The sequence below is a fragment of the Lycium barbarum genome, chromosome 7, assembly GCF_019175385.1.
Source record: "Lycium barbarum isolate Lr01 chromosome 7, ASM1917538v2, whole genome shotgun sequence".
NCBI lineage: Eukaryota > Viridiplantae > Streptophyta > Magnoliopsida > Solanales > Solanaceae > Lycium > Lycium barbarum.
In genome coordinates this window covers 109,105,380-109,177,468 of record NC_083343.1, presented here as the reverse complement: position 1 = coordinate 109,177,468, position 72,089 = coordinate 109,105,380, and the positions used below count along the sequence as shown (strand labels likewise).

Sequence of the window (72,089 nt, the reverse complement as noted above, 5' to 3'; positions counted from 1 at the left end):
ATACAAAAACGAAAAGCAGAAAATAATGAAATAGACAACACACCATAAATTCTAGACTTATCTTTGAATCAATTGTTCCTGTGAGACTTCATAATCTCAAAATCACAATGAAAAGGCAGGATTGTTGGTAGTTATTTTTGCAACCTACACAGGGATAGCAATAGCATCCGCCGCTCTTGAATTTCTATGTTCAATACTGATCCTTGCATTTTCCCCCTTTTTCAACTTCATGAATCCTATTTAAATTCTTGAATTTTTCTTAATATCTTTATCTCCTTGATGTGCCACGGAATTACGACACATTTGATGTCTTTTACACAAAGTTCTCATTTTCTTAGTTGTTTTGTGTTTTGTAGGTATAAATTACTCAAAGTGTCAAAAATGCCAAATCAAAGCAGGAAGTGAAAAAATGCGGCACAGAATGTAAAACACGAACGCATAGTCAAATGCATATCGGAAACAAAGAACTCAGAAATCTGGCAACTGAAATATGGCGCAAAACCGAATATGCGTCGTAAACTGGTTCACCAGTGCCACATTCTAGTCCGTGTTCAGCGTTGGAAAAACACTGAAACGCGCTACATATCACCAAATGCGGTTGATTATGCGGCGCGGATTGGCCCGATGGGGGTATTTTGTCTAGTTTTTGTGCGCGAATTTTGGAGGCTATAAATATACTTTCTAGGATTTTTTATCCATTATTCAGCTTCTAGAAATTTTCCTACTTGTAAGGAGCATTGAATACTCCATTGTGGAAGCTTTCTAGAAGAATATTCCAACTTTTCTTGTCATCTTCATATTGTAAGCTTTAAATGTTGTCTTATTATTTTGTCTTGTACTAGAAAACATGAGTAGCTAATTTAATACTAAGGTTGTCAACCCAATGATGGGTGTTATGTTAATGGGTGTTTAACATTGAATATATGCATAACGGGTTGTTGGTTTTTATTTATTTCTCATGCTTTAAAGTTGGTTGGTGGCTACAAACACGGACCTATACCATAAACCCTTTTTTTACTTGGGAAGGTGAGCTAGGGTTTGGTAGAAATAAATAACAAGACTCGCGTTAACCCTCGTTTAATAAACTCACATTTTTTTTGGTAATTAACTTTAGCTTTATTAATTGCCAAAATTGAACACTGCAGTACCACAGCTAGACTTGAAACAGTCTGCTGTCTCAAATCAAGAAAACACCTAGCCAAATCATGCTGGGAGGGGGGGGGGGGGGGTACACTAGAACAGGCATCCAATCTCCCAACAAGGAGGGTGCAACTCTTAAGGTCATAGCAGGGCTACACATAGACTATAGGGCCCTATCTAGTAGCTAGAAGATGCATTGTTGTAGGTGTTGATGAATACCAGTTGGTGCCCTGATGTTGCATGTAACTGCCACCTCGTTTGCTACTACTTCCACAGATCTGCTCACTTGTTCAAAATGTCTCTGATTTCTCTCCATCCATATGGCATGGACACCTTCATTATATACCATTTTCATCACTTGTGCATCTTGAGATTTCCCCTTGCTGCTTTTGATTATCCACTGCAGGTGGTTGACCCAATTTATAGGTCCTGGATGATTTTTTGTAGCCAAGCAAAAAGTCTAGTCCAAGGAGAGCATGCAAAGGGACAAAGAACTAACAAATGATCTCTAGTTTCCAGTAATGCATCACAGAATATGCACTTAGGATCAATGTTCATATCCCATGTTATCAATCTATCTTTAGTAAGGAGCCTATCCTGGATATGAAGCCACAAAGTAAAAATAGCCTTAGGTCTTGCTGCATTCTTGAACAACAAAAATTTCCATGGCACTCTCACATTATATTCCAAGAGTTGTAAATATATTTGCCTTACTATACTGTTGCCAGTTTTAAGTGGTCGATGCAGTTCGTTCCAAGTAGACTGTGTTGCCAAGATCTTTCTCAACATCCAGCTAGCCTGCTTAGGCATGGTGAAGTTCTCCAGTTGTTGATTTTTTAAGTAGTACATTAGTACATATGCACCCACTTAATCCACATTTTATACTGTTTGTGGGCCAGATCCCAAAACTTTTTGAGAAGGGCAGCTTTGTTCCACACATGTAAATTAATTAGATTCAAGCCTCCTACGCATTTGGGGGTACAAAGCTTGTCCCGTGATACTAAGGCCTTTTTAGTGATAGAATTCATCCCTGACCACACATAACTCCTACAATGAGCCTCAATAGATTTCATCACCCTAGAAGGAATTTGAAATAGTTGTGCCTAGAAAACCTGTATACTAAATAATACTGCTTGCACAAGTTGAATTCAGCCAGCATATGAAAGTTATTTTGCAGTCCAGGAAGATATTCTAGCAACCATTTTAGTACTAAGTGGTTGCCATTGTAGGATGGACATCTTCTTGCTGGATAAAGGAATTCCCAGATACCTGAATGGCATTTCTCCTTGCCCATATCCCAACTGCTGGAGTATTTGCTCTCTAATAGATTGTTGCACACCTCCAAAGTAGACAGAGCTCTTCTCCATATTAGCTTGCAGACCAGAGGAGGTAGAAATTTTTTCAAATACTTTTTGTAAGGCAACAGTTGACTTTAGGTCACCCCTAGCAAATAGTAGAAGATCATCAGTAAAGCTAAGGTGTGTTGTCCCTAGTTTTGCACGCCTAGGATGATGTTTGAAGCCTGAGTTATTTTTCAGTGAATTTAATCCCTTACTTAGGTACTCCATAGCAATGGAAAATAGGAAAGCGGTTATAGGGTCCCCTTGTCTAAGTCCCTTTGCAGCATCAAAAGGAGGAGTAGGCTCACTATTGACAATGATTGAGCAATTCGCTGTCTTTAAACACTCCATAGTCCACCTCATGAACTTCTAAGGAAATCCAAGTCCCTCCATAACTTGTTCAAGATATATCTATTTCACTGAGTCATAAGTCTTCTTTAGGTCAATCTTGATCATACACCTAGGTGAGGTATTCTTTCTAGTATATCCCTTGACCAGTTCATGGGATAGGATCATATTATCAGCAATTTGTCTGCCTGGAATGAACCCAGCCTGAGCATTCCAGATAATAGAGGAGATGAATTTTGTAATATGGTAGCTAAAAACTTTGAGATAATCTTGTACAGGACTGTACAACAGGCAATTGGCCAGAATTCTTTCATAGTAGCTGGACATTCAGTTTTTGGCACAGGTGTTATAGCAGTGCAGTGTATACCTCTGTACAATTTGCTTGTCTCAAAAAACTCCTTAACAGCATGGATGATATCCCCTTTAACAACTTCCCAGGCCTTCTTGAAGAAGCAAGCATTATATCCATCCACCCCAGGGGATTTGTCCTCACAAATAGACCATAGGCTTTCTTTGATTTCAGGTTCAGTGACTTCTGCACCTAGTGGCATTTTCTGATCATGATTCAGTTGGGGACCTTGTTGCATAATAGTTCTGTCTACTGCAAGTAATGTATTTGCAGCTGAGCCCATTAGCCCTTTGTAAAATTTGATAATTTCATCCTGAATATTAGTAGGTGCAGTTAGCTTAGTACCACTCAGTGATTGAAGTTCCCATATCTGCTTTTTAGTGCTCCTCTCCTTCACCACAGCTGTAAAATATTTTGTGTTTTGATCCCCTAGTTTCATCCATTGGATCTTTGATTTATGCCTCATTGCACTCTCCTCTATTAGCAACCACTTCTCTAATTGCTGGAGGATATTTTTCTCCTGTATTTGCAACTGGTATGAGTACTGAATACTTATTGTTTCCTGCACAACTTTGAGGTCATATTTTGGTTTCTCTATTTTGTGATTAATTCCTTTAAATTCAGTAGCATTTAGATCCATGAATCCAGTTCTAAGATTTTTAAGCTTCAACCAAATATTCTTCATATTCTCTCCACTTTGCTGAGTGTCCCATCCATTAGTGACTATAGTATTGAATCTTTCATGTTCAGCCCACACATTATAGAATCTAAAAAGGATTTTAGGTGCCCAATTAGATGTCTTTATAGTGATGAGCATAGGATTATGGTAAGAAAACAGTGGCATGTCATAATCAGTGTGTATGTGGCTCCATTGCAGCATCCATAAGTCATTTCCCAAGGTTCCATCCAGTCTACTACATACTCTGTCTGCCCCTTGGTGCTTGTTAGTCCATGTATAATAGTCTCATTTCCAAGGCAGTTCATTCAGCAGTAAATTGTGCATACATTCATTAAAGTCTTTAAAATCAGTAGGGGTTAGGGGATTTCCAAATAATCTATCTTGGGGGTACATCATGGCATTGAAGTCACCACTAACTATTCAACGGATATGAGTTGCTTGTCCTATGTCATTCAGACTACTCCATAGTGCCCTTCTTTGTTCCAGTGAATTATACTCATACACCAAAGTCAACACAGACTCAAAAGCTGAATGTCTGTCTTTCACCTTTGTATGAATAAGTTGTGCCTCTACTTTGAGTATATCCACTACATACATAGTAGTATCCCATACTAACCACAGTCTCCCATTATGGGCATGTTGGTAATTACACTGTATTCCCCATCCTTGTAGAATGGCACTACTCACCTGTTTTACTTTATTTTCCTTAACTCTTGTTTCAAGGAATCCAGCTAATTTGATGTGCCTCTTTCTCATGCAAGCTACTAATTCTCATTGTTTATATATCTTATTTATCCCCCTAACATTCCACACTAGCCAAGTCATGATGATGTAGTTTGGTTCCCACTTCTCAGTGGGTTACTTAGTATCCTCACCTGTCCATCCTTTCCTGCACCTTTCCTTTGCTTGGTTGTTGCTGCTGATAGCTCAGGGAACTTCTCTGGGAAAGTAAGTACATGACTCCTCATGTCTCTTCCATTAGCCTGCTCAAGTAGTGCTGTAATATGAGCATTTGAGGGCCCAGCTGGCATTGCAATCTGCTGAGTTGTTTGTGCAGGTTGTACAAGAGGTTGTTGCTCCTATTGGGTCTGCTTGGTCACTTGTACCTCATTCAAAGTTTGGTGTTGTGCATTTGACACTATTACAGACTGTTGAGGAGCAGTCTGTACAGGAGTTATTTTTTGCTCTTGAGAAACTACACTCATTTGTCTCTCAGGTAAAGGGTTGTTGCTACTTTCACCCACCTCTGCTCCTTGCTTATCAATTTCTCCCTCCTTAGCTTTCCACACTTAGACAAATGTATTGTGTACTGCTTCCTTTGTTTGCTCAAGTACCTTAGCTGCTTGAACAGGTTGTTCAGTATTTGGTTGTGGAATTCTTCTAGCTCTTCTTCTTTTTCTAGGTTGCTCAAAATGCTGAGGGTTATCTTGTGTCACGACCTATTTTCATTAAGTCGTGCGGGTACCTACCTTTTCCACCTCGGTTGGCGAACCATTAACTCAACATTTAAAAATAACAGAAAAATAGCGGAATAAAGTAAAAAAAACGTAAGTCTCACAAATATAATATAGTATAATATAATATCAACAAATGCTGAAGTAAATGAATCCACCCCAATATCTGGTCTGGTCATACAAGAGCATCTAAATCTAAATACTAAAAGTCTGAATAATAATACATAAGTAGTCTCAAATCATGTCTCGGAATGGAAAACAAGACATAAGTAATAGGAGAGTCTTCAAGATCAGCAGACTCCATGCTCACCCTGAAAAACTCGAGTGGAAGCTGAAGAGTCGATCAGCCACGGGTTAGAGAAGTAGATCCGACCTGGTACTCTGCATTCATAAAAGAATGCAGCAAGTGCAGGTCAGTACAATCAACAGTACTGGTAGACATCATCGGCCGACTAAGTATGGTTAACATAATTCAGAAGATAAAGCAGATAAATAAGGAATCTAGCAAGTATAAGTCAATATAATCACAAACAGATATCCATCATCGCCTACGTAAAGCATCTAAACCCAAATCTGCCAAGTCCGAATGTACCCAATCCAATCCAAACACCACAATAGAATCATCACGATCCATCACCATAACAGAATCACCACAATCCAATTATCACAACATCTCAATCAAGTCATAATGCAATGCAGTGCAATAATGGTATGAATGTGATGACATGCCATGCAAATGAGGTGTACACATGTACTCCGGACGGAAATATCGACGTCTCGGTAGCACAACCCAGCATGACTCGCGAAGTCTAAGTGCCACCCATCCTGGATCTTTGCCCAACAAACAGACGGGAACCTGACTAATTGCTCACCGGGGGAGTCTCACCAGCACCACCCTGGGGGACCCGCGGAGTCCATGCACTAACAATGATTCCAGAATAACATCGAAATCGGCCATGCAACAACGATGCTGAAATAGCTCATCGGACATCGGCCATCTCACAGTCACTCAAGTAAAAGCGTTTATCAAATACCAATTTTGCTCAATCAACGATACCGGATTATCACCGGATATCGGCCATGCATGAACATGAGAGAATGTGTGCAATGTATAGGTAAATCAATCAAGTTCAATATCACAAGTACCACAACGGGGTACGCCAACAAGTATCACATCACAATACCAACAGTGGGTATGCCAACATGTATCAATAAGTCAAGTACCAATAGTGGGTACGCCAATAATATATCCAAGTATAAATACCAACCACGAGTATGTCAATTCTATCCAAATCAAGACGACAAGACAGAAGTCGATAATTACCAACTACACATGGCATCAAGCCAACACAATTGAAAAATTAAGCACGCATAACGGGGTGGCTAGTCCCAACACACATCACGACCCAACCTAAGGCAATATCCATCCAACTTCATACCCGAAGGTTCACATGTTATCTCCGACATTATAATCTAAATATGTGATTCACTATACGAAGTCTCACTAAAGGTAAGACATAACCTACCTGGACTGTCGAACCGCAACACCAACAAGTCATTTTTTTGCCTTGCCCTTCCTCTGAAGCTCAAAACTAAAGTAGTCTAAGAATAATCGAATTCTATATTAGAAATCATGAATAATGATAGAAATATTGCTATGATATCAATTAAGTCCATTTTAACCCTAGAAATTGGGGAAACAGGCCCACAAGGGCAAAATTAGAATTTCGTGGGCAAAATGCCAAATTAAGTACTAGGCAATCATAATCCCACCCTAATTGCTGATTTAGCTCAATAATTACCCTAGATTCTGATTTCATGCAAAACCCCCAAATTGGGTATAAACCCTAAATCTCCAAATCCTAAATTCTACGTTAAAAGTGAAAGATCTATGATTAATGAGCCTAGATTAGTCAATATCAAACAAAACATCACCAATTTATTCATTTATAATCCTAGGAACAATATTCTTCCAAACCCTCTTTCAACTCTTACCAAACATGATTATGGTTTAAAGGAAGAGTGAGTAGGAATTACCTGCAAGATTTTCCTATAAATATCCTTAAGAGCAGTTTCTTCAAGCTCAATTATCGAAATGGGATAAAATCAGGGCCTAGGGATTTTTAACACTTCATTAATATTATTAACTGCCCGTCACACGCTGAAGCGGTACCTGGACCGCCCCAGCGGCGTAGCCCCAGAGACCACCTGGTCGCTCCAGCGGCAGGGCTACCACCCCAGCGGTGCCGTTGCCGTTGTCTGGTGCCGCTAAAGTGGGCACCAGACACCAGAAACTTAACCCAAGATTTCCTTTTGATCCGATTTTTCGACTAATTTTCGAGGCGATCTGCTCACTTACCAGACACATAGTCCCACATAAAAACGCGCTACGAACGCGCCTGTAGCCTCGGAATTCCCAACGGAGGTCTTGTTAACCGATCCAACCCCCGGTGCCTTAATTTCAAATTTCCATCCCAAGTCCCGAAATGCACCCAAGTGCATTGGGAACCGAACCAAATATACACACAAGTTATAAACAACCATACGGACCTCTCGGAATCGACAGAATTTCAAAAAAGGTTTGTTTTCCCAACAGTAAACGTTGGGTCAATCATTTTCACTTTAAGCCTATATTTTCACCAAAGTTGCCCGAATTCGGTCTAGGCACCCGGGGAAGCATATCAGCGTTCCCCTCGAGTAAAAAACGAGCTAATAATGCTCGGGAACGGGCGGAAAAGCCGAAAGAACTATAACGTCCAAACGGGTCGTTACATCTTGTTGTTTAGGTCTGCATACATGGCCAATTTGATGACAAGCTTCACAATACACCGACTTCCAGTCATACTCTATAGTTTGTTCAAGTTCTCTTCCATTTGTATCATAGATGGTAACTGGATCAGGTAGTGGCTTAGTAACATTTGTTTGAATCAACATTCTAGCATATGATACTCTTGTCTGTTTAGTAGTACATTCGTCTACATATAAAGGTATCCCAATGGCACTAGCCAATCTACTCAATGCAGGGCAACTCCAAAAACTCATTGGTAGATTAGGGATTGTAACCCACAGTGGTATCTCTGTCAGGAATTCATCATTCAGGTCAAAATCTGGGGTCCAAAGTTTAACAATCAAAGGTTTATTATTGACAAAGTAAGACCCTGAGTATAGGATTTCATTCATATCCTCTTTTGATTGAAACCTAATAATGTAGTATCCACCATCATGATAATAAACTGCTGGTTCACTCACTGATGCCCATGTTTGCCCTATGAATCTCTTTATATGTCACATTTGAAAACTCCAAGTATATAAAGTTAGCACATTGCTTACTTGGAAAATGGAGTGCCTGAAATGGGTTCTGGCATTAGGGGTTCTATGATTTCATCATAAGAGCCACCAAGTAATTGATGAAATCAATTTCTTGCTCACTTACGTGGGATGCAATTATGATTTGGTTGTTTTTCCCATTCTTTTATAAGGAGTTGAGGATTTTGGAAACCTTGTTTCTTTTGGTGTAATGCACTACAAATAAGAAAAAACAAACATTCAAGGACTGTTGACACCCAATTTTGGCCCTTTGTATTTAAAAATTAACTTCTTTAGGCTTCCTAGTCATTAAATAGCATAAAATACTATTTTTATACATTTTTTTAACTTTAATATAATTTATTGATGATTGTCCTTATTTTTAAATACGGAAAAGGGCCAAAATTACCCCTGAACTTTGGGAAATAATTCATCCATATCCTTCCTTATACTATAGGGCCAATTATACGCTTACCGTTATACTATGAGATAATTATACCCTTATGTCTAATGGATGCCACGTGGCATCATCCCAGACCTTCAAAATTATTTTCCCCTCAAATTATTATTTATCCACTATAATAACCTAACCCGACCCGGATTCATTTTTTTCAACCAAAAATATACGGACCCGTTGGGTTTTGAATAGAAACCATTGAGAAAAATCAAAGTCCAAAAAGCTAACCAAATCATACCAAAAAAAAAACCATTCAAAATGGCAGAAACAAAACAACAACAAGAACCTCAAATTCCACAAAATCAATCAATAATCTCTTATGTGTTCTTCATAAAAATCATGAGCAAAAGAAGAACGCGGGTGTTCCTATTTGTCACAGTTTACACAATTTTACTATCAATTTCTTGGAATTTTCTCAAAACAGTTCTTTCTTGGTATGAATCAACTATGTCAGCTAATTCCTTAAACGCCACAAACTCAGTTTTTTCTAGTTGGCTTTATATGCATATGTGTTATTAGGTTTAGCTTTTGGTATTCTATCAATGGTTGCAGCTTTAGCTGTAGCAGTACCAGCTACTTTGATGACTTGTATTACTATTTTGGTTTTGTTAACATTTGCTAGTAAAAATAGAAGGGATTTGGCGTTGAAAGGAAAGAAATTGACAGGTGATATTATTGGATTTGTGGTTAAGGTTTTGATTAGAAAAGGGAATGTTGTTGCTGCTCTTTGTGCTGTTCTTGGTTATTTTGCTCTTGTTATTAGAAGGAATGAACAACAAGAAGATGTTGATTATTGATTGAATTATTAAAAATCTTAATTTTGGGAAATTAGGAAATTGTAATTTTATTTTGTTGAAATCATATAATAACTCAACCCGACCCGAATTCATCTTTTGCACAGTTGGGTCTGTATATTTTTGGCTAAAAAAAATGAATTCGGGTCGGGTTGGGTTATTATAGTGGGTAAATAATAATTTGAGGGGAAAATAATTTTGAAGGCGTGGGATGATGCCACATGGCATCCGTTAGACATAAGGATATAATAAATCTCATAGTATAACGGTAAGAGTATAATTAACCCTATAGTATAACAAAGGGTATAGATGAACTATTTTCCAAAGTTTAGAGATAATTTTGGCCCTTTTTCGTTTTAAATAATAGGATTTTTTATCAATTTATTTTCATTTTAAATAATTATTTTGTTATAGTCGTTTGTATATAAACAATATGCTAATGCAGTTTTACTTCAATTAATTAGCAGGTCTCCTTAATTCAAATCACATTTTTTACTTTATTCACGAAATTACCTTAAATATATTTTTATACTTTATTATTTTAGTTACAGTCTATTATTACATGGAAGTTGAAGGAACTAATTTTAAATACAGATAAGAGTTAGCACATGGTTTTGGCATATGGGTTTGGATAAAAAGTGGTTTACATTTGCTTATATAAAAGATGACTTCCCCTTTCATTTTTCTCATCACTTGCACACTACTTCACACACATTTTTCTTCTCTCTACACTCTCTAGATTTTCTTTTTATAGGAAGACTAGCAAGGCTAGCACTTTCTTCCTCTTTCTATATTTTTTTTTTAATTGTCTTTATATTTCATTTATACATTGCTTCTTTACTTATTCATATATATTGTCTTTACATTTATTTACTTGCATTGTCTTTTTTTTTTTTTTTATATACATTGCCTTTATATTTATTTATCTATATTATTTTTACATTTATTTATATACATTGTGTCTTTAAATTTCTTTATACATTGTTTCTATATTTTTGTACTCTCCATACATTTTTCCTTACATTTTACATACATTTTCCTTACACTCTCCACACTTTTCCTTTATATTATCTTACATCTATTTATTCTTTTATATATTTTTTTATACACATACGTTATATACATATACATGTACATATTTACATTACTTAACTACTAAGAAAAGAAGGGAGAAACTTTTCATTAAAAAGAATGCACTTATTGTCTCTATATTTTTTATGCATTATCTTTATATTTTGCTATATTGTCTCTACAACTTTATTTATTTTCAATACATGTATACATTGTCAAGTATTTTCTTTACACTTTTATCAATACCATCACACTACATGCCTATTTTTTTTTTTTAATGTATTTTGCTATTTACAGTACATTGGCTATACATCATATTTATATTTACCTATATTTTCATTTGTATTCTTATGTTCTTTTTACATACATCATTCACCTATACATTTGTTACATTACATACACTACACTAATCCTAGGATCAAATCAAGTTTCATCATTCTTTTGTCAAATCACTTTTTCAAAAACTTTATATCAAATCATCTTTTCAATAACTTTTTGTCAAACTATTTTTTAATGGCTTTGGTCACATTACTTTTTCAAAGAATCTTTATCAAATCACTTTTTAAAGACTTTATGTCACATACCTTACTTTTTGACTTTTTCAAATTATTTTAACTAATACTTTTCTTTCATCTTGCAATTTATTACAAATACTACACTTTTGGCCGATGAAGAAATTTTCGTCGATTTTTAAGGTCTCCCATGTACAAAAGACGGGTTTTTATGTTAAGTTTATTCATTATTTCTTTAATTCATTCGATAGTTATTTATTCTCTTACTAACACTTTTACTAAGTGTTTATACAGGTACCCGGAGACACATCCCGAAGACGACACTCGGAAGGAACCCGAAGACTTCATCGAATCTTTATACACTTTTATACTTACGAGGTACATTCTCTTTATACTCTTTTATATATTCTTTTTTAATAGAAATTCTTTATAAATACGTGATACTTGATATAAATACATTTTTATACACTGTATATACTTAGTATATTATCACCTAGTGCAGCTTTTCATGAAGTCACAACATTTTGAAAACATGTAATAATAATGATAAACAGATAGATAATCCCCCTCTAGTGTTCAGTTAAACTAAGTTTAAGGACTGTTTTCGGACAGGCTCTGAGGGATGCTTAATACCTTCCCCTCAGGGTAAATAAAGCCCTTATCTAGAATTTCATAGGTTTCGTGGATTAAAATGGAGTAGACACACAAATACATATAGGTTTCCTGATTTTCCTAAAAAATAAGGTAACAACTCTAACCTTTTTTAAACCAGTTAGAAGAACTAGGAAGTTGCAAACTATCTTGGACCAGTTCAAAATAGGGCGTAACAAGGACTAAAATTTAACAGATCTTTCGTAAATTATCTTGAATTGATTAATCACATAATTTATACATCAAGATGTTGAAATTTAGGCAAAAAAAAAAAACAGACTTGTCGAGATCATTTCTACCATATAAATCTAGAAAATAAAGATTCAAATATATGTCGTTTGATTCTATTTATTACGGAACTCAAAACATGTATCATGATTAATGTACTATGTGGATACATTATACGTCATCTAACAGGATGAAGTTGATTTTAAACTTCCCACTTCTATGTTCCTGACTAAAATCCTAATTGAGAAATATGACGATAGAGTTACAAATAGGAAGGAAAGAAGGATCAAGGAAGACTAAAGAAGAAAGAAGTGATCAACTTACTTACGGTAACAACTAACAATTGTACCTAAAATAAGATACGCAAAAGAACTTAATAAACTAACTAGAAAAGCTTTTTGTGCAGTGTCAATAGAAGAAAAGAGGATTATATACTAAAAGTAAGAAAAAAGTAAAATAAAGTGGGAAAAAAATAAGGTTCGGCCGTTCAAGCATATGAATGGCAAAAAGATAGGTTGAGAGACATATAGATAGGGTATATATATATATATCCATCTATATTGGATTGTGAATTCCGAAATGATCAAATTATATTTTGTTTGACGAGAAAACGTCTCCTATGGAAGATAGTGAAGAAAATCAAAGTGGAAAAAGCACGTTTTCGAGATAGGAACTGATATCTATTGAATTCAATGCTTTCAATATAAATGAAAGAAACGGAAACGACATCACAACGAGATCCTGATCTCAAAACAAAAATAAAGGGAATATGGAGAAATTGATAGATGCTACAGACTTAATTGGATGGAGCTTTGGTATTGAAACTCATTAAGTGATCATTTTCAAATTCATAGAAACTCTCTAGAACTAACAAAAATAGGCAACTTCAGGTTAAATCTTGTTTTCGAAATTAAATAGAGGTCAAGGGAAATATAGGTGTAGAAACTAAATGGATGCTATTTTAACACTTGGAGTTAAATCCTTTTGTAACGATCCGTTCGGTCGTTTTTTAATTTTAGAACCATTTTTTTCTAATTGAAACTTTCTGTAGGTTCAGTAAAGCCCAGAAGAATGGGAAGTGGGATGCATCAACCATGGTGGAGAGCAGTATGCAACTGGGTGACTATCCCTAAACATAGCTTTATTTTCTGGCTGCTGATGCATGGGAGACTCCTTACCAGAGTAAGGCTAGAAAAGACGGGTCAGTGTCAGGATAATTCGTGTGCTCTATGTGGAAGACATCCCGAAACCATCAACCATCTGTTCTTTGAATGTGTATACTCAAAAAAATGCCTTGAGATTGTTTTCAACTGGCTCAAGATTCAACAGTGCAGTTCAGAAGTGCAAGGGCTATGGAGAAGAATGACCAGAAGAATACAGGGCAAGATTAGTAGAAGCTTTATCAGGAGTGATATACCGTATTTGGATGTCAAGAAATGAAATTGTTTGGAGACAAAATGTACCTAGGCCCCAAGTGGAGCTACAACATATACGAGGGGAAACCAAAGTGAGAATTTTTTATCTTTTACAGAGGAAAGCAACTTGTAAAGATAGAGAGTGGATAGGAAAACTGTATACATCGAAAAGTTGCATAGGATAAGGGGGAGGATGGTGATAGAGGGGATATAAGGACTAGGTGGTCGGTTTTTGTTTTTTGTTTTTTGTTTTTTTGGGTTTCTGGCTTTTTACATAGATTATTGGGTGTATGTTGCTTTGGGTGATGAAATAAAAATGTGTTCGTTCGATCAAATAAAGGATCAGTAAAAGACACCTTTCTCTTTAAAACTCTCCGTAAATAACTTATATCTAAATTAAAAATTATAACATATTGTGCTATATAAATTGAGTAGTTGCCTTTCAAGAGATTGTTGAGTGTAAATAACAGAAGTACAAGTTTAAGGGTTGACTTAAAGATGGATAATAGAAATTTCAAGTTAAGGGGTGGCGAATCCACTGAACCTACAACTATTTTGTATGAGGAGAGTGTGAATTTAAATATAAGTACACTAGTGAAACAATAATGGATGCCGTCACAGCTACTCAAGATTGCATGAAATTGTTTGGGTTTACGAACAAGATAAATGACATCTTTACTCTTGTAATAGAAGCCGGCATATTGCAAGCTTCTAGAACAAGTTACGGTTAGAGTTAACCGTGAACTTGTAACTTCGGTATGATTTGTTACTAATTCGGCATGACAACTAGGTTGAATAGTAGCGCAAAAATATCCCTTTTTTACAAATTACCCATCGAACATTGTTGGTGTCTGGCCCTTTTGTACGCGAAACAAATGACCTAAGATTTAAGGTTAACAATATTAACATGAAAACATTTGAGCATGATATTCTATAGATCTGATAAAAATTTATGTGCATTAGATTTCTACACCAAATCAATAGAGCATAGCATTTATTTTCATATAGATTTCTTTTATTTAATCATGATTATTATTTATTCTCACTTACGATAATTAATCATAATAAGTTGATAAAGACATAAAGTATGATATAAACACTTGGTATGCACTGCGGACAAATTTTTACAGTCTAGATCACCCAGATGTTTTGAACATTTGTATACAACTGTCTGATGTCATGCTACGTATGTTTCAATCCCAGACCAAATCACATTAGATACCCCTGTATGAAAATAGCTTTTATGGATATATATATTAATTACAAGGAAAGATCAATTTACATCCCATATGGCCTTTCCTCATTTTCAGAAGTAAGGAAAAACCAACCATAACAAGAAATAAAGTTTATAAAGATGCAGAAACCTAGACATTAAAGGAAGAGGAACTAAAAATTGATCTGAGACCAGTTTTGGAAATTTAAACAGAGACCTTAGTTATTAGTCTTAATACTTAATACCGTACGAAAGATAATCTTGAAAGGTTTACCAATCCCCACAAACATCAAATACATTAATTCAAATCAACTAAAATCATTTCGTACATGATACTACAATATAGTGGCGAATTTAGAGTTGATAAAATAAATTACATATAAACAACAGAATTCACTATTCTAAATCTTTAATCTGACACCAATAACAACGCCTAATGACCCGATAAGAAAGATAATCTTGAAAGGTTTTCCAATCCCCTCAAACATCAAATACATTAATTCAAATAAACTAAAAACATTTCGTACATGATACAACCGAGCGGCGGATTTAAAGTAGACGTAATGCGTCACCTTGTACATATATGAAAGGAAATAAAAATAATTACATATAAACATCATCAGATTCACTGATTCTAAATTCTGAATCTGACTCTAATAACAATTGCATGAGTGCATATTTAAGAGTCATGTTTTGAAGCCAGTTCATCATCATCAATAATAAAATTAATCAAGAAGAGAATCCATTAATCCAAAGTTCCAAATCGTTGTGTTGCGTCTCTTCTGAGAACATAGCAATTTGACTAGAACTTGGAGGAAAAGAATAGCTCCTTTCCTTTTCGTTTTTGTTGTAATTGCTGTCTCCAACTTCATCACCAACAACAGTACTTGTAGTATTTTCCAAAATTTGGTCACGTAAATCAGGTGCATTAAGAAGCTCAGAAAGAAAAGGATCGTCAACATCAAAACCGAACATGAAATTATAGTTATAATTTTCCAGTTCTCCGGACAAATTTGTTAGAGAATATGATCCTGATACTTGTTGTTGTTGTTGCTGCTGCTGCTCGGACAATGATGAAATAGATAACGATGATGATGAGGACGTTACAGTATTAGTTATCACATTTTCCTCTGCCATTGCCTTGTCATTGTTATCATTTTCAGTAGTCTCATAAATTGACTGATCAGTATTTTGTGAACTGATAAAGACTTTAGTGCACTTAATTGCCTTTGTGCGGACGACCAAACACGGGGAGGAGAAAGACGATGATCCTCCGTTTCCAACGTCCGTTTGTAGCAAGTACTGTGAATCATGAGGAACTGTGTGTTCTTGATTATTTTTTTGTTGTTGTGCAATTGGATTCGGCTTGGCTGATTTGGCATGACTAGAGCGAGGGCGCTGACGATTCGAAGATATTCCTTCTTGGAGTTTTTTGCCAATGTTGGTGTTCCAGTAATTCTTGATTTCATTGTCTGTTCGTCCTGGTAGCCTTCCGGCTATCAGAGACCATCTGCACCAGTTATCAAATATCAACATTCATGCATTACATCACACCCAATGAAAAATGCAATGCGTGTTCAGATTTTCCTTATTCACGGTTAGGACATAAAAAATGTGATACTTGAAAACAATTGAAAAAGGCTATTTGATCGTCGAAATGTGTTTGGGCAGGCATTTAACTGAAAAAATAGAAGTTTTGTGAGCGGAAAGAAAACGTTACATAAAAAGCTGGTCAAAACTACTTTTTAAAATTGGAAACTCATCTTCGAAAAATGTTTTTGAAGAATCAGTCCAATATTTACCCACACGTTGTTTTAATTTTTTTTATTTAAATTCATGTCCAGAAGGGCCCTTAGTTAGGAGTCAATCTGTGGATGTAAAATATCCTCACGCATATATTGTTCTCCTGTGACAATTGGTGTGAACTTAGTATAATATCTAACTATATACTAAACAAATGACCGATTGGGTAAATAAAAAAGATTGGATCTTGAGGGAATAATGACCTGTTTCCAAGAAGCTTATGAAGTCTGATAATGAGATCTTCTTCATCTTGAGTTATGTTTCCCCTCTTAATGTCTGGCCTTAGATAATTTAGCCACCTTAGTCTGCAACTCTTTCCACATCTTTTAAGACCTGTTAAATAATTATAAAAATCATTTTGCAACTCAAACAAATAAGTAATAGAGAAGGCAATTAACCAGCTAGCAGAACGGGCGGACCGAGAAGAAATCCCCGAGATGGAAAGAAGCTTGAAAGAGAGAACTAGGAATGAAATGGCAAGATAAAATGAAAAAAAGCCACGAAGGTTGACGATAAGAGCGTAAGACTTATGCGAGAGGTAGAGCCCTTGATCTTTTCAAGAATGTAACTATCCTGAATATTTAGGACCAAATTTAGAACCTTTATAGTGGATTAAAAAGAAAGACTAGACTCTCCCATGCAGCAATCAACTAAACTGGGGCATGTGATACACAAACAAGAGAGCTGATTTCACCGACAAAATGAGCGATTATAATTATGTTCATATCCATGAATTATACACAAATATACAAGAGGCAAATAGATTGAAGCTCACCAGCTTTTTTGGGAAGATTTCTCCATTTCCCTTCACCATGAACTTTGATGTAATCTGTTAGAATTTTATCCTCTATTGGAGTCCATGCCCCTTTGTTTAATCCTTCTTTAGAACAACAAGGCTTTCTACCCATGGCTTCTATACAAGTTAGTATATTATGATCTTTGTGATTTTGTAATCTTAGGGACTTGGCAATTGTCAAGTTTCAATATGCATATACTTATAGTATGGCAATTCAATATCCACACATACACACACACCCCACCCTTAAGGTGGCTGCATTAATTCCACCCCACCCCCTTACTAGGGGAGGAGGGGTAGGCTTTTATTGGAAGAAGTTGTCCCCCCACAATATCATTATCTAATTAAATGAAACACAGATACACAAGTTTGCAAATATTTCTTTAGTTTACTTGTACGATTGGGACCATGTCACCTCTCATATTCCCTTTTCCTGAAAGTTTCTTAGATCTTTTATCTTTTTCTTTTGTAAAAAAGTTTAAAAGAAAAAACCTATTTTACCATAGATTACAGTACTTTTTATGTCTGGCTCAATCAGTCAACTACATCTCAATCTCAAACTAATCGGGATCAGTTATATGAATTAGTGCAGAGTGATAACAAAATGGATATGGGGTCTAACTCAAAAGCTAACTCAAGTGGTAAAGATTGTTCAAGGTAATATAAAGAGATAAATTATCTAAGCCCCAACCGATATGGAACTCAACCAAATGTTCCAAGACAGTGGGGCTTATGCCTAGGTCGCCCCGAGACGTTTTTGCTACAACTTGTCCTGGGACTCACCCCGAAACTCGTCCCAAAAGCGCTTTTTAAAACACTAAATTTCAGCGCCTAAAATAGTCATCATAATTTGATTTAAGTTTATCGTCAACTAATTACAACACTTCAATCTGAAACTAGGAATTCATCGCAGGTTTGATTATTTTTAAACTGATAGTTGATCTACCGCAACCCTTCTCTTTCATTCACACTTAATTAATTGGAACCAATTACATACTTGCAAAACTCACATGAAGTGCTTACATTTTAATTCTAGTTATTAATCCACCAATCATCCGTAACGAGAACTACGTACGTACCATTGATTATTTATGATCCAGCAAATTCAATATTAGCTGTGCAATGTTTGACAATCTGGCAAGTTTGTTGGGATGGTTACGGTAACCTACAATTAATTAATGATGATAAGATCAGAAACTTTAAAACACTAGTCAAATTTTTCGTTAATAGCTAGATCCCACCATTGCTCTTAACTGTCTAATGGTAAAAATAGGAAGAGCATTACGCAATATAATTGTATAGTATTTCGCTTTTCCAAGGTATTACACCTGGAAGAAATTAATCTTAAAAGAGAAATAGTAGTATTATTTTGGAAGAAGTTAAAAGAGAAATACGTTATAGGAGTATTACATTGGGAGAAAATTTAGAATTTGACTTTTACATTCTTTGTGTGAGAAGAAATTTCAATTTAAATCATTATTGTTTCCTTCATGATCTCAGGCAACAGAAAAAACGGAAGGAAAAGTCAATGTTACAAGAAATTTGACAAATGCGACAGATGAAAGGACCCGTAAAAGAAAAATGACAACTAAAAAAGAAGCACTGAAGACATAAAAAACTTCTTTTTTGGTATAATCCTAGTAATTTTTATTCCTTTTCCTAAATTTTAGCCAATATAATCATTTTACGTATAATCAATGGGTAAATTGGTTATATTGTTATTATACACTGAATATAAACCGAGGATGGCTATATTCTATTGCGGCTAAGCGGGTGATATTTTATCGGCTGGCTAAAAAAGTTAAGATCCCTAAAGAAATTGCCTTAATTATTCAATATCTGATATCCGAAGTCCACTAGGCAGGCTAATCCCAATTTTGCGTCGGGTAGGTATACGGGTGAACTGCCCCTATCAAGAAATCCTTCATTCACAGGGCTCGAATTCAAAATCTATAATAAAGGATGGAGAAATTGTCACCATCTTACCACACCCCTTGGTGACAATTGATAAGAATACAAAAATAAATTATTATTTGTAATCAGGGGTGGATCTATATGGAGCCAAGAGGGTTCATCTGAACCCCTTCGTCAGAAAAATACACTGTGTATATAGAATCAATTTTTATTTTATTCGTATATATTAAATGATGAGCCCCCTCGATACAAACCAATAGCTTACCTTAGTGGCAAAGGGGTTTAAAACACCCATGATTTTCTCTTACTAACAACACTTTCTTTGATTGTTTGAATCCCTTAGCAAAATTTTTACCTTCGCCACTGCTTATAATTATTGCAGTAGTAATTCGTAATCCACATGGAGCCTCTGAAATTGTGGGTCCGTTTGGAACGCCACTTGCAATTCAATTTAGTTGATCATTATAATAGTAATTACAAATCATAGCATAATTATAGGGTAATTACAAATGTAATATTTGATTGCACAAATATAGTTAATAAATTATAAAATAAAATTTAATTATAAAACTAAATGTTAATTTTTCAACAAATATATGTCTATAAGAAATTGGGAGAACTAAATTTGATCTATCACTAAGCATTCAAGATACATATTATTTTTTGGAAATATAGTATTAAATAATTATAAATTTGTCACTAATATTATAAACAATGATTGATACTCCCTCCGTTTCAATTTATGTGAACCCATTTGACTGAACACGGAGTTTAAGAAAGTAGAGAAGACTTTTAAACTTGTGGTGTTAAATGAGTCACATATACTTTGTGTGACTATAAATCATTGCATAAAGGTAAATTGTTTCCAAATATAAAAATAGGTCATTCTTTTTGGCTCGAACTAATAAGGAAATATATTCACATAAATTGAAACAGAGGGAGTATAAAGTTTCAAATAAATAATATTTTAATTAAATTAGTTAATAAAAATCTAACTAAGCACATATTTTGTAAGAACATCATGGACTAGATGACAAAAAAATAAATATCTACAATCATAGTTTAATAACATTGTTCCAATATTAATAAGAAGCAATTTATCAATTCTAACACCACTCAGTACAAGCCAGGTTTATTTATAACCTCATTCAACTACAAAATTCAACTTTAATGACATCACTCATTATAAGTCAAGTTTGTAGATGGCTCATTCTTTCTAATATTATGAGGTGTAATTTCAAAAAAAAAATTAGAATAATACACAGCTAAATGAAATGAAGAAAATAAAGAAACAAATATGAGAAATTAGCACATGAAGTAAAGGTTGACAAATGAAAAGTAACGAAATGAATGATATATGATCTAAAAATAATTATAAAACTTAAAATAAAGAATTTTTTTAAAAGCAAATATAAAAAATTAAAGAAAAAAGAATATAATAAAAAATAAAATTAAAAGTAAAAAAAAAAAGAAATTAAAAAATAACCTTTTAATTACACAGTGTAATTGCTAACAATTCTTAATCCCCTTGAGAATTGAAGAGAGTAATTACTCTCCCTCAATTACACCCAGTTACATGCTGACAACGTAATTATTTAGTCAGACAAACATGTCAAAAATGCATAATTGAACTCAATTACACCTAAGTGCAATTACAAGGTGGCTTTCCAAATAGGCCCTAATAGATAATTGCTATAGGAGTTTGAAGACGCACCAGTTTAATTTTCGGTGCCTTTTTGCGCGGTAAGTCATATCTCTTATTAGCAAATTTAGTTGATATCGAATGGATTATAAAAATCCAACCACTCTTTTTGCGTATCTATGTGCCACTATAAAATTTAAGGCTTCACATAGGAGTATATTGTGGTTTTAGATTTGTTAACATGCTCGGGTTGGGATCCGGAGGTGTTTTGATCTACTGGAACCTCATTGAAATTGCAGATTTTCTGGTACTGGTGCCTTCTTCGTGGTCCCAAGGGCACTGGTCGCGAATGAGAAACACAAGGGCGATGTGCATCGCAAAGCGAGCTATGAAAGTGTACCGCGAAGGACAAGCCAGATCAACCCTGGTCAATCCTTATTCGAGATCTTGTAGGTATGACAACGAGATCTTCGTCAACTGAGGATGGGTCTCATGAACACGATGAAGGATTTGGAGTCTATAAAAGCTACGTTCAAAACTCCAAGAGTATTTTTAAGGCAAAAATTTGAGATTTGGGAGTACGCTCTCAGTATGGATCAAGATATGGTGGAGATTTAACCCCAAATTCTAGGTAGTGATTCCTCACGTCGATCTAGTGTTTATGCGTTATCTTCATTGAATTAGAACATGGAATCATGCAATTCAAGAGACTAAAATTGAAAAGTTTAGATGTAAACTTAGAATTAGAAAACCGTCGATTTGATTTGACAGTTAATATCAAAATTCAATTTGATTATTGAGATGGACTCCGTAGCTTATAGGATGCCCATGCAATTAATTTTGAATTTCGAATCATTAAGTCAAGGGGGAGGTTTGAGTTGACCAAGAGTTGACCTTGACCTTAGGCGTCCTAAAATTGAGGGATTGATTTTCGAAAATTAATTTGAACCCGTTAAAAATAATTTTGAATAGGTGAAGCTGTCGGAGGTCGTTTAAGGGGATTGCGGTGTCTCAAGTATAAGATTTGGCTACCGAATTTCAAGCAAGTCAGACTTTAACTCTTAATGTGCTTGCTTTCCTTAAAAGCATGTTATACATATTGTTTGTATGAATTAAATCATCTAATTGGTGTGAGTGGGCAATCATGAATTATGAATTATATGTTTCCATATAATTTGATACTTCCAACAAATTCAGTGATAAATGAAAATATTGCGTAGCTATTTATGCATCAAATTATTAGTGGGTTAAGCTTGAGTGGCATCTCATCATTACTCCATATTCGAATTTTGGGTATACAGTAGCATTTGGCAGGGGAGCTTTATCCCTCAAAGTAAAATTGTGAAAATTATGCTTTATCTCTATTTCTAAAAATATTTATGTCACTTAGTTCATTCATTGTGTATAAACACCTAATTTAGCCCATAATTGTATATAAACACTATTTATACACTTTTATACAAATAATGTTGTATAATATTATATATTGTCTATGTGGCATAAATATTTTCAAAAGTTGTATATTTTTATAAATATTCCATTTTCTTTGTACGAATTTAAATTAATCAGATCTAGGATAAAAAGGAAAAATAAAGACTAAAAATTCTCCTATCAATTTTCCTCATATCAAATGCGCTCATTCACAATGTAAAGTTACGAAGCAATATATTGGGTTAAGGATAAAAAACACACCTTTAAGTATTTTTTTTTTCCAGTTTTCTATCTAAACTATCAAGTGTGAGATACCTAAACTACTACAAACTAGTTAACAAAACATACCTCAAGTCCTCAACTATCAGTTGTTCACTTTTCTAATAATTAATTTGCAAAACACACCTTATTAAAATTGAACACCCATATTTGAGTGAGTTGTTGACCATTATCTCCAATATATTTGAAACCCATTTCCAATACCAAGAGAAGTAATAAACGACGAGAGACACGACCATAATGTTCCACTATTTTAAGGTAATCCTCTCCTCCTTAAACTTTTCATAACAAAAATTTAGCCAAATTTTTATTCTCTAATTTCATTGATTTCTGCCTTCTTTCCACATGGGTAATCATCTTATTTATTTTTTTTTTTTTGAATTAAATTTTGAAATCTATCGTGTCTTGTTGTTTCCCGAGTATTAAAGTTAGGTTTTTCTTGTTGGAATTGGATAAGGGCTTCAAATAGGTATATATGAAGGTTTATTCTATTCCATCCATTGCTCTAAATTGAATTTGATTTTCCAATTTTATCGACTTTTACTAGTCATTTCCATTGTTATTGAATGTGAGGAGCATATATTAAGGCTGAGGGGAAGGAAGAAATAATTAGAATAAAAAAATTGTTTTAACTTAACCTTTTTTAGATAAGATGGTCTATAATTCAATGGGTTCTTGGGTTGCTTTGCATTTATCACCCAGAAATTAGAAAATAATGATGAAAATAATAGATGGTGAACTTAAGAATTTTGCTTTTCAAGTGCTACAGATGCTAACGAATTTTGGTGGCAAAGTGGTGTGTACGCTAAAAATGGTGGTGAAGCCGGGTATGAGTTTTTTAATTGGATACCGGGTTATGGGTTGGGTTTTAATTAATTAACGGATATGTTTAAAATAGGAAACAAAAGGATGATGACACGTGTCCCTTCGTTAAATTGAGTTTTGGACCGAAAGTTGTTGGGTCCATCCCCTTATTTTGAGGAAGAAAACATCTTCCTTGTCTTTGGAAAATTGTCAAGTGCTTGTTTGAGTCACTAATGACATCAATAGGTTCATCTCATACCTATAAATAGGGAAACTTTCGCATTTGCTAGACACATCAAAAATTGAAGAAGACAACACATCCCATAGAGAGAAAAAATCTAAGAGAAATACTCTTAGTGAAAGGTTTAAGTAAGTGAAGTCTTTGAGAGAATTTTTTAGTAAAATTCTTGAGTGTAATTGGGATTGGGGTTGTGAGGTTGAGTGTTGTAAACACTTGTAATATTTCTTCTTTAATAAGATCTGCAGCAACGTGGACGTAGCTCTCACATTGAGGGTGAACCACTATAAATCTGTGTGTGCTATTTATTCTTCGCTTACATCACGGCGTAAGTAGGTTCTGTCTAAGGAGGTTGGTATTTAAGTGGTCCAGCTGTGACCCTCCAATCTTTTCTGGGAACCTGCTTACAAAGGTCGGATTTGGGATTCAAAATTCTAACAAAAGTATAACCGGGGGGGGGGGGGGGGGGGGGTATATTTGGACCAAAAGTATAACGGGAGGTATATTTAAACCATTTCTGATAGTACAGGGGTATATTTGACCCTTTTCCGTAGTTTAAAAATATCTAATACTTGTTTCTAGTTGAGTCCCTGGGAATAGAAAAAATCTTGTTGGGAGTGCGACCTCTAGATATGGGGTGCTCCAATGCGGGTATCAGACACTGGGTGGGAAACAGAATAAAAATCTAATACTTCATACTTGGATGATCTTCTAAACACTGAATTTCTTGGAACATGCGCCTAATTGCGTGCGATATAATAGTGTTTGACATGAAATGGACCTAATTAAAAATGAATAGAGAATTCATATAGCTGACTCAACTAATTTAGTATTGAAGTTTGCTTGACTGGTAACTGTGATATCCTTTTGATACATTATCCGTCACGCGATAAGTTTTGTTGCATTCATCTTTTATGTTTTTGATTAAATGAAACTTATGCATTTTGGCTTAAAATTTTGATTTTTGGTCTAAGGTTACTTTATGTTTCTATTTGCTGTATCTAAGAGTTGTTTCTGATTTTATTCAGTGGTAATTGAAATGGAAGATGATATATTCTCGAGCCCTGGTGGAGTTCAAGTTGACCGTAAAGTAGTTCAGACATTGCAGAAGAACTTTGTGCAAGTACAGAACATCTTGGATCAAAACAAGTTGTTAATCAATGAGATCAACCAGAACCACGAGTCGACAATCCCAGATAACTTGACTCGAAATGTGGGTCTAATTAGAGAGCTAAATAACAATATTAGAAAAGTAGTTGATCTCTATGCTGATCTCTCCAGTTCCGTGGCAATATCCGTGGAGGCTTTCTCTGAGGGTGAATCGACTAATGCTAATCAATCAGATCGAAGAGATGGTCAGAAGAGAATTCGGTCCAGCTGATTGTTCTCAGTAAATTGGCTCTCTCTTTAAATAGGTTTGAGTAGAACAGGATGGATACAGAGGATTCACATAGCTGATCCTATTGTTTCTCAATGTTGATGAAAAATCCTTTGACCTTTTGTATCAGTTCTAGGCTTATGGCCATAACAATTTGAAATAAATACTTTTTGGTCAAGTGTTCCTTTGTTGACCTTTTATCTGCTTCTACAACTGGACTCAATTTCATTGTTGGTGAGTTGCAGTTTTTTTCTTGTATATTTATTACAGTAGAGTTTCTTGTTCTGTTTTTTTCATTTTCCTGCATTTGGATGTTTGAGTAGGAGTGAAGAAAATAGACATTGAGCCCTCAATCCAATTGCCAAAACCGTATAAAGAAACGACAACCAATGTGAGATTCTTATATGGCTAGGTGGGGTCACAGCAGGCACTTACAGCCTTAAGGGCTTCGCAAGAAATCAGCTTGGGCCTCAAGGATAATCATAATATTGTATTTCAGTTGAATCTGTTTCTTAACCTTTACTTGATGGGATGATAAATTATGTATAGTTTCTTGTTTTAGTTCTAACATCATGTCATGAAACCAGCATCCCTCCCAGTTTTACTTGGAAAAGAAGAGCATACTGTATATGCTTTTGTTCTTTGTTATTGTCTTTGGAGATCATCATTGTTTTTTTTTTTTTTTTTTTTTTGAGAACGGAAATCATCATTGTATCATGAATTTGTTTCTCTTTTTCTATATAGGAGCGTTTCAGCTGCCATATTTGTACTTTCCTAGTATCTTTTACTTCTCTTTTTTATTGTTCCCTGTTGCTTCATGGGCTGTGTCTATCATGCTCTTTGCTGCCGTTTAATTTTTTTCTTTGTAGCCTGATTTGATAATGCGTCATCGTGCCGAGAGTCAATCGGAAACAACTTCTCCTACCTTCCCAGACCCCACTTGTGCATTACACTAGGTATGTTGTTGTTCAGTTGCCACTTTGTTATTTCCCATGTTGTCTGAACTCGTCGAAACCCCCAAGGGTATGCTTAGTATATACTCCTGCCGTGCCTTTTCTTGAATCACTATATAGACTGTTCTCCTGTATTTTGCATTTCACCGCCTACCATGACCATTTCTTCTTTTAAAGTTCTGAACGACTGGTCTTTTGATGCCCCTTTTAGCATAATTAAAAGGGCAGCCCAGTGCACTAAGCTCCTGCTATGCACGGAGCCCGGGGAAGGGCCGGACCATAAGGGTCTATTGTACGCAGTCTTACCTTGCATTTCTGCAAGAGGCTGTTTCCACGGCTCGAACCCGTGACCTCCTGGTCACATGGCAGCAACTTTACCAGTTACGCCAAGGCTTCCCTTTCCTTTTAGCATAATCACATATATACATATAGAAATAAGCAATTCGCTTGAAATTTTTTGGCTTAATTATATGATGATGAAGTTCTCTCACACACTGTTGATGTGTACATTTTAGTGTAATCGAGAAAAAAGAATGTACCAATTTTGGATAGAAAGAAATTACAGTTCTGATTTCTCTATCAAGGCTGCAAAGCACTCTTTCCAATCCATGACCTTGTCCTCACCATTGACCACCTGTTATTTGACATAAAGATGTTAGCTATTCAACAGCATGACCAAAAAGGGAAAAAAAAAGGATTGACAACAATATAGGTCAGACATATCAGATATCACTCCGGGAAAATGTTCCATTGTGGTGAAGATCGCCTCCCTGAGCATCACAGAGGATACTTTGAGATTTGAGAATAAAAAGCTGTCAACATTGCCTATTTTTTCCAATAGACGTGATATAAGAAAAGCTTTGACTTCTACTATGAAAACCTCCAAATGTGCACACTGTGGATTAACTAGTTATTCTTCCAACAGAAGCGATCAACAATTGATGCTTTCTTTCAGCAACATTAGCATCAGCTGATATCAGTCCAGAAGACCTTTAACATAACATTCATCACATGTAGGAAAACTCCTTTGTAGCTTTTGGGTTTATATAATGTTTTTTTTTGGGTAGGGTGGGGGGTGTATGTCAAACATAGAGAGTTCTTTAGTTTTTCATTTTTGAAATACGCTAAACTCCACACCGCTAACTCTTCTTCCCCAGGGTTCAATAGCGGATCTTTTTCCACTTTACCCCCGAACATCATGGTTGGAGGCGGAGTATCCTTTCTAGAAAGCCAACACTTTCTTGCCATCAAGAATAGGGATAAGTCACCAACCTACCTAAAATCTTCAAATGTGGGTAGCTCTAGAATCTTAAAACATTAAAGGCCAATCGAGGAACAGACCTCAAATATCAGTCCTTTCTGTGGCACCGTGTCAAGGGCCTCTACACAGATGAAAGCAGCGTCCTCCTTGCTCAGCTTTCCTTGTGATGCACAGCCCTGGCATGAAAGATCATAGAACCAGTTGATTTTTAAATTACCTTTCTTGAGAATGATTTTTAAGTGAATGAAAATAGCTTAGAAACATAGGAAACCATTCACTGAAAACTCAACATATTCTGTCATAAACTTCATGCAAGGAATTCCTGGTCCCTTTTGTATAAGGATTCCGTCATTCTATTCTTATTTGCTCTAATGCCAGAACCGGAGACACTTCAAATGTTAAGTTTCTCCTATTAATGGTTTGAAATTTGGAATGATGGTAACTGGAAACTATGGATAATTCGGAGTCATCGACAAAACAATAGCTATTAGACCATCATTTGTATATCAAGTCATTAGGTCCTTCATGGGCACATTACTTCATGTTTGAAGGAAACTGTAAAAACTAAACTCGAGAGAATAACTACTGTGTTGAGTAGCAAAAGTAAGGAATTTGCTAAACATGAACAATGAAAACTGTTATATGGTATTCTGTCAGTGTGTGAATAATTTGGATTTATTTTGCACAAAAAGAACAGCATATAGTTCATTTGCTGGTGTCTTCAACCTTGGGAAAAATAGTCATATTAGTTGATGCTTGTTCAGATACAGAAAACCTTTCCAAATTGGCAAGTGAGAAAAGAACAGTAAATCAGATGGTGATTTCGACACCATCTACCTAATAAAGAAGCTACACATACAAGTATTACCTCTTTAAAGTTGAAACCTTGATTTCCACCCGGAGCATTTACCAATGAGCCAGTTCTGATAATGGTGTAAGGGATTCCCGAAGCCATAACCAGTGACTCATCTTGTTCTGCCAGTTTTCTTGCATTGGCAGTAACAATTGCTTGAACCCCACTAGAACCTCTATAAACAGACAGCTGCAATGTCATCATATCATAAAATCAAAACATAGACCATTCGAAATTTGCCATTGCCTAGAAATGTATAAGAGAGGACTACCTGAGATAATAGGATCACATGTTGTAAACCTTTCCAACTCTCTATATTTGATATAAAACCTTCCTACAAATGCAGCTTAGGCATAAGCGAGCTTATAAACTAACATACGTGCATATAGAAAGAAAGAAAGTAGCTAAATAAGTTAAGAAGAAGAAGGCATAACAAAAATTAAATAAATCCAAACAGAAGTATGTGCTAGGAAATAATACAGGTGTATTATAGTCTATAGATTCACATGCAGATTTTAATACTACTCATCTACGTTTCTATTTTGGTGGGGATCATAGTAAAAAATGATAGAGGGGATGATAAGAAAGACATACAGTTGGGCATATCACTGCACGAACACCACTTAGAGCCTTCTTTAGCAATGACCTGTCCCTTGCATCACCTGCTATTGGCTTCATAGCAGCTTAGGAACATTAAGTATTAAAATACTACCAAGTCTATGATACTAAAAAAATGTATAAAAATGCCACCAACCTCAACATAAGTACCAAAAGCTTCCATTGCAGCCCGCTTATCTTTTACCAGAGCTTTGATCCGAGTTCGTTTGATTATCAAAGACAATATAACCATCTGTCCAAGATCATGTATAGGTGAAGTTGGCATTGGATGAGACTGAATAGAGATTGAGCTATATATTGAATCATTGAGGTGATTGTTAAAGAAAACTGAGCTATGACTAAATCACTCCGGTGGAACTTAGGTGACACAAGATGAGTTATGTCCACATTTTGCACATGGGCATATTGTAAACACAGATACTTATAAAGATTCTAGTGAAAGGTATCTAATGCTACCGTATACGAACCTGACCAATCTCATTATCTCCATCCGTAACTAAAACTGCATCCCTGACTTCATCTTCTTCTGCTTTTTGGGAGAAAACAGAAAGAAAATAAAAAAATACACATTTATGATATGATATTTTAGAGCAGGAATCACGTGGAATGTATTACAAAGCGCAGCTACCAGAAGACTCAGTTTCTTCTGAAAGGGATCCATCTTTTGGGAGGAGTTCAGTTGCCCCATACCATTTCCGTAACTTTGGACCGCCTGAAATCAATGGCATGCATGGAGGAGAAAGTCAATGATAAAGGAAATCTTGTTTGGTCAGCATACTTTGTGATGCATTATAATACATATCACATAATTTTAGCGGGAAGGATTTGCATCATAAGCATTTAAAGTCTCTTTGGTTTTAGAGTCCTTTTCCTGTTTGTCCTTTCTTTTAAAATGATGTGTTCTCATCATTTCAGGGCTAACAAGTTAAAGATTTTATCGCGCTCCCAGTTCGAAGATTTTCCTGGAAGTTTCAACCTTTTTGACTATGACAAGGTCGCGACTATAAACAGACTCCCATAGGACTATGGCGGGGCGGTACGCTCTGCTCTCTCGCGACCCCTATTCTAATCAAAAGACTAAAGGCCCCTATCTTCCAAACTACGATCGAGAGTTTTGCCTTTTGAAGCGCCAGTCGTGTAGGGCGACAGGACCAGGCCGAGACTGAAATGATGAATGTTTATGATACTGATGATATTTACAGTTTGAAGCAAAAACGATTATATGAAACTACAAGTTACCATCATCAGCCAGTACAGATTTGAAATGGGGAGGTCATAAATTTACATCAAGAAAAGAATGCAGATACTCATCAGGAGCTTAAACACAACACCAGCTGAACACAGCATGACAATGCAAGGAGCCTTGCACCAACAATTTTGCAGTGAACCAACTATTTTGCAGTGCACCAAATATGCTGGTACACTGAGTCCTGGAAAGAAAAATTAAATTTTCACTATTAATATATCTGGAAAAATGAGAGCTATATAGATAATAAAGAGGGGATTTTTGCACAGGCTGCCCTATGCCCTAAGACCGATCTTCAAAGTTCAACCAGAGCAATTCCTGTTTGTTACCCATATTTCTCACGTAAGGCAGCTATACAACTATGTTGCAACTAGAGGCAGATCAGGATTTAAACGGAGTAGGTGCACCTCTCCATAGAACTTTTCTTTAGATCTATTAAATACTGAAGTGGATGCATGTGCATTACGGCTCACACCCGCTTATATGTTGGACCCACATTTGAGCTCAACTTTGTTAAGAAATTGGATCTTGAATCTACTCAATCTAAAAGGTTAGCTCATGAAGTAAGGATTGGTCTTGTCCGCTCTCTCAACCAATATGGGACACTTTATCACCCCCACCCCCACCCCCACCCCCGCGTGAAAAGCTGAAGTTTGAATATCTAGAGCGTGAAATTAATATAGAGGGGTCTTGCGCCTAACTTAATCCCAATAGCAAGCTTATGAGATGCGGATTGTCCGAGATCCTATAAGAACATAATAAACCATTTCCTCAACCCCAATGTAGGACGCTTAACACCCTCTCTGCACAACAATGACTGGATATCTGAATCCAAGTATTACGTAAACCAAGAACATGAATGCGTCTTAGCTCTGCTACCGTGTTAACAAGATGGACCTTGGTCCTGATTCATTCACAAAAGCTAGATCATGAGGTAGCTTAACATAACGGTCCAGTTTCTCAAACAGCGGGACACCTCAACATGTTTGAATTTCTTACTCCAGTTTAACATTAATTGCTATACTATATTATCTATCAGCCAACTATTACCTCTTATATGAACGGTAGGGGTGGACAAAGTAAACCGACAAACCGCACCAAACCGCTAAATCGAGTCAAACCGAGAAAAAAACCCGACTAGTGGTTTGGTTTGACTTGGTTTGGTGTTGAAAAAAAAAACCCGACCATAATTGGTTTGGTTTGGTTTTAACTAAAATAAGTCAAACCGAACCAAACCAACCCGACATTACTTGTATTCAATTTTTAAATTATTTTATACATAAAAATATTTATTTGTAATGTAATTTATAAATATTTCTTAAATTTTTTCGTAGTTTTTTATCTATTATCATATTATTCAAGCTTGAACTTAGAATTTTGAATGTCAATAAGTTTTATATCCTATGGATGTTAGTAACTCAAATAAAGTCCAAGCCAAAACCAACTCAACACTAATGCTAACAAAAGAAATTCAGTTTACCACTAGGAATGACAATAATGTTGGATATCTATTCTTTAGTTTTGCATAATTGATTTAGAGAGTGAAAATACATAACTTAAGTTTTTTTTTCTTTGTCATGTAATTAATACTTATTTAGCCGTACTTATTTTAGCATGACTTAGTATTTTTAGATTATGGTCATTTTCTTTATGGCTTGTTAATTAAGCAATATTTATTTTAACCGATTTTATTAGCTTTTGTTGAATATTTTAATATAACGTCATCACTCTTCTCACATTTTGTGTTATTTTCTTAAGAAACACCTTAATTATATAGTTGTATCTTACTAGGACTAAAGAAATATTTGAAGTAAAAGTTATATCTTTTGTATCAAGACTATTCCGAAAAAAAACCCAAAAAACCCGAGAAAACCGAATAACCCGAGAAAACCCGAGGTTGAAAAACCCGAATTTTATTGGTTTGGTTTGGTGTATAAATTTAAAAATCCGACGCAATTGGTTTGGTTTGGTGTTTAAAAAATTCGAACCAACCCGGTCCATGTACACCCCTAATGAACGGTATGACTAGATCTTAATATAACAATAGTCCTAGCAGTATTTTCTGACATCTTAAAAGCTATCTTTTCTTTCATTTTTTCTTGTGCGCGCTCATCTAAGATAACAGAAAGAATGCAACTTTAAGATATATTTGCGGTACTCAATTAACTGCAAGCAAGTATAGCTCAGCAACGACTTCTAATTGAGAATTGAGTGGGTCCAATACTGATTTGTCTTAAGAAATACATTGAATATGTACAAATTATAAATTCAGAACCTACAAACTTTAAACGACTAGACTCCTGAACCCATAGACTTCAAATACTGGCTTCGCCTCTGACTCCATTTTACCCCACCCCACATAAAAGAATTGAAAAAAAAAAGTTTCAGCTTTCGAATTTATGAATTCGATCAAGTAAAAGCTGCTAGTTCAAAATGGAAGAAAATGGATACTGAATATTTATCAAGCAGATCAAGTCCAACTAGTTTAGAATTGAGGCAAACCAGTAAATACCTGTTTCTATACAAAGCTGCTAGGTGAAAGAACAATGTTCAATTAACAAATGGGAAAAGTACAGAATGCAAAACAAACCTTCAATATAATCAAGAATTTGGTCCATGAAACCTATTTTTTTCTTGGAAGAAAAGCAAGTGAGAGAACGCTTATCTCTATCTGAGAAAAAGAAAGATGGATTGTTTCTGTTCCAATTTGTGCAGCATTGTGGACATGGAAAGAGGAATTGAGAAGGTCTATGCACAGAAAGAGATAAAGCTGAACTAGCCATACACTCCAAAACGGTTGGTTTCTGTTATTCTTACCTCTTTTCTTATAAACTTAAATTATAGTAAGTGATTTTCTGGTAAAAATGGTTCATTATCTTTGGTAGTAAGTTTAAAATAGTCTTTTAAGTATCAACTGAACAGTTTTGATCCTTTAATTTTGCGAAAAGTAAGCACATTTGGTCTTCTTTAGATATTTACCAAATTCTGATTGTTATACTTAACCGGAATTGTGTAAAAAGATTAACCACAAGTAATCGTCAAAATTTCAGAAACTACAACATAAAAAAAGAGCATAAAAAGTAACAGAAATTACACGTCAAAGTTGCATCATGCTCTTGAAATAAACAAATAACATAAACTAAAATTTTTGTACTTTCAAATGTGAGTTCCTGTTAATTTTTTTTCTACTTTCACAGTTCCAGTTAAATTTAACAATTAGAGTTTGGTAAATATTTCACAGTGACGAAAAGTGTTCACTTTGACAAACTTAGAGGACCAAAATTACTCAATTGATACTTAAGGGACTGTTTTTAACCTACTACTAAAGATAAAGGACCATTTTGTTATTTCCTTTGATCTTCTGAAAAAATGTGTTTGGCACCATGAAAAGTTATTTTTTAGATTTTTTTTTTTTATATTTTTAGAAGAAAGTTACACTTCAGAAATATTTTTCTGTAAAATCGTTTATGATATTAATGGATTGGTGACCAGAAAATACTTTTCGTGATTTTTTTTTTTTTTTATTGAAGATTGATAATAATATAGAAATTGGATGGTAATTTGATTAAATTTGAGTAGCAAATATTGAAAATAATGTGTAAGTATCAATTGGATAGTGGTATGACATTAAAAGTTGAGATAATTGTTAATGAAAATAATTTGAATTAATATATTTTTGATGTAACTACCTAAGGAGTCATTTGGTATGCGGACTGGGATAAGTAAGGATATTCAATGAGATTTTATATCCACCTTCTATATGGGATAATAATACCACCATTTTAGTATAAATGGTGGGATAAAATAATCCCGGGGCTAATTAATACTCATTATCAAACGCGGAGTAAAATAATCCCACATCTTATCCCGAAATTATAATCATTATCTCACCAACCAAACAACCCCTAAGCATTAGTATAGTTTAACCAGTTGTAATGTATTACTTGTTTTTAGTAGTAATTTTTTTCTGGGTTATATACACACTACAATTAGCTTTTAAGTAATTTATTCATGTAAAGTTCTTTTATATTTTTCCTGTGACAGCAATTCATAATTGACTTTCAAATAAATTAATAATGAACAATCTATTATCTTTACACCATTTACAGTTTTGCTGTTTGACACAAGTTTATTTCCTATTAAAGGGGCTAAATTGTATTATCTCGCACTTTTTTTTCTTTTTTCCGTATTATCTCGCACTTTTAATTGTCCTCATTTGAAACTAAACCATATGCGAAGGGTATTTCTTACTCACAAAACTAAACATGGTCATGTAGTGTAATTATCTAAACAACAGTGCACAAAGTTAAAATTTGAACTCAGGTGCTCTAAGTGAGAAAATGACAAAAATGATCCCTTATGTTTGAGGGTGGGTTCAAAATAATTCCAAAAGTATGCATTTAACAGTTTTGATCCTCTAAGTTCTCCAAAAGCTAACACTTTTAGTCTCTTAAAAAAAAAAAATCCGAACTTTGTCTAGATTTTTTTTTTTTATATAAATTATATCTCTAAATATGAGTTCTCGCAATTTTCACAAATAGAGTTCGGTAAATACACTCTTTCCTCCCCATATCCCACTTGGGGGATTACACTGAGTATGAGATTGTTGTTGTTATGGTTGAGAGTTGGGTAAATATTTAACGGAGACTAGGTTTCCAAAACTTAAAGGACCAAAGCTGTTAAATACATACTTAAGGGACTATTCTGAAAGTACCTAAAACATATTTTTGTCATTTAGCTCTAAGTTGAAGAAGTCTTACATTTTGATCCCACCACCTTTGTTTCTCCGTTCTTCTACCATCTTCTATTCTACTTATTACACAGGTAATCGCCGATAATAACTAGGCTTAATTCCTAATGTTTCCCTTTTTTGTTGTATGAATTTTTACTTATTGTTTTAGCTTTAATTGCTTACATTCTCGTTGTTACAGTGTTGCATTTTGAAATTGACTCTATAGCTGAACGATCACCAGTTCTGTTTGATTATGACAAGTTTACTGTGATTTGATTTATGTGTTGCTGATAATGATTTCTAGTAGTTGTTAGTGATGTTTATAAGTTAATTTGCAGAGTTTGTTTCTCATGTGATAATATAGAAGAAAATAGGATTCGAATAGCCGATCCTAACTACTACCTCTGTTTCAATTTGTGTGTCTAAGTTTTGAGTTGCACGGATTTTAAGAAAGTAAAGAATACTTTTGAATCTTGTCGTCTTAAACTAAAGATATGTAGAATGTACTAAAATATCCTTTAATCTTGTGGTCTTAAACATGCCATGTGGAAAGTTGGCATTAAAGAGTTGCCAAAAAAGGGAAGAGACATTCTTTTAGAAAACGGACTAAAAAGGAAAGTAAGTTCATTTGCAGAGTTTGTCTCTCATGTGTTAATACAGAGGAACATAGGATTCATATAGTCGATCCCAACTAATTAGGATGGTCGATTGTTATGGAAAGCTTCAACTTGGATTTGTCATAGTTCTTGTGATTTTTCCAAGTTTATATGTTTGTTATGTGATACAAGCAATATAGGATTGCTAAAGGTGATTCCAATTATCTTGGGATACAAATTAATTTTTACTTATTGTTTAGCTCGTTATTTTTCTGATTGACACTTTGATTTGTTACATTCATGTTGTTACAGTGTCCATGCACGATATGTTGCATTTTGAAAATGACTCCTCAATTGAACGATCACCAGTTCTATTTGATTATCAGAAATTTACTTTACTCTGGATTTATGAAGAATTAACTTAAATAGTCGTTCACCCAACCGTTTAAACTAAAAATAGCTAGTGGAGTATTATATATATATATATATATATATATATATATATATATATATATATATATATATATATATATGTATGTATGTATGTATATGTATGTATGTATATATACTCATGGATAATCTATGTATACCAGCTATAAAAAATAAACAATAAATTTGACTGGTTATTTACGTAAGGATCCCGATTATAATGATTAGCTGCAACTAAGATTTCTAGTAGTTGTTGTGATGTTTACAATTTAATTTGTTGAGTCTGTTTCTCATGTGATATAGAGGAACATAGTATTCATATAGCCGACCCCAATTAATTAGGATTGTGGCAATAGACTCTCTATGGGTTGATTTCTCAGGTGGTCACTTAACTAATAGTTATTATCTCAAAAAGTCACTTTCTTTGTTGAAGAAAATTGGAATCAAGAAGAAATGTGACTTTCTGAGATAATAACTACTCCCCCCGTTCCAATTTAAGCGTCTTAGTTTAATTGGGCACGGAGTTTAAGAAACAAAGGGAGACTTTTCAATCTTGTAGTCTTAAATTAATTATGTGTGTAGTTCTTTAAATCTTGTGGTCGTAAACTTGTCATGTAGAATATTGGAACTGGAAAACTTAGTAAATATAGAGAGAGACACTCTTTTTGGGACAGACCAAAAGGAAGGTAAGATACTTAAATTGGGACGGAGGGAGTATTAGTTAGTGACCATATGAGAAATCAACCCGATTATCTATGGGTTTATTGGTAGTGAAAGGCTTCTACTTGGATTTGTCATAGTTCTCGTGATTTTTGCAAGTTAATTAGCAGCGTTTATGTGTTTCTCGTGTGATACAAGGAATATAGGATTGATATAGTTGATCCCAACTATGTTGTGATTGATTACCGATTAAAAAAAAAAAAAACTATTTTTTGATTGAAGCGTATAATATTGATTGATTGATTTGTTTGTCATCTGATAATGGCTTACGAAGTGGTTACGGTGTAGTAATCAACTTTTAGCATTACAAACCAACTCTCTGAAATATTTCTCTTGGAAGAAGAATTACAATAAGGACCACAAGTCTAAGCATTTGAAGCCGATTGCATAAGCTCTCGTATTTTCATTATCAAATACTTGTTACATGGATGAACTTGGGCTATGTGCATTATTTAAACTTACAATATAGCTTGGTATCTTTGCCTCTAGCTCCCTCTTTTTGCTTATGTGTCTCTCGAGGGCAAACAGGATTCAATTTTGTTCTGGCTGCTTATACTTTTGTGAGCATCTCGTTGTCAGTAAGACAGTTTCTTGACTGAAGCTTATCTTTCTTTGTTTCTCATTGCAGGAAAATTAAGGAACCATGGGGATCATAGAAAAGATTAAAGAAATAGAAATCGAGATGGCTCGTACACAGAAGAATAAAGCAACTGGTAATTGTCATTGTCATGTTACTAAAGTCTTTCTTTAACAGTTGTGTTATTTACAATCGTTATTTGAAGTGCCACTCGCGCTATTGTTAAGCCTAACCCAGTCAAGAAAATGCAGTACACTTACCTTTGCTGTTCATCCTGAGTCCTCCTGGAACCTTGTCAAAGCGATATGCTGCCTGAAGGAGCATAGGCTCTTGATACTGTCTTTAAATTAAGAGAAAGAGAGAAAATGTGTGAATATTGGTGTTTTTACTCGGTGGCTATTGGCTTCTATTCTACAACTTGTTATTATTATTTGATGAACCATCTTAATTAACTTATTCTCTCTTCTCTAAGCAGTAATCATGCAGATTAATCGACATAAACCCTCAGGGGGCACTAAAGGATATGGTCAGCATAGAGCACTATTGGATAGTTGAGATTCGAAAGAACTAGTGCTAGAATATGAACTTCACATGGATCTTGCAAGAATAAGAACATCCCTTATGGTTTAGCATGGGAGATATTAATTTGAGAGCAATTATTTTAGAGCTTTGTAGTCGTTCTTGATGATTCATTCTTCTTCCCTTAATTCCTCTGTACATGTATTTTGTGTTATGCGGTACAGGCATACTCCATGTATCCTCTCACATACAAACGAGTGTGGTAAATTTTATTTATATCTTGTATCCGTGATGAATAAACCTGTCTGTATGTCAACCTTCCCTAAAATTTCCTCGGTAGCTTAGTGATGTACTTTACCTTGGATGTACAGAGTATCATCTCGGTCAGCTGAAGGCTAAGATAGCAAAGCTGAGGACACAACTGCTGGAGCCGCCTAAAGTATGTTAATTTGGTGTTTCGGACTGTCAATTGGTGCAGTGAATTCTCCATTAACTTAGTTTCCTACTGTCTTCTAGATTTCGTGATATAAAGTTCATGTTCCCTGAAGCCGGCTTTCCCCTAGCTGTCCTTTTTTTTCCCTTCTTCTAATAGAAAGTTAATAATAACCGTCTGATTATGCTGATGCAACAGGGTTCTAGTGGAGCTGGAGAGGGTTTTGAAGTCACAAAGTATGGCCATGGACGTGTTGCACTAATAGGATTCCCTAGGTTTGACATCTCCTCCTTTTTGGTTTTTGATTTCATTATTTTCATCAGAAGGGAAAAGAAGATATAAAATTTTCTACTTGGCTTGTATGGGTTGATTTTACAAAGTAAAATTTTCCGGAGCATTGTGTGCTAGATTATGGTATAAAATCAGCTTTTGGCTTTTGCTGATCTCCTACATCATCTGATTTCCACCCTAAGTCTTGAAATATTTTGAGTTGATAACCTAAATATCTGAAGATCTTTTATGTGCGATTTCTTCTGGCAAGGCCAAAGATGGGAATCTAACACAGTGACATTTAACTACAGCTGATCTGGTAATGATGGAAAAAGTGGTTCTCAGTGTTTACTTGCTACTGTAAATTTTCCGTTCCCCTCTGGGTGTCATAAAGAATTTCATCTTTCAGTTAAGTTAGCTACAACTCCTGATTCACTAAAAAAATCGATTTTGTCTTTACAGTGTTGGAAAGTCAACACTCCTAACAATGCTGACAGGAACACATTCTGAAGTTGCATCATATGAGTTCACTACACTTACTTGCATCCCTGGTATTATACACTACAACGATACCAAAATTCAATTGCTTGATCTTCCGGGGATCATTGAAGGTGCATCTGAAGGCAAGGGGCGTGGTAGGCAGGTAATTGTTGATACTATTTTAGCAATTTGGCGAACAGTTCCTGAAGCTTGTGATCTTGATGATGAGAGCCTCTGAAGAATTTTCTCTTTGATGACAGGTCATTGCTGTTTCGAAGTCATCAGACATTGTTTTGATGGTTCTGGATGCTTCAAAAGTGAGTGTTGGTCACTCTAGCTGATTATTTGACAGTATAGGTTTTATTAAAGCTCTTTAATGCGCTCCAGGACTATCAGGCTTTAAGTGCAAAGCAAAGTTAAAGTATGGGCTTCAGTAAAAAAAAAGTGCAATGAAGAAAAAAAAAATAGATCTGTAATGCAAGAAAAATGGAACAATTTCACTCATAATTTTTTCCCTAACAATTAATACATCTCTTTGCCGATCAAATTTATCATTTACTACTGCTCGTTTCGAGATAGAATTCATGGGCAATGTGATGCTTGCCTTAGTGCCTTTCCTAGAGAAAGCGCACCTTAAGCGAGACAAAGCGCCTTCCCATAGCTTTTTTGAGCTTCAGGGCTTGAGCGCGCCTAAAATGAGCATTTGCCAACATTGGTTTTCATTAGATATAAATGGTTCAGTAGATCTCTGGTTTGACAGAATTTATTAGATTTATTGTAATTATCTGTGAATGAGTTATTTAAGTTTGATATGATATTCTGTATATTTTATTTTAAAACTGAATCTTCCATCTCGGAAACTCCTCGAAGGGACCGTTGGGGCATTTGCAGCTGTTCATTTCATATGCTTTGTTTCTGGAGATCTACTCCGTTCCTGCAAGTGACTGAATTCCACATGCTCACTGTGTTCCATACATATGTGATATTACATCTAATACACACAAGTGCGCGTGCACACACATACACCGCATGTCCATGTGTACATGTATAGTCTCAGCAAATTTCAAATTTATTACAATTTGTCTATTATACTTTGTACTATTTCGTCCATAATGTTGCCTAGCATGTTACTTATCAAAAAAAAAAAAAATGTTGGCTAGCATGTTAATGTTTATGTATGCTGTTTATATCAACAAAATTTTATGGCTTTTTCTTAATCCCTCTTAACATTTTAGTGTATCATGATCAACATTTAGCCCTTCCTTTAAAGCCTCTCATACTTAAATACTGGAAACTTTCAAGGTCTATCTTATTACTTTATGATTTTGATATTCTCCGGATTGTAAGTATCATATATATCTTGTGATCGGTGGATAAACTTTACAAGTCTGAAATTTTTTCTGGAACTAAGGCTCCTAATTGTAACAGTCTTGTGATTTATGGATAGATTCTATCTTTATGAGAGTCAACCATACTATAAGAGTGTCTCCTACAAGTTAGATCCATGGAATGCGGCAAGAAAAAGCAATATTATCAACTTGCTGTACCTATTATATATGATAAGCTTGTCTCTGATATGCTTACGATTCAAATGTCTAGTACACGCGGCCTTGATTATGTCATGCCCATCTTAGACTTGACGAATTGTCTTGTGGAAGAAACAATAATAAACGTTGTATTTGGACCACAGCAATTATGCATGAAGTTAGTAATGATGAAACAAAGCTGTAACGGCTTGTCTGGTCGCTGTACATGTTGGGAGTCCGGAAATTTGGTGGTTAGTTGTACCTTTTGTTTGTGTCCTGAGGACGTCCTATTTCATAACTATTAAATTCATCTTGTTCCCTCCTTATCAAAAATCAATCATCTTGTTCCCCTGGTAGCTGGTCAACAGACTATTGACTTGGCTGTTAAACTTCCTTGTTGATTATAGAATTTTCATATTCTTTGCACTTCCTATTAAGAGGTAATGGATTCCTTTTCAATTCAGAGCGAAGGCCATCGACAAATTTTAACAAGGGAGCTGGAAGCTGTGGGACTGCGATTAAATAAACGACCTCCGCAGGTGATCTATTGTGCATAGTATTTATGTTGTCATTTAGGTCTCAAGTTCGAAACCCGCTGGGTGCAAACAATTTCTGAGGGCCATCGGACTGGGGAAACACTGAATTACCCGTGGTGCACTTGCGGGAAACTCCTTGCCGAGGGCCTGTGCACCCCCGGGATTAGTCGGGGCTCAAAGAGACTCGGACACCCGGCGCTAATCAAAAAAAAAGTATTTATGTTGTCATTTTAGCTCCTTTTTTCTTATTGCATTATTTTTATTTATCCTTTGTCTCTCTGTTTTTTATTTGTGAAGATATCATTTGTTCTGGAGGATTTTCTCAATTATTTGCAACACAACTACTGTATAACATTGTATGGGATGATCTTATAGCAAGAATATGCGTTAAAGTCGTCCTCAAGTTATTAGGTGGCAGGGGCCGCAGGGCTTTTGCTCCATTTACATTCTCTGGCATTTAATATTATGAGACAGTTGATGAAGTTTATGCACTTGGTAACTATGTTTCAAAAAGGAGTTTGAGTAAGGATGGCTATTAGAGAATGCTTCTTCTATCTATATCAGTGGTTGGGATCTAATTTGAAAATGTTTCTTTCTCACAATATTTTTTCTAGAAAGTTGCTTTTGTTATCTCTTTTTCTTTTGATAAGTAAAGTCTCTTTCTTTAGCGAGTGTAGTTTTAGTTTTGTTGCACGCTTGCAGTCATTGACAATATGTTTTCCTCAGATTTGACAACTTCAAAATATGGATTTAACTTACATTACCAAATGGTTGCAGATATACTTCAAGAAGAAAAAGACGGGGGGGATTTCTTTTAACAGCACTATGCAGCTGACACATGTTGATGAGAAGCTCTGCTATCAAATCCTTCACGAATACAAGATTCACAATGCTGAGGTACTCTTGCCTGTTAGCAAATAAGCTGCCGAACAGATGTGGGAACTTCTATTTTCTAACAAACAAAAGGGCTGATTCTATAAACATTTTGTGGATTCCTGTTTGCAAGTTCACATCTGCGTCTTCCCCTTTTATATGTGCAAAAACTCTTAACTTTATATTCATTGTTCACCTTGTTAGGTTTTATTTCGTGAAGATGCTACAGTGGACGACTTTATTGATGTTATTGAGGGAAATCGTAAATACATGAAGTGTATATATGTCTACAACAAGATAGATGTTGTCGGTATTGATGATGTGGACAGATTATCCCGACAGCCAAACTCCATTGTCATCAGCTGCAACTTGAAGGTATTTTGTGTAATAGTTATATGAATACTGAAAGAAACAACATCACAGATAGAGCAAGTTTTTCATGAATCAGAAAGCTTTCTAATCTAGTTTAAAGTTTTAGCAAGGTGCTACCTTTATTACAATTTACTGCTTTTTGGCATTTGCATATTGATATTTAGTGTGACTGGAATGAAGAACATATTTAAGCGTCTTGGATGTGCATTGTCCAGGCTTGTCCGCTAAATACAGTTGGCATGGACAATGTGCAGTACATGTAAGTTGCAAATATTTTCTTTTTGTGTGGGTCTGTATGACTTCCAAGACCTTTTTTCTTAAGAAGTATTCTCTCTTTTGTAGCTTGTCCTTTGTGGAATATTAAGAGCCTTAATTTTACCAGGATCTCAATGATCCTTCCAAGTTGGATTTCTTCATTTTGAATATGGGTTTTGGGCTCAGTAATTGCATTTACTTCTTTTCCTTTGTGAAATTTGTCTTGAAGATCCAAAGGGAAATTGAGGACGGTGGGACGTGAATCCATGGGCATATGTGACTGCCCTGTTGCTTGTGTTGGAATACGGTCAAGCTATTCTCACCTGCTACTATGCTTTTCAGGAATCTTCTAACCCATTGCCTTGTCTATATAACTAAAATATTGTTATCGAATTTGCTACAGCTGAATCTGGACAGACTACTTGCGAGAATGTGGGAAGCTATGGGTCTTGTCAGAGTTTATACAAAGCCTCAAGGCCAGCAACCAGATTTCACAGAACCTGTGGTTCTCTCTGCTGTATGTCGTGTCACTTTATGCTTTTAAAGATTTTCCAATTTGTGCTCTGTTACTGGAGAAACAATTCCCATTTTCTGGTCTTTAGTTGGGCAGTTTGTTGTGTTAAAGTTCTTTGAACAACCCTCTTGTTTATCTCTGTACTATTGATGAAATCTTTTTCATGTATTTATGATTTCAGGATAGGGGTGGCTGTACTGTAGAAGATTTCTGTAATCACATACATAGGAGCCTTGTTAAGGATGTGAGGTATGTCTTGGTTTGGGGCACGAGTGCAAAGCACTACCCTCAGCATTGTGGTCTCAGTCATCTGCTTCAGGATGAAGACGTGGTTCAGATTGTCAAGAAAAAGGTAACTAGTTTTGCTTTTGGGATTTCAAACACATTCTCATTATTAATATTAATATCAGCCGTAGCACCACCTCTTTGATTTCATAACAATTGTCTCGCAAACTTCACATACCTTTGATCTTCAGACAGATGATGATTTGAATATTTCATGGCAACATGTTTTTTAGGAGTAGTTTCTTTACTTGTAAACTCAATTTGGGCCTTGAATATTGTGTCAATATATCGTCAAGCGACCAAGTATACTTTCCGCTCACAAAGTATAGGCAAATTTGTACTGCAATTTCTTCTATATATCAGCTTTAAGAGTTATCTCAATGTGTGCTTCATGAAACACTTGATGCTTATGACATTCAAAGCATTCACTTGTGCTTTGCAGGAGAAGGATGATGGTGGAGGCAGAGGCCGATTCAAATCACATTCTAATGCTCCTGCTCGGATATCTGACCGAGAAAAGAAGGCTCGACTGAAGACATAGTTTAATTAGACGGTCAAGATTTTTTATGTATGTGATAATTGTTGGGGCATCAATTTTCGATCGGAGAGTATATTGCAGGAAAGTAATTACGATACTAGAGAATAGTTGAGAGGTTTCTTCAACTCTATGGTGTGAAACTACTCAATATTACGATGTAAATGCTAGTGTATAAAAAATATGGACATATGTGTCACATCCTTGGTCTCCAACTAAGCGCACGTGCGGCGCTTGACAACTCGCTCATGTTTTTGGCTCAACTTGCTCGCGATCTTGCTATACCGAGTCAACCTAGATTACTACACAAGATCCCTAAGAGAATGGTAAACCATGAAAACAAAAGAAATTTGCTAAAGGAAGCTTTTTATATTAGGGAGAACTTGTGATTTTTGCTTGATGGTTGTCACGATCCAACTTGGGGTCGTGCGGGCACCTACATTTTCTATCTCGGTAGGCGCACCCTCTCATTGAATAACACATCAGTTAAATAAAGACGAATCATTTAAAACAATTGATATTTAGAAATAACAGCGGAACGTTACAAAATATTCAATCACCTCAAGTATTTATAAGATTACAACAGTTACATGATTACAGACTCGATTCAATTTCTCATGACCTAGTTTAGACTAGTACAAGAGCGACTAAATGAATTTTGATTTCCGCTATATTCTAAGACTCAACCTCCATCCCGGAATGAAGTGGGAGGAGGTCTTCAAGATTGCCACCACGCATTTTCGCACACGTCACAGTCACCCACCTGAAACAATCTACACTCCGAAAAGGGTATAGCAAGTGCAATATCAGTAAAATCCATGTGTACTGAGTAAGTATCATAGGCCGACAATGGTTAATAACACATATCAGTAAAAGAATTCACATATAAACATGATAACGTCTATCTACCACACACTGTACATCAATACCTTTTAGTCATTAACTTCACCCCAATAATCACCCGCCAATCTCGCAACTCACATATCATTAAGTCGTTCGTTTTAGTCTAGTAGTCAACTCATCATTAAGACACCTGTCATCCTACATCACATAAAGACCAAATATATAACAAATCTTACGAACGGACCATCGGGTACTTCAACAAATTCAATCAATAAATCCAAGTACAAGTCATTGCCTAAGTAAAGCATCTAATCCCAAATGTGCCAAGTCTGAATATATCAAGTCCGAGTCCAACACCACAAGTACAACACCAACATATCAAAATCAAATCATAATGCAATGCAATGCAATAGTGTGTGAATGCAATGCAATAGTGTATGAATGCAATGCAATGCCATGCAAATGCGGTGTACATATATACTCCGAACGGAAATATCGACGTCTCGGTAGCACAACCCAGTGTGACTCGCGAAGTCTAAGTGCCACCCATCCCAGATCTTTGCCCAACAGACAGACTGGACCCCGGATCTTTGCCACGGAGGGTTCTTACTAACACCACTCTGGGGGACCCGCGGAGTCCATGCACTAACAATGATTCCGAAACTAACATCGGATATCGTCCATGCAACAACGATTTCGGAATTGATCATCGAACATCAACCATCTCACGTCACTCAAGTAAAAGAGTTTTATCAAGTATCAATTTCACTCAATCAACGATTCCGGGATGAACCTCAGATATCGACCATGCAATAGTGTATCATGAAAATAAGAGTGCATGCAATGCATGGATCAACATCGATAATCGTGCTCACTATCACAAGTTCCAACAATGGGCACGCCAACAATATATCTGAATCACAAATACCAACAGTGGGTATGCCAATAATATAACCGAATCGAAAATACCAATAGTGGGTATGCTAATAATAAAACCGAATCACAAGTACCAACAGTGGGTACGCCAATAATGTATTCGAATCACAACTACCAACAATAGGTATGCCAATAATATAACCGAATCACAATTACCAACAATGGGTACGCCAACAATATCGTAATCAAGTCGATAACAGAATCCAATATTTATCAACAGCTCATGGCATCAAGCCGACACAATAGAACAATCAAATCACTACACAACGGGGTGACTAATGTAACACCTCGTACCTTGGCGTTAGGATATGTCGTAAATTTCGTACATGATTAAGGTCATTCATGAGGTTATAGAGGGTTTATAACGGTATTATTATAAGACCCAGTATGTTTGACAACCTTGATACCGTTAGATGTTATTTTGATATGGCATATATATTTTCTTTTAAGTAAAACCTTTTAGTAAATATTTGACCACTATGATTTCGGGTAGTTACTATTATTACTACCTCCGAATATATTTTAAATTATACACATTATATGAGGAAGATTATAAATGGGATTTCCTTTATTATAAAGGTAGAAATGATTTTCTCATGAGAAAAGAAAGTACTTTTTCCCATTTTGAGAATTTATAGAACAAAATTTGTACACTTGAGATCAGATTGGAGAATTAAAATGTGATGAAATATTTTTTTTTTGGATATAATGTTAGTATATGTGTAAATTTTTATGAGGTATTTTTGAACTATTAGTATTTTAAATTGTGAATTTATTTTGTTACAATGTATAATAATTATCAATTAATAGATAAATTATATACATATATTATATGAGTAAGTGGGTAGGTGAAATTATATGCGTGCATGTAAGTGTAGGTGGCATAGTTAGTAGTGAGTATTAAAGGGGGTTGGCCAAAAGGATGCCATGTGTAAAGGAAAAAGGACTTCCATTTATCTCTTTTCACTTTACTGAGAGGATTCATCTTTCAAGCAAATATAGGCAATATTTATTTCATAGTAGCATTAGAACGTGAGCTACATTTTCTTGGCAGTAGCACAACACAATCACGTCAATAGTGGGAGCTGATTTCTCACTTTGATTCACCAATCTACTTAGCAACGTTTTTCCCCACAAATACCTTGATAATTTGTGTTTTCTTCAACAAAAAGAAAAATAGATGCCACATAGGAGGGAACGTGTAAACAACAAGGGCAACACCTAAATACCCATTTGATGACTAAGTGGATCCATTATTTCATTCACAAAATTGGAATTTGAGAGAGAAGCAATTTATTTCCCAAAGTGAGCTAGAGAGAAGGACTCTCGGCCATGGTTGCTCTTAGTTGAGCTCAAGATTTTGATAACAAATAAAATGGTTTCTAAGGTGCTACATACATTCAAAGGGGGTGGCAGCATGAATTTAATTCTTGGAGCAACAAGAATACTTGCAATCTTAATCTACAAAATGCAACAACGTTAGGTGTTCTCAATTTGCTAAGGTAAGATTCAATCCTTTCTACACATTTTGGAGAATGTTTAGACTTGTATAATTGATAGATGTATGTTGAATATGAAGTGTTATATATGTTGATGTGGGAGTTCAAGTTGGACCGTGTAGTAGGGTTGTGTTGAGTAAGGATGGTGAATTGATTTTAAGTTGCATTGTGGTTGTTACTATCATGGATTATATAGTAAAAGAATGAAAGAATTGGATAGTTAAGTTTAAAGTTGTGTTGTTATGAACATGTTGTTATCCTTGTCAAATTGGAAGGATTGAAGATATGACTATGTCCATATGTTATTGTTGGTATTTCTGTGTTAACAGGAGGATAATTGGAAAATCGGGTTAGGCGAATATATAGGGGAAATGCTGCCTGATTTTCATTAAGAATTTAACTAATAGAAACCCCTAAACGAGGAATATAAGTTAAAAGAATAAGTTCTATAAGCGATGGCCTACGAATTTATAAACTAGAAAATATAGTAACTAACGATAACGTTACTCTTATATTAAATAGGCTAAAAGAGCGACGAGGCGAACGGATTTACGAATAGTCGCTAACAGGTATGTAAAGTTAACCCTTTTTTTTGGCATGATCTTTATGAAACGAACAGACGATGTGTATATGGTTCCAAGGAAATTCCTATTCTTAGAGCCACTAGGATGGCTAATGTTATTGATTCCCAGAACTTACTTTATTATGTTTTGATACGTACATATGGTTCCAGAGTTCTATTTTGATATAATTCACAGTGACATTCGAAAAGTATTTGCTATGACTATTGTCTTGATTTGCAATTGATGGTTCGTTTTGATTATTCCAGTAAGTCTCAGATATGATTTAAATTGCATATAGTTGCTCACTACTCTGCTCGTGCGTGCCTCAATATGTCTTTCACTGAGTCCCGAGCCAGGACACGTTTTCGTGCACAGTTTCACTGCATTGTTCACCGAGTCCCTCACTAGAGGGCCGGGACACGTTATATATATGTATATATATGCTGTGATGATGTGATGGTGTGATGGTGTGATGATGTGATGATGTGATTATGGCGCCAAGGATGGTATGTGGCGACCTTATTCACCGAGTCCCTCACTAGAGGGTCGGGACACGTTATATATATGATATATGATATTGATATGCATGATTTTCATTTCGTAAGGCAAGTGTATTGATGTTTAAAAAGTCATACTTGTTTATGGTAATCTCTATTTCAGTTACGATCCTTTGTACTGTATTTCATGCTTTATATACTCAGTACATATTCCGTACTGACCCCCTTTCCTCGGGGGGCTGCGTTTCATGCCCGCAGGTACAGATAGTCGGTTTGGTGACCCTTCAACATAGGACTTCCACTCAGCTGTCTTGGAGAGCTCCGTTGTTCCGGAGTCTAGACTTTTAATACAGATCTCATGATATATATATGTTACTGTTGATACTCTTAGAGGTCTGTCCCGTCATATGTTGATACTCTTAGAGGTCTGTAGACATATGTGTGGGTTGTGTATAAGCTCTGTTCAGCTGTGTCTATACGTTGTGCTATGTATATGTTCGTCTGTAATGGCAGCCTTGTCGGCTAGCATATGACATGATATTGATATGTAGTGGCAGCCTTGTCGGCTTGCGTATCGTTTTATTATTTGATCAGTTGTGACTCCTCAGGAGACAGTTTATCTCTGAATATACATATATGATGACGTTCTGAACCGTTGGAGTTCTTTTGCAAGTTTCCATATTATTCATAGATTCAGTTTGATTATATGTAGCAGGTTCGTATACGGGTGTCCAGTTCGGGCACTAGTCATGGCCCACGGGGTTGGGTCGTGACAGCTAATTCCCAACACGCAACATGTTAATCAAATTGATATACATTATTACCACTTCCCTAGATCAGCCTATTAGCTTAGAACAAGTAATCTCACCCTACGCTCACAATCATTCGTCACAACTCAATCTAGAACTCGGTCACAATCGTTGGTGCATTTTATCCTTCCATTTATCAACTAGATTCACTATTGATAGCATAACACAATTAATCACATATTACGGGAATTCTCATCATTAGACACAGAAATAGGTATCACCCGCTACTCCCAAGTCACATAAAATCCACCGATTTTAAAAAAGGCCACATCATACATCTTAAATAATCTACAGGCCACAAGCCCGAACACACAATCACACATCAATACCATCCTAGGATTCCATCCCAAATCACCAATTCATATACATGCATTCTCCGTTCCTTCTAATACACGAATATGGAAACTAACCGGATTCTACCAAAAAGGAAAGCCATAACCTACCTGGCAGCCGAACAAGTGACATGAACCCACATCTTGTTTCGTCTTTCAAAGCGTTTCCACACAATCAAACTCTATCACATATGAATTCTATGTAAGAAACCATGAATAATGATACCCATATTGGCTATATTCTATTCGGGTCAAAAACCCACTCTTTAATTTGGGAAAACGGGACTCAAGGGCAAAACGAGAATTTTATGACCAAAATACCAAATTCAATACCAAAGGGTGAAAATACAATACTTTAATAATAGGAATACTCAATTAATTCTCAAAATCATCATTTATATGAAAACCCCCAAATTTGGGTCTAAGAACCCTAACTTGATTCAAGAAATTCAACTCCATAAAGAGGGGTTATTGATAAACAATTCTAGATACAACATTATCTAGCATAAACAACAATATTAACATCATTAATCACAATCTAGGAAGTAAATTCTTTTTTAGAACTCTTTCATGAAAAACCCCATAAACCCTCATTTGATTATAAGGATTCTATGGTTAGAATAAGGATTAGGAGATGAAGCTAAATGATTATAGAGCCAAGAACCTTACCTTAGTGGAGAAATAGGTTGAAAACCCTTCAGTTCGCCTCTCTGTAGCCCTTAGAATGAAATAAGAATAATGACTAAGTGTCTAGGGTTTTTACAAATATAAGGCACACTGGTGCAGTTCTGCCGCTCCAGCAGCTACGATACCGCCCCAGTGGTATGCAGACCGTTAAGGCGGTCCTGCACAAGATCTCCCTACGCCGTTGTAGCGGTCACCTCACCGCCCCAGCGGTACCGCTACAGCGGTCCTGGTGCCGCTGCGGCGGACACCAGTAACTAGAAAACAGCTCAACTTTCACGAATTCGACTCCGAAATTCGATTGTCATCCGAGATCCAAAACACACAAACAAAGTATGCAGATATACATAAAAATGCGCTACGAACTCATTCGTAGCCTCGGAATTCCCATCAGAGGTCTCGTTGACCGAGTCAACCCCCGATACCTCAAACTAACTTTTCAACCCAGGTCCCAAATTGCACCCAAGTACATTGGGAACTGAAACGAATATGCACACAAGTTCTAAACGACCATCCGGAGCTCTCGGAATCGACAGATTTTTGAAAAAGGTCCGTTTGCTCAAAAGTCAACTTTGAGTCAACTCATTTTCACTTAAAGCCCAATTTTTCTAGAAAACATTCTAAAGCCAACAACAATGCCTAGGAAGTCATGCCAACTATCTCCTCGGGTCAAAATAGTTCTAACGAGACTCAGGAACGGGTCAACGAGGACAAAATGGAATAATCACGGTAACGACAAATTGGGTCGTTACAATGGTTTTTACAAATGGATGCCCCTCTATTTATACTACTCACCTAGAGACTAGTATGCAAATAATAATTAATGTATAAGTCCCTACATATTTACAAAGAAGTCCCTTCTTTAGAATTATCTACTAGGATAAAATATTCTAAGGTCTTCCTAAGAAATCTTCTAGCAAGTCCATCAATATCTAGATCATTTCCATGGGAATCTCCATAGCTGTAGAATCTTCCAATACATGCTAGCCTCATTTTCATGTAAGCATCCACATGGCAAAAATAGCTCCAAATGGCACCTAGGTGGCATGATGATGTGGCGGGTCATCACACTCTCCCACACCTGATGGTGCGACGACCATGGCGCACTGCTGCTGCATACACTCTTGAATCTTGTCCTTAAACTGCCACAAGTCTTCGTATCGCTCCCATGTGGCCTCCTCTAGTGATTTCCCCTTCTAATGGACGAGGAACATAGTGGTAGCTTTTTACCTTTGTTTTCGCCTGGCCTGGTAGTCAATGATAGCTTCAATCTCCCTATTGTGTGAGGCGGTGATAGTAACTGACGTACGACTTGACCCTTTCTCGTTTCATACTCCAACTCAATCTTGTGATCTAGCTTACGCCTAAGAGGCAAACGCTTAGGTAGCTCATCGGGAATACTATCTTTGTTCTCTTTGAGCAAATTATCTATCCAAGACCGTAGGGTCTCTTTGGTACCATTATCTTCCTCCAAACTTGTAATGGTTGTCATGAAAGTTGGCTCCTCTTTCTTAAGCTCCTTGATAAGCTGGATAGCTGAAAGTTGTGCTTGGCCCTATCCATGCGGCATAGTCACTGTAGGCACCATGAAAGTTCCTTCTCACTCCAAGACCCAAAGACGGATGAGGTAAGGAACGATTATCGCGTGGAAATGTCTAAAGAACTCTTGCCCCAGAACAATATAATGTCAAAGATATCCATAGTCGTGGCGCGGTGAAGTTTGTCGTACCTTTCCAATCGCCTAATCTAACACTAACACCATTGGCTACACCACGAGCATTTTCTGGCTCAGCATTCACGATCTTGATGTGGGCGTTAATTGGAGCGAGCTTCAACTCTAGTCTCCTCGCTGCGGCGTTGGTCACAAAATTATGAGTCGCCCTAGTGTCTATCAATGCACGAGCCGGCTTCTTGTTAATGGTGAGGTCCACATACTGGTTATTATTCTAGTTGGTTTGGCTATCTTGCTTCGTGACAGCGCTACATAGTCTGATCGTCCCCAACTGTGCGATTCCTGAACTTTATGCTTACGTCTGCTCGTTTATTTCACGCACCATATAGCTGAGGCTCTTCAAATCAGGGCAATTTCTGAAGTTGTGCGGCCCTCCGCATAAGTAGCATCCCTTCTTCTCGATTTGTGCCTTCTTTTCGGCATAGCCTTGATGACTGTTGCACCCCATTTTTACCAAAGGCTAAACAAAGCACAACTTATGGAGCTCTGAAATAATTAATTATGTACAGAGTCGCCACCTAGCATTTAAGGTATACTAGGGTACCTATAAATTATTAATATATGCAGCTTAACATGGTCTACGAAAATAAGTGAGATTCTAGGTAAGGGTTCAAATTATTCCGAAGGGAAGGTGTTAGGCATCCTTCAGAATCCACAAATGTGGTTCCCGGCTGGACCAATTTAACTATTCGAGGGATGTGTAAAAGGTTTGATTATTACTTACAAAAATTAGTAGAATTTAGACTAAAGAATAACTAATATGACTATTCACATAAATAATCGTGCAATATGTATTTTTTACATATGTGATATAATAATTTTTTTTTTAAAAAAGGTTATGTGCAACTTAGAAACTTGGGTATGTGACAAAGGTATAAAAAGAAAATGGACATGAAATTATTTTGCACTCGAAGTGAGTTAACTAATTTAACTAGTTAAGTATGTACGTCTGATCAATTAATTATGAGAGTACATTCTAAAGCCTAAATATTGAGGCAAATCACCCTATTTATTCACTTAAGTGTGCTAAGCTATTGAATTAAAACTCTAGCGAAACATGATAACTATAAGAATATTAGCTACAAAAATAACAACTGCCTAAAATTAATTTGTCTAAAACACATAAAATTTAAATCACCTAAGCATATCATAAATAAATACAACCAACCTACACCCTAAAAAGTAAAGTTTCACTATATTTTATGCTTGCATAATTTAAGAATGTAAAAGAAAATATAAACAAAGAATTTAAGAAGCTATTTGAACTTCTTTTGAGTGCCATCTTCAAAAAGTAACTCCGGATACCTGCGTGAGACTTAATAAAAATGTTAGTAAGAAAATAAATAACTATCGGATGAATTAAAGAAATAATGAATAAACTTAAAATAAAAACCCGTCTTTGTACATGGAAGGCCTTGGAAATCGACGGAAATTTCTTCATCGGCCAATAGTGTAGTATTTGCTTTAAAAACAAAACTAGCGAATCATGATCAATATACTGTCCAACTAACAAAGTAATATTCTTAATTATTTACAGCCAAATTAGCAAAACAGTGGCACAACCTAGATTAATAAACAAGCAAGGACCAGTGGAGAAGCAAATGGATGATGGAACAAAGTTCCACAAATGATAACAGGTTTTAAAAATGGAAAATGCTCCAACAAAGTCATGAGCAGCAAACGAAAAGCAAGAAGCCATGTTTTGAATACATCACTAATCTTCAGTTCAATACAAAATATTGAGTACCCTTTTCAAGAATCACAAATCCCAACACAACAGCATTAACCCACCAAAATCAAAACTTTCATCGAACATATACACCGAACCAAGAACTACTCTTCCATTCAACATAAACAAAATATTGCCAATCCACTAATCTTCAGTTCAATATATAAGCAAAATATTGAGTACCCTCAATAAAGAAATAATGATTCAAAGCGGAAAGGGATTTTGTGTAGAGATTGTTGGAGTGTCTCAAATCCATCCAGCAAAACTATTGAAGATGGTGGTAGAGATAATGTGATGGGGTTTACTGGAGATCGAAGCTCCGGCGTGGTTGGTGCTTCTCGCCGGAGCTACTCTTTTTTGCCGGAGAAATCTAAAAAATAAAAAATACAAGAACAAATGTGGGAATAAGAGAAATAGGAGCAGGGCGTGTTGGGGTTGTTCGCTAGCGGGGCTAGCTGTTGTTGCTGGTTGTGGCGGTTTCATGGTGGGAGATCCGCAGGAGATGAAAGAAAGGGGCAGTGGTGTTGTCGTTGGACGGAGCTGGGGTGCTGGTCGGAGGTGATGGGAAGAGAGATAGGGAGACGAAGTGGGCAGCGGGGGGTGGTTTGGGGTGCGTCGCCGGAGCTCGGGGGAGGCGGCGGCGGCTGTGGGGAAAAAATGAGAGGGGAAGTGTTTAGGGTTTGGTTTTGTTGGAAGAGAGTTAAAAATCTGAAAATTAAGTATGTGTGTATTATGTAGAAGATGAATACCCCCTCCTTTTCTTATAATGCAAAATGGCCCCTGTTTTGTCCAAAGAATAGAAGATTGCACCCTTTTGTTTCCTCAATGCTTACCTTAATCCCTTTTTTTTTTAAAAATGATGAAACCTTGACTTGATCGGATTTTACTCTGCGTTGAAAAAATTAATTACTCCAATTTTCTCTGCACTGTCAGACTGTACTAACATATAGTTAATTAATACATGTATAAATAATAACGCAAGTATAAAATATAAACCTTAATGTCTATGATATGAAAATGTATTGCTATAAAATTAAGAAACAATTATTAATTGCACAAAAATGATAATATTACGCTGTACATGTGCAAAATAATGATTCTTGAAAAAATGACAATAAATTGAGAAAATTCCTAAAATAAGGATAATCATCAATAAATTGTTGAAAAAAATGTAAAAATGTGTAAAAAAATGTATTTCGTGCTCTTTAACGAATCAGGGCCCCCCAAAACGTTAATTTTAAGCACGTCGAGCCAAAATTAGGTGTCAACAACTTGTCCCTCTTCGACCGGAGACGATGAAAGAGTTTTCGGACGAAGACGTTGACATGTAGCCTATTTTGGCTCGACAAAGAATTGTTAAAAGAATATGTACGGAGAAAGAGGCCAGACGTTGGTAGAGCTTTGACAATACTCTCAGTCTGTAGGTAGGGTTGCAATGAATAGATAAATGATAAAACGGGAAGGATTGTTCAGGGCCGAAAAAAAATGTTCGCATACCCTCGTCGTCGCTTCCAAAATTGCCCCCAGTATCGAGCTACGAGATACTGGGACGGTGCAAGATTGCATACTTGCTGGGGAAAGAATGATTCTCGTCCCGATGTGACCGAACTCTGCATAGAACTTCCTACATATCTCGTCAATCACTAGAATCAGGTTAATGTAGTTCGAAAGGTGATAACTAATGGATGATGTGGCAAATTTTGATCGTCCAATTAAAATTTTGCCCCAGTGTTGTTAGAATGGTCCTAGCAAGTGTAGGATGAAGAACGGTCGTGCTATGTAACGCCTTTGCTTCGGCGAAACATGCAGGTTCAGTGCAATGCGGCTGCGAGCATACGCAGGGGCATTTGAAAACAATAAAGAAATGCAGGTGCGGTGCAATGCAGCTGCGAGCATACGCAGGGGCATTAAGAAAACAATAATAAAACAAGGCAGATGCGGTGCGATGTCTTATGCAGAAATTTTCAAAGGGCGGTGCGCGGCCCGTGCAACATATGAAAGGCGGTGCTCAGCCTTATGCAAAAATTACAAAGGGTGGTGCATGGCCCATGTAACATATGAAGCGATGCGAAGGGCGGTGCGCAGCCCGTGCATCGTATGAAAGGCGGTGCTCAGCCTTATGCAGAAATTACAAAGGGCGGTGCATGACCCATGTAACATATGAAAGCGATGCGAAGGGCGGTGCGCAGCCCGTGCATCGTATGAAAGGCGGTGCTCAGCCTTATGCAGAAATTACAAAGGGCGGTGCATGGCCCATGTAATATATGAAAGCGATGCGAAGGGCGGTGCGCAGCCCGTGCATCGTATGAAAGGCGGTGCTCAGCCTTATGCAGAAATTACAAAGGGCGGTGCATGGCCCATGTAACGTATGAAAGCGATGCAAAGGGCGGTGCGCAGCCCATGCATCATATGAAAGGCGGTGCTCAGCCTTATGCAGAAATTACAAAGGGCGGTGCATGGCCCATGTAACATATGAAAGCGATGCAAAGGGCGGCGCGCAACCCATGCATCATATGAAAGGCGGTGCTCAGCCTTATGCAGAAATTACAAAGGGCGGTGCATGACCCATGTAACATATGAAAGCGATGCAAAGGGCGGCGCGCAACCCATGCATCATATGAAAGGCGGTGCTGAGCCTAAAATGTCCAATTAAAGGCGGACAAACCTAAATGGTGTGCTTTTGCGAACAATGATGTTGTGCCTTTGCAGGGCACTTGAAAGTGATGATGTAATGCAGGTGAGGAAGGTAACGCCTTTGCTTCGGCGCGAATGAAGTGCAGAAGGTAAGGTCCTTGGGCCATGAAATGGTGCCTTTAGGCGATGAGAACGATGCCTTTAGACTATGACGCCCTCGGTGTCCTGTTGGGGGCTGGACGAGCCAAATCAGTGTCCTACTGTGGGGCTGGCCGAGTCCGTGCCTTTTCTCTCAAAATGTGCCATTGGTGGAATTTTTGAGGGCCCCCTCAAAAATTTTGTCCCAGTTTAGAAAACAAACAGAAAATTCGCATACTTCCAGCGAAATGTGATGTGCATTTGCAGTTTATTAGTTTTTTATTTTTTTTAAGCTACTCAAAAATGTTCTCCCAATTTCATGCTTCAGCGGAAAAATACGAGGATCTTTCATGGTAAGAGCAGATGTGGATACCTCATAGAGTTAGTAACAACACAACAACATTGAACTATATTTACTGTGCAACAATAAAAAATAAAAAATTAAGAAAAATAACAAAATCACGAAAGCAAAATCCAGCAATTTTTTTTTTTTTTTAATAATCACAATGATTGATATAACATGCCTCGACTTCAGTTGGTACCAACAATTAGTATTGTGCATAAGAATTCACCATTGTTTATCGTCCAACAAACCAAGATCGACTTATTAATAATTCCTACAGCTTCAAGTGGTACCTCAGACATACCTAAGGATCGACAAGATTGGTTCATTTTGCTTCAAACAATTACTTTGAACTACACCTATCCTCATGTTTCAAGTGCCTTCACCAGAAAGAAAGTCCCCTTTTCACACATATTCAATATATATTCTTTTTTTAACTTTGGGATGTCTAGAGAAGTACACTCATACTCAGAAAGATGTTCAATGCATGCAATTGTAATACCATAAGCTTGGCCGTCATGTAAGTATCCACTAATGAGAGAAACCTTAGCATAGAATCACGTAGGGCTTGTTATGGTGTTGTAATGTAGGCTTGGGAAAAGGGTAGGATATTATTTGGGTAAGGAGTGACTAATCCTTCCCTAAGCGTTGCACTATGTCTGTGCTTAGTATTTGTGTGCTCTGACGCTGATCTATTTTGCTTTATTGTCCCTTTATTTGGTACTTATGCGACCCTTTTTGCAAGTTAAAGCCCTTTTTTTTTTTTTTTTTTTTAGTCTAGGGTTGCATGCCCGAAACTCTGTGGGGATTAAGGGAATTGACCTGGGTTGCATGCCCGAGGTCTTGTTACTAATTCCGGGTTGTATGCCTGAGTGTGAAAAATAAAAAGGAATAACGGGTTGTATGACCGAGATCCCGAATGACTGAGGTTTTTTTTTTTTTTTTTTTTTTTTTTTGTGTTTTTGTGGGCTCCTTCTTGCCTTGGAGGTCGTTCTTAGCCTTTGTTTTTCTGGGACGGTCGAATCATTTTTTTTTTTTATCTTTTTTTTTTTTTTTTTTTGAAAACTTCAGCTCAGATCTCTATCCTCGATTGCACATTTTTAGTGCGCTCAGGGAGGTTGGGCCAAGAGAGACATAGTGCATATAAGCACTCAGAAATGGTATAGGCTTATGATGTGGTGGTCAAAGAAAAGGCTCTAGGCTCAAAGGGAAAATGCTAGGGATAATGTCATTTGGTAGGCTAGAAAAGCTCAAACGGGTCAAAGAAGGCCTACGATCCTTTTCTATGCTGAGTGTTACTCATAATTTCGCCTCAACAGACATTCAGGCCAAGTTCTAGATCACAATGCAATGCAATTGAACGCTATCTAAAGCTCACCACACAATGCCCAGGAAACAATGAGGTTGGTTTTGTTCTTGTCTTACAAGCATGCAATAGAATTTTTTCAAGTGTCACTTAAGGTGTGAATGAGAGGTACCAAAAGAATCTATGGTTTACCACAAAGTCAGTCCTCTATATCATATTGATTATCACTTGTTTATTTCATATGCACATTCTAACTGTGTCAGTACCAACCAAGTCAAAGATACGAAACTAAAAAATATTTTTGTATTTTTCTTTAATTTTTTTAATAAGGAGTACCGAACCCGAGAAGGGTTGCCTACGTATCTCATCTTAGATGAGAATCAGGTGCGCGTAGTTCGTTCAAATAGGATAGAAAGAAATTAAATATTTTTGTGATTTTTTTCAAAATAAAGTTTTTTTTTTTTTTATGAATAATGAATACCGAACCCAAAAGGGTTGCCTACGTATCTCATCAAAGAAAAGAATCAGGTGTGCGTAGTTCTTGCAGAAAGGATAGAAAGAAATAAAATATTTTTGTGATTTTTTTTTCAAAATAAAGTTTTTTTTTTTTTATGAATAATGAATAATGAATACCGAACCCAAAAGGGTTGCCTACGTATCTCATCAAAGAAAAGAATCAGGTGTGCGTAGTTCTTGCAGAAAGGATAGAAAGAAATAAAATATTTTTGTGATTTTTTTTTTTCAAAATAAAGATTTTTTTTTTTGAATAATTAATACCGAACCCAAAAGGGCTGCCTACGTATCTCATCAAAAAAAGAGAATCAGGTGTGCGTAGTTCTTGCAGATAGGGTATAAAATGCATGATTGAAGAAAAAATATTTTACAAAATGCAGGGTTCAACGCAAGTCAACTAAAAAATAGTTAGATAAAGTGCTAAGGTAGTGCAAAGCAAATAACAACAATATTTATTTAAAAACAAAACATGTAACAAATAAAGAGTATGTGAAAAATGAAAAGAATGTTCGAAATAAAGGATAAAATTCAACCTAGCTAAAAACAACTGCAAAATGGAATGTACAGTAACCTAGGAATTCTAAGAGTTGGTTTTCCTATGACACAAGGCTCCCGAGCGGACTACTCGAGTGAGAAGGCTACGCGGTCCCCGTTACTCGGGCACCCCGCGCATACGCCAACTCTCCTAAAATTTGGATTCTACGAAAAAAATTCGCGGGTGCGCAAAACACACCTCTCGTGTACGTGTGATAGTGTGAGTTTTCCAGAAGTGGAGGAAATATGAACGGCATGCCATTTTATATAAACCGATAACACATATGAATATTAATATAAAACCACCAAAAGATAGCAATCAAAGAGAAACAGTAAAAGCAAGATGCATAATTTACAATAAAGTAAAAAATGAGTATGGTAAATAAAACTTGCTAGTAAAAAAGGCAATAATACAGTGTATGAAATTAAAAGCAGATATGTACGTAAACAAATAAGGGAACAAAGGGAAAGGATATACATGACGAATAAATACAGGCAAGTAAAATAAAGAAAAATTCAAATAAAGACAACATACCTCGAATAACAAATTGAGTCCATATGGTTAGAACATAAGTGTCCCCAGCAGAGTCGCCATGTTGTTGCACCCCATTTTTACCAAAGGCTAAACAAAGCACAACTTATGGAGCTCTGAAATAATTAATTATGTACAGAGTCGCCACCTAGCATTTAAGGTATACTAGGGTACCTATAAATTATTAATATATGCAGCTTAACATGGTCTACGAAAATAAGTGAGATTCTAGGTAAGGGTTCAAATTATTCCGAAGGGAAGGTGTTAGGCATCCTTCAGAATCCACAAATGTGGTTCCCGGCTGGACCAATTTAACTATTCGAGGGATGTGTAAAAGGTTTGATTATTACTTACAAAAATTAGTAGAATTTAGACTAAAGAATAACTAATATGACTATTCACATAAATAATCGTGCAATATGTATTTTTTACATATGTGATATAATAATTATTTTTTTTTAAAAAGGTTATGTGCAACTTAGAAACTTGGGTATGTGACAAAGGTATAAAAAGAAAATGGACATGAAATTATTTTGCACTCGAAGTGAGTTAACTAATTTAACTAGTTAAGTATGTACGTCTGATCAATTAATTATGAGAGTACATTCTAAAGCCTAAATATTGAGGCAAATCACCCTATTTATTCACTTAAGTGTGCTAAGCTATTGAATTAAAACTCTAGCGAAACATGATAACTATAAGAATATTAGCTACAAAAATAACAACTGCCTAAAATTAATTTGTCTAAAACACATAAAATTTAAATCACCTAAGCAGATCATAAATAAATACAACCAACCTACACCCTAAAAAGTAAAGTTTCACTATATTTTATGCTTGCATAATTTAAGAATGTAAAAGAAAATATAAACAAAGAATTTAAGAAGCTATTTGAACTTCTTTTGAGTGCCATCTTCAAAAAGTAACTCCGGATACCTGCGTGAGACTTAATAAAAATGTTAGTAAGAAAATAAATAACTATCGGATGAATTAAAGAAATAATGAATAAACTTAAAATAAAAACCCGTCTTTGTACATGGAAGGCCTTGGAAATCGACGAAAATTTCTTCATCGGCCAATAGTGTAGTATTTGCTTTAAAAACAAAACTAGCGAATCATGATCAATATACTGTCCAACTAACAAAGTAATATTCTTAATTATTTACAGCCAAATTAGCAAAACAGTGGCACAACCTAGATTAATAAACAAGCAAGGACCAGTGGAGAAGCAAATGGATGATGGAACAAAGTTCCACAAATGATAACAGATTTTAAAAATGGAAAATGCTCCAACAAAGTCATGAGCAGCAAACGAAAAGCAAGAAGCCATGTTTTGAATACATCACTAATCTTCAGTTCAATACAAAATATTGAGTACCCTTTTCAAGAATCACAAATCCCAACACAACAGCATTAACCCACCAAAATCAAAACTTTCATCGAACATATACACCGAACCAAGAACTACTCTTCCATTCAACATAAACAAAATATTGCCAATACACTAATCTTCAGTTCAATATATAAGCAAAATATTGAGTACCCTCAATAAAGAAATAATGATTCAAAGCGGAAAGGAATTTTGTGTAGAGATTGTTGGAGTGTCTCAAATCCATCCAGCAAAACTATTGAAGATGGTGGTAGAGATAATGTGATGGGGTTTGCCGGAGATCGAAGCTCCGGCGTGGTTGGTGCTTCTCGCCGGAGCTACTTTCTTTTGCCGGAGAAATCTAAAAAATAAAAAATACAAGAACAAATGTGGGAATAAGAGAAAGAGGAGCAGGGCGTGTTGGGGTTGTTCGCTAGCGGGGCTAGCTGTTGTTGCTGGTTGTGGCGGTTTCATGGTGGGAGATCCGCAGGAGATGAAAGAAAGGGGCAGTGGTGTTGTCGTTGGACGGAGCTGGGGTGCTGGTCGGAGGTGATGGGAAGAGAGATAGGGAGACGAAGTGGGCAGCGGGGGGTGGTTTGGGGTGCGTCGCCGGAGCTTCGAGCTCCGGCAGGGGAGGCGGCGGCGGCTGTGGGGAAAAAATGATAGGGGAAGTGTTTAGGGTTTGGTTTTGTTGGAAGAGAGTTAAAAATCTAAAAATTAAGTATGTGTGTATTATGTAGAAGATGAATACCCCCTCCTTTTCTTATAATGCAAAATGACCCCTGTTTTGTCCAAAGAATAGAAGATTTCACCCTTTTGTTTCCTCAATGCTTACCTTAATCCCTTTTTTTTTTTTTTTTTTTAAAATGATGAAACCTTGACTTGATCGGATTTTACTCTGTGTTGAAAAAATTAATTACTCCGATTTTCTCTGCACTGTCAGACTGTACTAACATATAGTTAATTAATACATGTATAAATAATAACGCAAGTATAAAATATAAACCTTAATGTCTATGATATGAAAATGTATTGCTATAAAATTAAGAAACAATTATTAATTGCACAAAAATGATAATATTACGCTGTACATGTGCAAAATAATGATTCTTGAAAAAATGACAATAAATTGAGAAAATTCCTAAAATAAGGATAATCATCAATAAATTGTTGAAAAAAATGTAAAACTGTGTAAAAAAATGTATTTCGTGCTCTTTAACGAATCAGGGCCCCCCAAAACGTTAATTTTAAGCACGTCGAGCCAAAATTAGGTGTCAACAATGACCACTTGACTTTTTGTCATCGAACTTGTTGGCATTTTGAGTCTTAGAGTATTGTTGTTGCGACTCCTTGCTCTCGCCACGGTTTCCCTTACCTTTGGCATTACTACCCCTTGACTCATTGCCTTAGCCTTTGTCATGCTTGTCATGCCTGAAGTCCATCAAAGACTCGGCCTCCACTATGGCTTGGTCTATGTCTGCGACTTGATGGCGTTACAACTCCTGCTTAGCCCAACTTTTCAACCCGTCTATAAAGTGAAACAATAATTCATCGTTGGTGAGGTTGGGAATTTGGAGCGTAAGGGTGGTGAACTCCTTGACAGTCTCGTATGCTTCCCGTTTGCTTTAACTCCCTAAGTTTGCGCCTTGCCTCATACAAGACATTATTTGGGAAAAACTGTCGCTTGAACTCATTCTTGAACTGATCCCACGTGCTGATTGTGCATAGACCTCTCCCAGCATCGGTGACCTTTCTTCTCCACCATAGCATGGCAGTCTCTGATAGGTACAACACAGTGGTGTTGATCTTAGCCTCATCGTCCCTCACTTTTCCATTGAAATAGTGTTCCAAGTGCCAAAGAAGGTTCTCCACTTTTTGTGCATCACGAACCCCTTCGAACACTGGTGGCTTGGGAACCTCAATCTTAGCCTCCCTTGTTACAACAACATTATTGGTTGCCTCGATCAGACCAGTGTCGACCTTCTCTTCGAGTGCCACTATCTTTGCCTTCATGGCATCGATAGTATTCAACGCCTCCATGAGTCTGCACTCTAGGGCAGTGATGGTTTGCTTTACCTCAATCTCAGCCTGCATACGCCCCGCCAAGTCATTTCGGATGCTTTCAATCTCTTCAAGAGTGTGCCCTTCAAGAACGCTAAGAGTGCCCTCCACCTTCCCCAGACGTTGGCCAAAGATGTCTATAGCGTCCATCCCCGCATTAACCTTCATAACCCACTCTTTACCGAGCGAGACGTCCTCGGATAAGACCTCCACGTCATCCTTGCTCGCCTCAGTGGTAGATGGTTCTTGGGATATTCGTTTGACACAACTTTTTGGCTCTTGTTGGCGGCATTCCTCTTTTGTTATGGCCCTTCTTGCCATTGGCATCCTGGATGACGTTGGCTTGGGCTATAGCAACGTTGATTTCTCCATCGTTTGCCATTCCCTTAGTTGCAACCCTTCATTCTGATACCGATTTCTCCGTCGTTTGCCATTCCCTTAGTTGCAACCCTTCATTCTGATACCACGTTGTCACGTCCTTAGTCTCCAACTAAGTGCACGTGCTGCACTTGACAACTCGCTCACGTACTTGCACAACTTGCTCACAATCTTGCTATGCCAAGTCAGCCTAGATTACTACACAAGATCGCTAAGAGAATGGTAAATCAGGAAGACAAGAGAAATTTGCTAAAGGAAACTTTTTGTATTAGAGAGAACTTGTGATTTTTACTTGATGGTTTTTACAAATGGATGCCCTTCTATTTATACTACTCACTTAGGGACTAGTATGCAAATAATAATTGATGTATAAGTCCCTACATATTTACAAAGAAGTCCTTTCTCAAGAATTGCCCACTAGGCTAGATTAGGTAGTCCATAAATATCTAGAGCATTTCCATGGGAATCTCCATAGCTCACGTGCTAGCCTCATTTCCATGTAAGCATCCACATGGTAAAAATAGCTCCAAATGGCACCTAGGTGGCATGATGATGTGGCGGGTCATCACATATGCCTTCCTTCCGAAGGCAAGGTGTGCTGCTAAGAGTTTCCATCCGTTAATGGAACTTTAGATGCCAGCTTCCAACCGGCAGTAGGTCTTTGTGAGAACTAATATGGTTTAAATGATAAGAGGCCTGAGGGAACTTCTGATACCAAAAATGTTTCTTTTCATATCCTGTAGGTTAGTTTCGAAACTAAAATCACTTTAAACTTTAAGGAAAACGATTGCCATTTTATGTATTTGGGTTTTAGAAGTGGACTGCTGGAAAAGGCACGTCAATGCATCTCATAGTTTCTGGGCTGACGGAATCTAAGGGTCGTTTGGTTGGTTAGATAGGGAGATATAATCTCCACATAAGATCTTGCATTAATATAACGTCTTCTAATCCCACTTTTTATTTCCTTATGAATAATACATGTACATGCAAGTTAAGCATAATCAATATATTTGTTTATGCGGGATAGAATGCATGATAAGAATGAGGGTATACATGGATGAAAACAATTAAATCACAACAAAATAACTCAACAACAAACTTAGTGTGGTCCAACAAGTGGGGTTTAGGAAGGTGGTCCAACAAGTGGGGTCTGGGGAGGGTAAGATATACAGAGACTTATTCCTACCTTTATGGGGTAAAGAGACTATTTCTGATAGGCCCTCGACTCTAAAGAAAAGACAATGATGTGACAACAAATATCAAGGTAAAAAATATGGTATCAAGAGAAATATGGCAACAAAAATAGCACGGTAAAAATAAAATGAGGTAACGGAGAAATACACATTGAAGAAACGAAACTATAGGACTACACATTGAAGAAACGAAACTACACGACTACTGCCTAATACTATTGCTACGGAGACCACTAGGCTACCCACTAACCCTCTAGCCTAATCCTCAACCTCCAGACCTTTCTATCTAGGGTCATGTCCTTGGTAAGCTGAAGTTGTGTCATGTCCTGCCTAATCACCTCCCTCCAGTTCTTTTTCGGCCTACCTCTACCTCTCCTAACTCCTATTATCTCATACCTCCTTACTGGCGCATCCACACACCTCCTCTTCACATGTCGTAACTATCTTAGTCTCGCTTCCCTCATCTTCTCTGTCACGGGAGCCACTTCCACCTTGCCCCGTATAATTTTGTTCCTAACCATATCCCTCTTAGTATGCCCACACATCCATCTGAGAATCCTCATCTCGGCTACACTCAGCTTTTGAACGTGGGCGTTCTTGACTGGCTAGCACTCTGCCCCATACAATAAGGTCAGTCTAACCACTACTCTGTAGAATTTACCGTTAAGCCTTGGCGACACGTTCTTGTCGCGCAGTATCCCAAATGCGAACCTCCATTCACCCACCCCGCCCCAATACGATGAGCGAGCCTTTCTAACTCTTTGATAGTAAATAAACTTTTTATTTTGTTAAAAACGTGATAAAATATTTTTAAATAAGACACTATATACTACTCCATCCGTTCCATAATAAGTGGTGCTTTAGGCTTTTCATTTTGTTTCGAAATAAGTGGTATTCTAGGATTTCAAGAAGAAATTGATCTTATTCTTCCAAACAGAAATTGATCTTATTCTTCCAAACTTACTCTTATTTATAATCAAGAATAATTAAGTAGCTTTTCTTTTTCTATATATTAATTAGGGGTATGTTAGTAAAAACACTCACAATTTTCTAGGAGTGAACAATTTCTTAAGGAATGTGCGTAAGCTAAAAACACCACTTATTATGAAACGGAGGGAGTACTGTTTATACATTAACAACATATCCAACAAGAAGTAGTCCTTACGTTACGATTTTTGCATTATTAATTCTTGCATAACTTGTGATTAAATTAAACAACTTCTCACTTTGAAAATTAAATACATAATCAAACGTTGACGTAAAGAATTCAACCTTAAGATAACCGAAATACTACAACTAGGGCCATCAAAATTTGTTTGATCTGGAAAGCAAATTGAGGATGTAAATATAGAACCAAAAAAAAAAAAAAAAAAAAAAAGAGGAAAAAATTTGCTCGCCTTATGTATTTATACTAACACAATAATTTATTGATAACCATTTATTGTGTTAGTATAAATGGTTTTATACTAACACAAATTTGCTCGTCTTATGTATTTATACTAACACAATAATTTGCTCGCCTTATGTTTTTTTTTTTTGGTTCTATAATTATGTATTTATACTAACACAATAATTACCAAACATGCGTCTTTACATATATGGTTATCAATAAATTATAATTAATAAATAATACATATTCTTACAACAATTCATCACTTAATCATAATACATTAATATAATTTTGTATGATTACTCAGATAAAGATTTACCTAGGTATGAGGTACGTCTCTCCATAATTTATATTCCCTCGCCTCAAAATAATAGTCAGTTTAGCTTTAAAAAAATGTCCCAAATTTTTTTTTGTCACTTTAAGAATTCAAGACTAAAATTGGTAATAGTTTTCAATCACACCTTAATATTAAATAAAAATGCAAATTTACTTTTATTAAATATGGGTCACTAAGTAAAATATACTCCTTCCGATTAAAAAAAAAAAGTCCACTTAGCCTTTTTGTTTTGGTTCAAAAAGACTGTCCACTTATCAAATAAAAAAAAGAATTAACCTTTTCCAGATTTGCGCTTATTAAGTGCTAAGTGACCAAATCTCAATACCTATTTAATTAGGGGTCGTTTAATCAAATTACCATTTTTTTTTCTTCTAAGAGTTAGTATTTTCTAAAAGAATGTGCAGATGGCTAAGTGGATACACTTTTTGAACCGGATAGAGTATTTTGTATTTATTATTTTTTAATTGACGTGAAAAGAGATAAAATAACAATTAAAAAGAGATGAAGGGTTATTCTCTTTTGGATAGTCCCAAGAAATTGAGACATAACTTGGGCAACAACCTTCTATTATTAATGATTAGTACTGGTGCCTAAAATTTAGTGTAACAACGTATAAATTTAGAGGAAATAAGATCTTTTGGCATCTTACAATTTGAATAGAAGAAAATAAAATTTTCAAATCTCTTATGTGTTTTTTTAGATCTCTTATGTGTAAAAAATGAAGATCTCTTGTAAAATGATCATAAAACTAAAAATAAGTTTATAAAGGGCCAAATAATCATTTCTTCCTTCGGTCATGACTCATTACTATGGTTACTAACTTTTTGTGCGATTCCTTTTTGTCTCCTTTTCATGTCACTTTGTTCATTATAATCTCAATAATGAATGTTGTTTGTGGGTAAGGATCAATTTTAATTTCGTGTGGAAGTGGCCTTACATTGAATCCATGTTGTCATGTCTCAGTCGCTTCTATTTTAGTGTAGATTTTGAAATGACTTAAAGGGGAAAGAAGACATAACAGTGACATTGTTGTTTTATTTCAGAAAGAGATTTTTAATACTAGATTACCCCACGTTTCGACCAAATTTCTAGGTATAATCAAAGATATCGTCTCCTAGTGCCTAACTTGCAGTGTTCATAATAATAAGAAGATAATATATAGTACCGTTTTTCTACCATTTCAATGGACTCAACAAACATCAACTGTATATGCATGTATGTTGCTTAATAGAAGTAAAATGTAGTTAAGTGACAAATAATTACTATATGATAGGTTTTGACTCGGACGAATTTATATATTTTTGAGCACGTGAATTCATGATATTTCGGCAAAGCTAGATATTTTAAGTATATCTTTTTTAGGATTGTTCTATCATGCTACAAAAAAGCTTAATGGTGCACTTGGTTAAAAGCTTAGTTATTTAATTACCAAGTTGAACAAGGATCATTTCCCACTCAATGCATTTTTTTCTCCTTTCTTTAGCAGTGCATCCATATTCTAGAAATCCTAAATTCGTCTCTATTTAAACTTAGGAGGGATTGCATGGCACAGAGTCAAATCAAAGAAGAATATATTATTAAGATAACACGTGATTCTATTCAAAACATTATTTTCAACAATATAGTACATAACAAGATAGAAAATGATATATTATAAAACGATATAAAGTGAATGAGCTATGACTTTGAATTCCGACGCGGAATGGATATCCATTTTGGTGAAGTTAGACACGGGTCGGGTTTAGAGTGTAAGTTACAGTTAATTCCAATCCAATTTTTTAAATTTTTATATGTGCTAAAACCTTAGTAAATAAATATAAATAATTAATTTCGAATCCAGCAAAATCAAATAAGCTATAATAAAATTTTGAACGTAAATCTATAAAGCTTAAATACTAGTAAAACTGTCTTTAAACGACCAACACAAGGTTTTTTGCATTTTTAGCATTGAGTATTGAGGGATATTACCATGTTATCTGGGTATACAGATCACTATTGTTAATATAATACTAGTAAATTTAACCCTGCTTCGCACGATTGTAAAAGATACCTATAAGACCAAGCATGAATTAAATACTACAATTTATTTTTTAATGAGAAAGTAAACGTCTATGAACATCATGCATTTGGATTAATTCACACACTAATGCTAACATTTAGGCCATTAATAAAGGAGTCAAAAGGTATAAAAAATAAATATGTAAAATTGAAATGAAATGACACAAATTTCAACTTATAACTACTTATTATTGTACAAAAGATAGAAATTTAAATTAATAAGAAAATCATCTTATGATTGAAATGTGAAAAAACATTGCCATATACAATGGATCGAGCAAGAAGCTTTCCTAGTTTCTCTTTCTTCCTCACAACCAACCGTAGATGCCTTAAAAAAAATTGTTCTTCTTGTTATGACGAACCGCATTCTCAGTCAATTTCGTTTCTTATAATTATTGAGTAGCTTCAAATTTCTGCAATTATTTAGATAGAAAATAAGGGGGGAAAATAAAAAAATAAAGAAGAAGATAAATTTATTTCCTTGCATACGAGAGGCGTCACATCATATAGATACATAAATTATATACAGATCAACATGTACAAATATCACCTCTACAAATTAGACCATTTACAAATATCATCTCTACAAATTTGACTTTCATTTAATACATACGAAAGCATGAATAGAACACAATTATTCTACCATGTTCAATCATAAAAGAGATCTTCTATGAAACTTATACAGAATTACAATACAAATGATTCTACCAATTACAATACAAATGATTCTACCACTAATATATATTGCTTACAACAAAGTAGTATAGTTTTTTCTCAATTTATATCAGCTTGTGGTAATTGATCAAATTTCATTAGCAAAAAAAGGCAAAGAGAAGAAAGTTACTTTTCGCCTATTATTACACCCACGCCTATCAAATTTCCATTCTTCCTCCTTTAATTTCTTCTGCAAAATACTTATTCTTCTCCTCGTAAGTTTAATAATATCTCAAAAACTTTTCCTTGATTAGCTCCTCTTGTCATCCCAATACGCATTACTTTCTCTGTAGATATTGAAACACGCAAAACCAGATTGAAAAATGAAATTATTCAATCAGAATAACTGCAGGGAATAAGAAGCCTCAATATAACCAGAGAAAAACAAATATATGAGAGAAAAGGTATACACGAATCAGTGCATGTTAAAAGGGAAAAGATTGAAAGCGAGAAGACAAATAAAGAAAAAGTAAAGTGAAATTGACGGGTATTAATATGCACCAGCTTGAAGCGTTTATTAGGGTGTGGTTTATGATAAAACATACCTTCTTGTCTCAAGAAGGGAAATCCAACTTTCTCTTGGTAAAATGGTGAAGTTGTAAAATACATAATTTCTTTAAATATATAGCACCAACTAATAGACTCCACAGAGAATACCAACAATATGAACGTTGCATACGAATTTATACACATTAAATTTAATCAGATTTGAACTTGACAGTTTTTCATCTCCCACGTCTCTTTCGCATTAAGATTAAGACGTCTGAATGTGAATATATATCTGAATGATTAAGATATTGTCTCTAGATCTGAACAATGAGTGATTAAGACGGTTTGTTTTTTCAACATCTGAATGTATATATTTTATTTATTTCTAAACATAATAAACATACGATTGGATAAGTACAAGTGCATTTGTGTTTTGATGATTGTTGATACGCTCAAATTACACCTATCAATGGTATAACGCAGACGTTGTCAAATATAGTAACCCAATGAGGTTGGGGTCGAATCCCCCAGAGAATATGGTGTGAAAAGTTTACTAAACAAGTATTATACTAATCTTGCGGTCCTAGTGTATTCCAGAAAAGGGTTTTATAATTGATTTGGTTTGTGGACTAATTTAAAGTGACTGAAAATTTAAAGTTGTAAATATATGGGTAAAAAGAACCAAGGTTGTATCCTCGTCAGATAAAGTGTATGATCATGGGTATCGATCTTGATATACTTCTAATGGATTGTTTGTATGGATGCACTTAACCCTATGTGAATCTGAACTATTTCCCAATAAGAAAAGATTATTTCTTTCTATGCTTTTTCCAAAGATAAGAAAGTATGCATGAAAAACGGTTAATTATGCCAAGTAAATTCCTCTTATTCCTATGTGAATTTATTAAACAAGGTTTAAAGCCTTGAGTTCTTACCTAACCCTAGCTATTTTCCCTAATAAACTAAAGTTTAAGGCGTTAGCTAATGTCTGCCACCACTAACTATATGATGAAAATGAAGAACAAATAAACCCTAGCAATCCATTATGCGTATATCCTTCACGATCCCCAATCACGACACACTCATCCTTGCGTTCACAACCTTAGTAAAGGTGTTTAGCTACTCATGGCAACAAGAAAACAATAAAAGATTGAAGATTGCATAATTGAATTATTGTATTGAACTTACGAATAAACTTGAAAGTAATGAATGTAATTGTATGGAAATCTTCAAAAGCAATAACAACTCAAAAGTAATTACTACAAGTCTAAAACTCCAGATGTCTGAAAAATAAAACCTAAACAGGTATTTATACAAGTCAAACTCGGAATAATCAATCCCAGTCCTGTTCCAGCTCGGCTTGCACTTCGACGGGTCGTCTTTGCACTATGACGGTCATCGACATGCTCGACGACCATATCGACGATCTGAGTAGACTTTTATCACTCTGCAGGAACTCCACCATCGAAGCACTTCAACGGACCGTCGATCATGTCGACGGTGCAAGTTGACGATCTGATGCTACTCTGATGATTTTGTTACTTCGCAGGAACTTTTTGACGAGGCGATTTGACGGGCTGTCGAGCATGTTGACGGGCCGTCGAGCATGTTGACGATCCGTCCTTATGCTTATCAGAACAGATTGCATATTTTTCTCATTTTTTTTGCTTTCCGAGCATTCTAACTTCAAAATACCTACACAACACATAAAACACATCAAACTAACAGAAACTTGCTCGAAAACAAGGAAAACTTAGAGTTAAAGAGCATTAGATGTGCCAAAATCCCGGCGCATCAACACCCCTAACTTAAAGTCTTTGCTTGTCCTCAAGCAAGTCAACTAACAGACTCAATCTACAAATGTCTCGATATCACAAAGCAAAGTTGTCTACAGTGGTTGTGGCAATTAACTTCCGGCATATCAAGTGTATCGCAATGACTTTCCCTCCAATAAATACTAAACCAATTAAGGACTCGTTGCAACTATCAATAAGGCTTCAATTTATGACATCTAGTTATCAAAGAAACTGTTATATCCCGCATTTTTGTACGTTCGGACAATTTAAGATAATCGCGGGGAGTTAAGGACGAGGTCATATTTTAATTTTGGCTTAGCACACAAGTTGAGTATGGAAGTTTTGAAGTGGAAAATATTAGGGAAGACTAGGGGATAAAAGGGAAATTCGCAATATGACTCGTGGAAATATGGAGGAAGGCGAAGGGTAAATTTGGAATTTGGAAAAAAATTAATTTTTCATGAAGTGCAAAATAAGACACAAAAAGAAAAATGGGCTTGGAATTAAAGGGGCCATTTGGGCCATCCAATTGGAGTGGGCTTAGGCCCAACTAGAAGTTTAATGGACAAAAATAAAAAGATGACTAAGTCATCTTATTCATTTCATTCTCTAGAAATTTCAAGAACCTAAAGAACAAAAGAGAGGGAGAAAAAAAGACCAAGGCCATTCGGCCAAGTCCAAGCCAACAAGAACCTTGGAAAATTTTTCTTCAAAAATTATTTCCTTCTACCTAAACAATCCATTGAAGGGTCTTTAGTAAAGTGAAGTGGTTTTTGGAGCAAGAAAAACATATATTCATACAAGTTGCAAATCCTAGCCAAGTGAAGAATCAAGGAAAAAGGTAAAAATTCATCC

At 35.9% G+C, this 72,089-nt stretch overlaps 4 protein-coding genes and 1 long non-coding RNA gene across 11 annotated transcripts; 3 read left to right on the top strand and 2 right to left on the bottom strand.

Moving 5' to 3' along the window:
- Positions 1-15,541: 15,541 nt before the first annotated feature.
- On the bottom strand, positions 15,542-17,859 carry LOC132603745 (transcription factor MYB1-like). The gene is made up of 3 exons (XM_060316942.1): positions 17,536-17,859; positions 16,964-17,093; positions 15,542-16,467 (listed from the first exon to the last, which is right to left on the bottom strand). Exons 1-3 carry the CDS (start codon positions 17,666-17,668, stop codon positions 15,687-15,689), a joined length of 1,044 nt encoding a protein of 347 aa, XP_060172925.1. The 5' UTR covers positions 17,669-17,859; the 3' UTR covers positions 15,542-15,686.
- A 5,069-nt stretch (positions 17,860-22,928) lies between these two features.
- LOC132603744 (protein ELF4-LIKE 4-like) lies at positions 22,929-25,426 on the top strand. Of its 2 annotated transcripts, none has more exons than XM_060316941.1 (2): positions 22,929-23,080; positions 24,893-25,426. In XM_060316941.1, the coding sequence occupies exon 2, from the start codon at positions 24,904-24,906 to the stop codon at positions 25,243-25,245; it is 342 nt and encodes a 113-aa protein (XP_060172924.1). In that variant the 5' UTR covers positions 22,929-23,080; positions 24,893-24,903; the 3' UTR covers positions 25,246-25,426. The 2 variants fall into 2 exon arrangements, with proteins under 2 accessions (XP_060172924.1, XP_060172923.1); XM_060316940.1 differs by having other exon boundaries at positions 23,031-23,171.
- A 1,211-nt stretch (positions 25,427-26,637) lies between these two features.
- LOC132603743 (uncharacterized) lies at positions 26,638-32,980 on the bottom strand. 2 transcript variants are annotated; one of them, XM_060316938.1, is made up of 9 exons: positions 32,764-32,980; positions 29,556-29,639; positions 29,395-29,456; positions 29,064-29,159; positions 28,904-28,981; positions 28,581-28,643; positions 28,325-28,498; positions 27,537-27,632; positions 26,638-26,829 (listed from the first exon to the last, which is right to left on the bottom strand). In XM_060316938.1, the coding sequence occupies exons 1-9, from the start codon at positions 32,954-32,956 to the stop codon at positions 26,755-26,757; spliced, it is 921 nt and encodes a 306-aa protein (XP_060172921.1). In that variant the 5' UTR covers positions 32,957-32,980; the 3' UTR covers positions 26,638-26,754. The 2 variants fall into 2 exon arrangements, with proteins under 2 accessions (XP_060172921.1, XP_060172922.1); XM_060316939.1 differs by having other exon boundaries at positions 29,395-29,453.
- A 1,945-nt stretch (positions 32,981-34,925) lies between these two features.
- LOC132603742 (developmentally-regulated G-protein 1) lies at positions 34,926-44,024 on the top strand. 5 transcript variants are annotated; one of them, XM_060316932.1, is made up of 12 exons: positions 34,926-34,997; positions 37,279-37,363; positions 38,118-38,185; positions 38,378-38,454; positions 38,912-39,092; positions 39,190-39,246; positions 40,920-40,994; positions 41,769-41,888; positions 42,069-42,239; positions 42,895-43,008; positions 43,187-43,357; positions 43,733-44,024. In XM_060316932.1, the coding sequence occupies exons 2-12, from the start codon at positions 37,294-37,296 to the stop codon at positions 43,829-43,831; spliced, it is 1,203 nt and encodes a 400-aa protein (XP_060172915.1). In that variant the 5' UTR covers positions 34,926-34,997; positions 37,279-37,293; the 3' UTR covers positions 43,832-44,024. The 5 variants fall into 5 exon arrangements, with proteins under 5 accessions (XP_060172915.1, XP_060172916.1, XP_060172919.1 ...); XM_060316933.1 differs by lacking the exon at positions 34,926-34,997 and adding an exon at positions 35,030-35,048; XM_060316935.1 differs by lacking the exons at positions 34,926-34,997; positions 37,279-37,363 and adding an exon at positions 38,761-38,809 and having other exon boundaries at positions 38,136-38,185.
- Positions 44,025-45,926: 1,902 nt separating this feature from the next.
- LOC132602401 (uncharacterized) lies at positions 45,927-48,880 on the top strand. Its single transcript, XR_009567767.1, has 3 exons — positions 45,927-47,106; positions 47,626-47,672; positions 48,422-48,880. It is a non-coding gene; the product is annotated as an uncharacterized LOC132602401 (long non-coding RNA).
- Positions 48,881-72,089: the final 23,209 nt, after the last annotated feature.

What these genes read in the sequence shown, in the direction of transcription:
- LOC132603743 (XM_060316938.1), bottom strand. Translation starts at nt 32,956, where the DNA reads ATGGCTAGTTCAGCTTTATCTCTTTCTGTGCATAGACCTTCTCAATTC. An exon ending in ATGTGATCCTATTATCTCAG is followed by an intron (nt 28,499 to 28,580) that starts GTAGTCCTCTCT and finishes ATGACATTGCAG; the next exon opens with CTGTCTGTTTATAGAGGTTC. An exon ending in AAGGTTTCAACTTTAAAGAG is followed by an intron (nt 27,633 to 28,324) that starts GTAATACTTGTA and finishes CTTTCATGCCAG; the next exon opens with GGCTGTGCATCACAAGGAAA.
- LOC132603745 (XM_060316942.1), bottom strand. Translation starts at nt 17,668, where the DNA reads ATGGGTAGAAAGCCTTGTTGTTCTAAAGAAGGATTAAACAAAGGGGCA. An exon ending in AAATCTTCCCAAAAAAGCTG is followed by an intron (nt 17,094 to 17,535) that starts GTGAGCTTCAAT and finishes ATTATTTAACAG; the next exon opens with GTCTTAAAAGATGTGGAAAG. An exon ending in CATAAGCTTCTTGGAAACAG is followed by an intron (nt 16,468 to 16,963) that starts GTCATTATTCCC and finishes TAACTGGTGCAG; the next exon opens with ATGGTCTCTGATAGCCGGAA.
- LOC132603742 (XM_060316932.1), top strand. Translation starts at nt 37,294, where the DNA reads ATGGGGATCATAGAAAAGATTAAAGAAATAGAAATCGAGATGGCTCGT. An exon ending in ACAAGATTCACAATGCTGAG is followed by an intron (nt 41,889 to 42,068) that starts GTACTCTTGCCT and finishes TCACCTTGTTAG; the next exon opens with GTTTTATTTCGTGAAGATGC. An exon ending in AACCTGTGGTTCTCTCTGCT is followed by an intron (nt 43,009 to 43,186) that starts GTATGTCGTGTC and finishes TTATGATTTCAG; the next exon opens with GATAGGGGTGGCTGTACTGT.